The 55000-nt window shown below is 44.5% G+C and overlaps 8 protein-coding genes across 13 annotated transcripts in view; 5 read left to right on the top strand and 3 right to left on the bottom strand.

The window, feature by feature from the left end:
• The window catches only part of LOC311360526 (uncharacterized protein), a 4234-nt gene extending 3730 nt beyond the window's left edge, over nucleotides 1–504 (bottom strand). The window contains exons 1-2 of the mRNA XM_084480606.1: nucleotides 346–504; nucleotides 48–88 (exon numbers count right to left, since the gene is read on the bottom strand). Coding sequence (XP_084336732.1) covers nucleotides 48–88; nucleotides 346–421 — 117 coding nt within the window. The 5' untranslated portion in view covers nucleotides 422–504. The remainder of the gene's footprint in view (nucleotides 1–47; nucleotides 89–345) is intronic.
• A 7457-nt stretch (nucleotides 505–7961) lies between these two features.
• LOC311360522 (caspase-3-like) lies at nucleotides 7962–15378 on the top strand. 3 transcript variants are annotated; one of them, XM_084480601.1, is made up of 8 exons: nucleotides 7962–8176; nucleotides 8870–9252; nucleotides 9367–9389; nucleotides 9667–9735; nucleotides 9877–9933; nucleotides 10540–10645; nucleotides 13497–14043; nucleotides 14962–15378. In XM_084480601.1, exons 2-8 carry the CDS (start codon nucleotides 8904–8906, stop codon nucleotides 15119–15121), a joined length of 1311 nt encoding a protein of 436 aa, XP_084336727.1. In that variant the 5' UTR covers nucleotides 7962–8176; nucleotides 8870–8903; the 3' UTR covers nucleotides 15122–15378. The 3 variants fall into 3 exon arrangements, with proteins under 3 accessions (XP_084336727.1, XP_084336729.1, XP_084336728.1); XM_084480603.1 differs by lacking the exon at nucleotides 9877–9933; XM_084480602.1 differs by lacking the exon at nucleotides 7962–8176 and having other exon boundaries at nucleotides 8829–9252.
• A 4211-nt stretch (nucleotides 15379–19589) lies between these two features.
• Nucleotides 19590–22551, top strand: LOC311360525 (caspase-3-like). Its single transcript, XM_084480605.1, has 6 exons — nucleotides 19590–19737; nucleotides 19952–20326; nucleotides 20446–20480; nucleotides 20816–20924; nucleotides 21181–21742; nucleotides 21895–22551. Exons 2-6 carry the CDS (start codon nucleotides 19984–19986, stop codon nucleotides 22031–22033), a joined length of 1188 nt encoding a protein of 395 aa, XP_084336731.1. The 5' UTR covers nucleotides 19590–19737; nucleotides 19952–19983; the 3' UTR covers nucleotides 22034–22551.
• A 282-nt stretch (nucleotides 22552–22833) lies between these two features.
• catip (ciliogenesis associated TTC17 interacting protein) lies at nucleotides 22834–27346 on the top strand (the record flags this gene model as incomplete). The annotated part of the gene is made up of 9 exons (XM_084480607.1): nucleotides 22834–22933; nucleotides 23265–23450; nucleotides 23771–23826; nucleotides 24635–24721; nucleotides 25101–25268; nucleotides 26254–26378; nucleotides 26528–26604; nucleotides 26839–26927; nucleotides 27140–27346. 9 exons carry the CDS (start codon nucleotides 22834–22836, stop codon nucleotides 27311–27313), a joined length of 1062 nt encoding a protein of 353 aa, XP_084336733.1. The 3' UTR covers nucleotides 27314–27346.
• Nucleotides 27347–27721: 375 nt separating this feature from the next.
• Nucleotides 27722–33998, top strand: casp8 (caspase 8, apoptosis-related cysteine peptidase). 4 transcript variants are annotated; one of them, XM_084480597.1, is made up of 13 exons: nucleotides 27722–27825; nucleotides 27986–28096; nucleotides 29579–29715; nucleotides 29904–30073; nucleotides 30220–30325; nucleotides 30494–30623; nucleotides 30706–30785; nucleotides 30982–31042; nucleotides 31423–31496; nucleotides 31595–31706; nucleotides 32046–32173; nucleotides 32671–33065; nucleotides 33468–33998. In XM_084480597.1, the coding sequence occupies exons 3-13, from the start codon at nucleotides 29608–29610 to the stop codon at nucleotides 33610–33612; spliced, it is 1509 nt and encodes a 502-aa protein (XP_084336723.1). In that variant the 5' UTR covers nucleotides 27722–27825; nucleotides 27986–28096; nucleotides 29579–29607; the 3' UTR covers nucleotides 33613–33998. The 4 variants fall into 4 exon arrangements, with proteins under 4 accessions (XP_084336723.1, XP_084336725.1, XP_084336724.1 ...); XM_084480599.1 differs by having other exon boundaries at nucleotides 29579–29719; XM_084480598.1 differs by lacking the exons at nucleotides 27722–27825; nucleotides 27986–28096 and adding an exon at nucleotides 29233–29337.
• Nucleotides 33999–34450: 452 nt separating this feature from the next.
• On the top strand, nucleotides 34451–40599 carry tmbim1a (transmembrane BAX inhibitor motif containing 1a). The gene is made up of 12 exons (XM_084480405.1): nucleotides 34451–34680; nucleotides 36215–36539; nucleotides 36928–37007; nucleotides 37108–37172; nucleotides 37257–37310; nucleotides 37438–37488; nucleotides 37591–37630; nucleotides 37923–37960; nucleotides 38360–38447; nucleotides 38976–39071; nucleotides 39511–39564; nucleotides 39831–40599. Exons 2-12 carry the CDS (start codon nucleotides 36221–36223, stop codon nucleotides 39978–39980), a joined length of 1035 nt encoding a protein of 344 aa, XP_084336531.1. The 5' UTR covers nucleotides 34451–34680; nucleotides 36215–36220; the 3' UTR covers nucleotides 39981–40599.
• A 315-nt stretch (nucleotides 40600–40914) lies between these two features.
• Nucleotides 40915–42411, bottom strand: LOC311360339 (uncharacterized protein). The gene is made up of 3 exons (XM_084480406.1): nucleotides 42357–42411; nucleotides 41739–42000; nucleotides 40915–41490 (listed from the first exon to the last, which is right to left on the bottom strand). Exons 1-3 carry the CDS (start codon nucleotides 42400–42402, stop codon nucleotides 41316–41318), a joined length of 483 nt encoding a protein of 160 aa, XP_084336532.1. The 5' UTR covers nucleotides 42403–42411; the 3' UTR covers nucleotides 40915–41315.
• Nucleotides 42412–42782: 371 nt separating this feature from the next.
• mcm6 (minichromosome maintenance complex component 6) lies at nucleotides 42783–52446 on the bottom strand. Its single transcript, XM_084480921.1, has 18 exons — nucleotides 52280–52446; nucleotides 51934–52080; nucleotides 51407–51517; nucleotides 51126–51213; nucleotides 50598–50759; nucleotides 50263–50428; nucleotides 49765–49910; nucleotides 49376–49526; nucleotides 48680–48821; nucleotides 48058–48199; nucleotides 47740–47847; nucleotides 47426–47581; nucleotides 47005–47133; nucleotides 45584–45748; nucleotides 44994–45135; nucleotides 44507–44722; nucleotides 43810–43949; nucleotides 42783–43405 (listed from the first exon to the last, which is right to left on the bottom strand). Exons 1-18 carry the CDS (start codon nucleotides 52375–52377, stop codon nucleotides 43295–43297), a joined length of 2520 nt encoding a protein of 839 aa, XP_084337047.1. The 5' UTR covers nucleotides 52378–52446; the 3' UTR covers nucleotides 42783–43294.
• Between the last annotated feature and the right edge of the window lie 2554 nt (nucleotides 52447–55000).

The raw sequence follows: 55000 nt of genomic DNA, 5'->3' as shown, positions 1-55000 counted from the left end.
CTTTAATTTTTAAGATTAAAAAAAATAGACATTTCTCTCTGACTCACCTCGTATTCCTGACAGAGTTCCTGTTCAGAGTGGCGATTTCCTGGAATACACATTATGTTATTGACAGCCATACACCGAAACCGTCTGTTTCAAATTATCTTATTTTTCAATTGTTTTTTTTAATTAAAATGAACAATGTCAGAACAATAACAAAGGTTGATAAAACACAACAGATGTTATACTTACAGATGTTACACACACACACACACACACCCACACACACACTCTACTTTCTATCCTATACTAGCACCATTCTGAAAGCGAGAATAACAGTTTTCAAACATTCGGGTGACTTACCCATCTGTGGGGTCTGGAGAGCCCACAGAAACGAGGGAAGGAGCCAAAACCCTAACAGCTTCATTATCACCCTCATCCTTTACTGTACATATGAACACAACATGTACTCTCCACACAAACGACTAGCGCCGGTGGTTTTTTCTGCCCTTCTTAGGGAGGACAGCATACAGTATTTTCAGTTGAACCTCCTGAGTCACTTCCTGCCAACTATACTTCCCCTTTATGTCTCTTAAGTATAAAGAAGATTCATCAGAAATAATGGGTACATATATATATATAGTATAGGAACCGGTTTTAGAGTTAGGGTTTCAACTTAGGGCTATGTTTTAGGCTTTGGTTTGAGTGTAAGAGTTAGATTCAAGGGTTTTGGTTTTAGTTTTATGGTTTGGTTTTAGGGCTACGGTTAGTTTTTAGTTTTTTTAATTTAGTTTTAGGGCGAGGGTTTGGTTTATAGGTTCTGGGGTTTTGTTTTAGGGTTAGGGGGTTCTAGGTGATGAGTTTCAGGGGTTAGTTTCATTCTAGGGTTAGGGGTTATTATAAGTGGGCTTTATGGGTTTCTATGGATGTGGTTTTAGGGTTTGTTTGGTTTTAAGGTTTCTGTTTTGTTTCAGGGCTCTGTTTCAGGGTTAGGGTGGAAGGGGCCGCCTTCTGAGCATACATTCAGTTTTACATTCTGTTTATTTTATACACAGTTACCGCAGCACTATGTTGTTTCTTATGACCATTTGTTCTTCCTCTGGGCTCTCAGAGGGTGCGCAGAGAGTTCCTGATTTCAGCACGTACTGTAAGTGAACGGAGGAAAAATAATAATAGATGTCAGGGTTGAACAAATTGCAACAGAAGCAAACTCAACTGATTTTGTATCCTCAATATGTCCTAAGTAAGAAAAAAAATCCCAGAAGAATCCCATTAGGGGAAAGTTTCGAAAAAGACCCAAATATACCCTATGCATACGCCTATTCATTATTTTTCTCACGCGGATAGGAAAAGAAATGTACCTTCAGATATCACCATGAAAATGATTGAGTTGATTACTTAAATCAAGACAAACAAAAAATGTATTACAAGTTTTTTGAAATTGTTTGTTAACATGGGCAAACTGGGTATAATCTAATTACGTATGTGCTAATTTGCATAAATGGCTACCACAACGGATCTAAACCTTCGGATATAGCCAGGTGAAAATGTCTTGTTGAATCTTGTTGACATATAACAGTAAAATACTTAATGTTAAGGTCTGAATGGAACCCATTCAGGCTACCCATGAGCATTAATATATAGAGGCAGGGAAAAGTACTTTAATCCAGCCTTTATTAATTTTAATTCAGAGATGGGGTTTGGGGCTGGGTCCGTGGGACTGTTTCACGGGGATGAGTCTGAGGGAAGAACAGGAGACAAGGGTAAGGAGAATGCAGAATTAATTGCAGTGTCCACAGGCCGGGGTGCACTCTATATTGTTTTTTTACAACTGCATTTCAGGGTGCTGCAGTCAGACTTGCAGCTGCACCTTATGCCCTTCATGAGTTTCTCAGGAGCAGGAGGTAGGGTTGTCTTAATCGGCACAAATCCCTCGCCACACTTGTGCCATCTCCACTCCATAGGACAAAGTCCATCTGTAAGATAAAATACACTTTATGAACCCCCATGCAGGACTCCTGGGTGTGTGGTCTGGACGTTTTGCATCTGCTGAAGATACACCCTAGCAGATTTGGTATACAGATTGTGTCCTGATGCTGCCAGATAGGGTAGCATGTCCTGGATAGCCTGCAGATGGATGGCCAGTTTCCTGTGTGCTCTGCACTTATGTACTTTCGTAGTATGTCTTGCATATCCATGTACTGCATCCAGAGAGCTGAGGTTCTTGAGGTCTTCTTGATGGACTCAATGTGCTCAACTGGCCTCTTCAGCTGATATTGTTCCATCCATCAAATTCTTATATATCTCCAAAGCTTCATCCACCGGGGTGGTGGTTCCCCTGTTCAAAAAGGGGGACCGGAGAGTGTGTGCCAATTACCGGGGTATCATACTTCTCAGCCTCCCTGGGAAAGTCTATTCTAAGGTGCTGGAAAGGAGGGTTCGGCCGATTGTCGAACCTCAGATTGAAGAGGAACAATGCGGTTTCCGCCCTGGACGTGGAACTACGGATCAGCTCTTCACTCTCGCAAGGATCCTGGAGGGGGCCTGGGAGTATGCCCATCCGGTCTACATGTGTTTTGTGGATTTGGAGAAGGCATATGACCGGGTCCCCCGGGAGAAACTGTGGGAGGTGCTGCGGGAGTACGGGGTAAGGGGTTCACTCCTCAGGGCCATCCAATCTCTGTACTCCCAAAGCGAGAGCTGTGTCCGCGTTCTCGGCAGTCAGTCAGTTCCGTTCCCGGTGGGTGTTGGCCTCCGCCAGGGCTGCGCCTTGTCACCAATCCTGTTTGTGATTTTCATGGACAGGATATCGAGGCGTAGTCGTGGTGGGGAGGGGTTGCAGTTCGGTGATCTGAGGATCGCATCACTGCTCTTTGCAGATGATGTGGTCCTGATGGCATCATCGGCCTGTGACCTTCAGCACTCACTGGATCGGCTGGCGGCCGAGTGTGAAGCAGCTGGGATGAGGATCAGCACCACTAAATCTGAGGCCATGACTCTTAGCAGGAAACCGGTGGATTGCCCTCTCCGGGTAGGAAATGAGTCCTTAGCCCAAGTGAAGGAGTTTAAGTACCTCGGGGTCTTGTTCGCGAGTGAGGGTACGATGGAGCGTGAGATTGGCCGGAGAATCGGAGCAGCGGGGGCGGTATTGCGTTCGCTTTACCGCACTGTTGTGACGAAAAGAGAGCTGAGCCGCAAGGCAAAGCTCTCGATCTACCGGTCGATCTTCGTTCCTACCCTCACCTATGGTCATGAGGGGTGGAACGGGGTGTGATGACCAAAAGGACGAGATCGCGGATACAAGCGGCCGAGATGAGTTTTCTCAGGAGGGTGGCTGGCTTCTCCCTTAGGGATAGGGTGAGAAGTTCAGTCATCCGGGAGGAACTCGGATTAGAGCCGCTGCTCCTTTGCTTAGAAAGGAGTCAGTTGAGGTGGTTCGGGCATCTGGTAAGGATGCCCACTGGACGCCTCCCTTGGGAAGTGTTCCAGGCACGACCAGTGGGGAGGAGACCCCGGGGAAGACCCAGGACTAGGTGGAGAGATTATATCTCAACACTGGCCTGGGAACGCCTCGGGACCCCCCCCGTCAGAGCTGGTCAATGTGGCCCGGGAAAGGGAAGTCTGGGGCCCCCTGCTTGAGCTGCTGCCCCCGCGACCCGACCCCGGATAAGCGGACGACGATGAGGATGAGGATGAGGATGAGGAGGCTTCATCCACATCTGCATCTCTGCTCACCTCTGTCACCTGGTCTCCATCACTGTCATTGGTCTCCATCGCTGTAACAGCTTCAGCTGACTCTGACTCTTCTTCCTTGTTGTCATGGTGACACTTGATGTCAACAAGATTCTACAATACATTTTCATCTGGCTATACCTTATGTTTAGATCCGTTATGGTATTTATTATTTTTATCATTTTTTATTATTATTATATTATTATATAATTTTTGGGGGTGTTTTATGCCTTTAATCAGATAGGACAGTAGAGAGCGACAGGAGGCGAGTGGGAGAGAGAGACGGGGTGGGATCCAGAAATGACCACGGGGCGGGAATCGGGCCCGGGTTGGCGTACGGTGCGGTCCATAAAATAGTCCAGTCCATAAAATGACTGGACTAACGACGTCGTCAAAACCGTCGTAACTAACGACGGCTACAGGGGTACTCGTAGAGCACTAGGATGCATCGTTACTTGCTGGCGCAATTTCGCAATACCCCAAAAACAGTGGTTCCCGCATATATATTACCCGTAGACTACTGTTAGATTTAAACAGCAAAGACAGAGACATGTTAAGCCCAGTTCAGACCAAAGATTCGCGACGCAACGACTTGCAACGAGACGGTTTTAGAACGTCGCAGGGGAAAAGTTGCAGCAGTGTGAATTGGTCGTCGCAAGGCGTCGCAAGGTGTTGCAAGGAGTCGCCAAAGATTGAACATGTCAAATCGCCAGGTCCAGTTTTAGAAAGCAACGATGTGGCTATTTCTCTTCAGCCAATCAGGACACAGCACAGAACAATTTAGGCTTATTAAATAGGCCTACAAGTTGTAGATCCTTATCTTTGGTTCCAGAACAACGATTGTAGATAACGTTAGGCTTGAGCTGATTCATTGACATTATTTTAACGGGACCACCGTTACCGTTACACGTTAGCCGTTGTTATGTACATGCTGCCAGTCCGACGTGTTCCCATTCCGACAGTCCTGTGCGCGTATGCAAATTAGCCATGTGCGCCAAACAGAAGAAGGGACAGAAAATGCCGTGAAACAATGTACGCACGGTGCGTTCGGGATTAGGACTGATATAGCCAGGGCCAGCGCTAGCCATTTGGGTGCCCTAAGCACAAATGCATTGTGGTGCCCCCCCGAAAATCATCAATCAAGCATCAATTCAGTAATTGTCAGTACGTTTCTCTTTATTTCCAAAATAACTTATCAACATTAATGTTTTGCAAAATGTAATGTGCAAATAAAGAGAAATTAAAATCTTGATAAAAGACTACACTAATTTTGCATTAACAATAGCACCAAACATTAACATAAGTCCTGAACTAGTAGTTGATGGTTGTTGGTCAGGGCTGGGTGCTGTTGCAGAGTCTGCAGAGATTGGTGGTTGATGATGTGTGCTTGAACTGCTGGTGGATGGTTGATCATCTAAATCTTCCTCCTGGTCTTGAGGAACTCCTTGCACATATCTAAGCATTCAGAAATACAAGAAAAAATACTCAGGGATTGTACACTGAAATACAGTTTTGCACCTTGATTCAAAAACAATATTACATATTAATTACAGGTTTATGTAAGCCAATGTGTAAATCACTGATGCATGACAACATTTAAAACTATTTTACCTTTAAGACAATGATTGATGGCTCACAATATAAAAAGAAATCTACATAATTTGAAAACTATGAATGTGAAGGGAGGGGGATCTACATAACTAAGATTTCTTTATTTTCTTTCAAATTGTAGTTTCACCTGCAGATGTCGCCCTGCAGATGCAAGGTTTCTCAGAATTCATGTTACCAGGAGCCATTCTCCATTCATCAACTCATTACTTTAAAGTATCATCTGTAGCATTACTTTTTCTACTACAGTACACAATTGCATACTCGTTGGTTCACAGTACACATGCATAACATCATAACGTAGGCTACATAACAAACGCCAAATAAACGTCCTGAAATGCAGTAGACCTATATAAGTAAACTTGGCTAATACTTGGCTGATGACTTCTGATGGCTAAAAGAATATAGGAGCTAACGTTAGTTTGTTGACGTTAACGGTAGCTACATAACAAACTCCAAATAAACGTCCTGAAATGCAGTAGACCTATATAAGTAAACTTGGCTAATACTTGGCTGACGACTTCTAATGGCTAAAATAATATAGGAGCTAACTTTAGTTTGTTGACATTAACGTAATGTTAACATTACCTGGCATGAGCATAGACATTCATACAAGGACTAAATTACAGAATTAGCCATTTTTATTTAAAAAATGGTCTTACCTGCCATCGACGTGCGTGCATCATCTCGCTGTCTCTTCTTTTTTCTCTTATCCGCCCCTGACTCTTGATGCCTTTTCGAGGCCATGTCCAACAGGTGTCTGCCAAACTTGAGAATGATCTAATCGAACATACCACTGGGATGTGGGGGAGGGGGGCACCAAGGGGAGAGAGAGAGGGCCGTACAGGAGACGCATCTTTTTCTCGAGCAAATGTTACTTTGGTATTGCTATTAACACGTTTTACACATGTTCATTTTAAATATGTCGCGTTATTATGATTATTATTATGATGATGATTTTTTACGAGACATATTTTTTTGGTGCCCCCCCAGACACTTGGTGCCCTACGCGCAGTGCGTGTTCTGCGTGTGCGGAGCGCCGGTACTGGATATAGCATATGTCGGCCTAGACCAAATCAATTGTGTTTTAATATTTGTAGCATTCATATTAGTCTATTCTTTTCATAGGCTACTCTGCTGTTGGCCTTGATGGGGAGATATTTTTGCTGCCACAAAATATAGTTTAATCCAACAACATTCCTGCGTCTCCCCCTCATACGGAGCCCATTTCAGCACCGTGTCAGTAGACAGCTACAATCCTACGACGTCGTAAGAGCAGAGCACGCACGTTCAACTTCATGTTAAGATGAGTTTCGGAAAACGCTCCCCTAAAATTAATGATGCATCGTGAGATCCATCGTACGATGGATCGTACGAGCATGGATCCATCGTGGGCCCCGTTTCCCGATAACGATGGATCACGCTCGTACGATCACGCTCGTACGATCACGCTCGTACGATCATTCTCACGAAGGATCTTTTGATGCTTCGTCATTTTCTTTTGAGCGTTTCCCGAAAATCCTCTTAACATGAACGTGCGTGCACTGCTCGACATTCGTAGGCTTGTAGCTGTCCACTGACACGGTGCTGAAATGGGCTCGGTGGGAGGGGGCAGCAAAATAATATCTCCCCATCAAGGCCAACAGCAGAGTAGCCTACGAAAGAAATAGACTAATATGAATGCTACAAATATTAAAACACAATTGATTAGCGAACGAACCACATAGGCTAACGATGCTTTCGGGAAACGGGACCCAGACTCGATAACAAAAACATATGGAAAAATGTCAGCTGACAGTAGCCTATATCAAAGCAGATTTTGGAGAAGTTTTGGGCGAAAAAGGATTTAATTTCTTCCAGTATCAATCGAAAGGGACTACATTATGCTATGGAGGGGTATATTCAAAACTTTAAAATACATAGCCTACAGAAGGTAACAAGCTTAAATTCAGTTGGTATTCTGGCCTGCCGCACAGCCTGATCCACATTACACACTTTTTCTTGTCCCGTTGTGGCTTGGGAGAAGGGATGAAATATAGGCCTACCCCATTCTGCAGCCTCTCAGGATACCGAGAGGCCGTGTTACATATTCCCCAAGCACATCGTTTGTCCATGTTTTTTTTTATAATTTTTTTTTTATTATGCCTCCTCCCTGTTGTTTTCAATGGAGTTGTCCGAGCCGATGTCCAAGTTTTTTTGTGGCTGGAATGTCATTGGCTCATCTGCGTTCAGGGCGGAGCTTAGCGACGGGTCAATTGGCGCAAACTCAACGCAAACTCAGTCAGTAGTAGGCCTAAACTGTCAAATGAAGTGTGTAAAGAATTCAAATAGACACGTGTAGACTGACCTCTGTGGAAATACACGGATGTAAATTATTTTAGTCTATAGTTCTTCAAATTACATGTTTCAAGCTAACAACAGTTATGAATGGTTTCTTCTTCACATAATGGACAACAAAAGGTTTTATGAGTTTGTAGAGTTAAGTTAAAGACTACAAACATGGTCACTTCGCCATTTCCGCCAAAGCCAAGACAGACCAAAGTTTTACCTTGGTAAATTAGAACCTGTAGGCGTGGCTTATTTACCATTTCGCCCACTTCCAATATAAATTGAATTCTGAGCACTGTTCGGGTGATGCTTCATGAACTACCCCCAGAACGCAAGCTCCTTTACCTTGTGTCTCTGTTGTAATAAACAACGTGTTAAATATTTACCACTCCGAGTAATACCTATTCCCAGACGACCATACCACGAAGGATCGAATTTGTTTTTCATCATCAAAATCTTCTTCTGAAAGATAAATTCACCCGCGCTATAACATAGGTCTACTACGACTGCTGAATCCAAGATTGAGGTAGGCCTAATAAGCAACATAATCCTGCAAATGAATGTGGTTTAATGTAAATAATTTCGATCGCATTTGATGTGGGGGTTGATAATCTCCCAGCAGTGACGGACTGGGCGGTAGCATTCTGGCAAATGCCAGAGGGGCCGCGGGCTCTGGTGGGCCGTTTGAGCGGCATGATTGTCACAGCCGCGCGGCCCTTTCATCGCAAACGGTGGCCCCATAACATCTCGGCCCACTTTCAAGCGTCAATCATTTTCTATGGCCATCCGACAGCCAAATTTCTCCAAGTCCCTCACCCCTGTTTGTAAAAGTTTAAATGAAGCAATGACTTGAATGCATTTCAAGACCGAATGGAGTTGGCCAGACCGCGTCTGCGTGATTTGGGTTGTTGGAAGTTGGAAGCTATACTGTGGAAGTTGGAAGTTGGAAGCTATACTGACAGAGAAAGAGGTCCTTATGAACTTGGATTCGGGTGACGTGATAGACAGGGTTTCGCGGACGCGCGCGCCCCATGGGCCGCTGGTGGGTGCAAATGCCAGGGCCGTATTTTGATCCCAGTCCGTCACTGGCTCCCAGTGAAGGAGCTAGATCACTTTTGTGACTTTATTAGATTGAATAGAAGGGAAGTTGGGATGAAGCGGGGACATTCGTGGCATTTAAGAGGAGGTGTAACAACGTAACCTCTCCACTCTCTTTCAGTTTCATTTTCTCCGTCTCTCCCTGAGCTTCAAGAATGGCACACAATAGGCCTAATCCCATTGTACGCAACAAGACAATCATTCAAGAAATTCTATCCGCAGATCCCCAATACATACTTGACAAAGTGAGAGAAAAAGAACTGATAACCGGCCGCGAATACACAAAACTAAAAACCAGTAAGGGGGACGCAGAGGACCTCGTTATCAAGCTCGTGGACACAATCAACAACAAAGGAGTCCAAACACAAACAGAGTTCATTGAGGTTCTACAGGATAAGATCGTCCTAGGCACGTATCCTGATCTTAAAGACGTGGAATGGGGAGACAGTGGGACCGCCTCATCGAGCAGTTTAAAACGCTCTGCTGAGAGGAGTTTGAGTAAAGGTAAAAAAAAAAAAAAAAAAAGTTTGACCGCCTTTGTTCATTTCTATATGTTAGCTCTAAACTAAAAGTGTTTTAGGCTATATATTAAACTCTTTCTAATTCTCATTTCCACAGATGCTCCAGAGAGCCAAAAGACGGTATACGTTTTATCATGTTGTTCAACTAAACTGCACAGAATCATGAACACAATACCAAATCAGAATATTGTGAATCCAGTTGCAACATGTCAGGCAACCCTGAAATTCTCCTCATTCTCCTTTGTTGGTTTGTTAGACTAGACGCAGCTATGGCGTATTGCTGCCCAATGTGCCCCATGCGGTACACAAAGGGTTAAATTTTGGGCTCGGTGTTCTAGAGAGACATGAATGTAAAACCGTTTTCTCACTAATGGCGATCTATTTGTTACTTTGTCAGGTGACAGAAGAAGCAACCCAGCCGTCCCATTTATCAGACAACGGTGGAGTGGCAGGGTCACAGCAGCAGGTGAACTTAAATAAGGACATGGTGATTAATTTAATTAGTTAGTTGTAATAATAAAAGTAGACCTAGTGAATACTACTGGTCTTCTTCAAGATTTGAGTCATGCTGTGTCACTGCTCATGGCTTCTATATTTTATTTATCAGGTGACAGAGGAACCCCAGCCAGGTTGTAGCTCAAATAGAGAAGATTCAGGGCTACAGGTAAATTTGACCCGGTGTTTTGACAAAATGTTCCTTTTCTGCTGGTTTTCAGTTTTTTTTTTACTACCATATATAATAAATATTGTTTGGTACTCAGTCAGGGTTTTGTGTGTGTCTGTATATTCGCCATATTGAAACTTGAAGCTAATATTCAGTCTCAGTTTTGTGTTTTATGTTTAAGTCTCTTTTGAGTGTGACTGATCAGCAGATAATGCATCAAACAAAGTTAAAGTCAGGCGTGCATCATACGTTATTTTTTTGGGGGGGGTGGTGGTGGTGTCTGGGTAGTGTCCCCACCAAAGCTCAGACCAAACCTACGCCCTTGACTGATTCACTTAATTTGATGAAGTAGGCCTAGTCAAATATCAAGTTGACGGCCACAGCTCAACATATAGACTGGACAGTGAGATTCTGTGGTTGAGGTTGCACATGTCAAACATAATTTCTAGTTTCTAAAATTCTTTAAATACTTATACTCCGTAAAACACAGTATAAAATAGTATAGTATGAAAAGTGAGTAAAAAAAAAAAAACACCCATCCAGTTGTCCCAGCAGCTGGGCGGATCAAATCTAAACCATGTATCTGCATCTCTGCTCTGCTTGCAGGAAGACAAATATCTGTTAACCAGCAAACCCACCGGTCTCTGTGTGATCATTAACAACGAGAACTTCCAGAAAGCAGCTAAGAGAAGTGGAACCGAGAAGGACGTTGGTGGGTGTTATAGTGTGTTCCAGATGCCTCGTACACCCACCAAACGAGTGGCTCTTGTGATGTAATTTCCTGGCTTGTAGCACTTACAGCGTTCCCGTTTGTCTTTGTGATCATGTCATGTCATTGGCTAGTCATTGTTATTGGTAGCTACATTAGCCTCTTTAGAAAACCAGCTTGAATACAAACAACACAACTTTACATTGTATTACACACACAGCAAGACCCTGACCTTGAAGACCCTGATAGGCCATTAAGGCCGTGATGCAGACCATAAAGACCCTGACGAAGACAATTAAGACCTTTTTTGTTTGCATACGGTTGACAATGCTGGAATAGCCTCAGCTTGGATCTGGTGATGGGCCAACAAACTTTCATGACCGTATGTCAAAAGGTTATGAGTATTTAAAGTTTTCAATTAATTGCTGTAGCGCGGTCCTATTTGGATTAACTTTAGCCAGGTTAACCTATACCTATGCTTCTATAAGTACACCAAGTTTGGTGATGATTGACTAAAGTTAACCCCGCCTTTAGTCGCCTAACATTGATTGGGCTAATTTGGACATTCAGCCGCCATTTTGTTACAGGTTCTGTGTTTCCAAAGAACATTAGCTCAACATGAGGAGATACAAATGTCTACAGGATTTCATGACTGTAGGTGAAAGGGGTCAGGAAATATGGCTTTCCAATGTATGCATTTTCGTAATAATAACTATTAAGTTAGGTGGTTGTACACAACAGACGTTGCTATATCTCACTAACACTTTTTTTTAAAAATCAGCCCAAACTGTACGTACCCGCCCAATGCTAACTGTTCCAGCCTAAAGTGATGAAAAGTAGCCCAATTGGGAGGGAAACAGCCCAATGTTGCAACACTGGTTAGTGTTTTTGGGGGAAACTGATCCAAATTTTGATCAGGATGATCAGTGTATTCTGGAGTTTCTAACCATATAGATTTGCATAGCTGTTTCGATTAGCGATAGTTGTAACACATTGGGTTGGAGAGTTCGAAGTTTAAAATATTCTACCAGGTAGAGAACAAGCGAAAACATATCATTGTGGGCTAAATTGGCAATGGCTGGGGCAGAATGGTTCTCTGCTTACTAAGAGCAACCAACCAACCTTCAGGAATCCTGAAGTAATACCTTTGGCTAATGAAATCATAGGTGGAATGTAAAGGTACTTCTTTGGAAGCTACCATCAACCATCCCTTGGAACCATTTCCTCGCCACACCTTAAAAATAACATAACTGACAGTTATGGAATAGCCTCAGCTTAGATCTGGTGATAGGCTTTCGTGACTGTAAGTCAAATGGCTGAGGAGTTATGAGTCTTTAAAGTTTTAAATTACTTGCTGTAGCACCCCTATGGTCCTATATGGATGAACCATATGGATTTAGCCAGGTTAACCTTGACCTATGCTTCTTTAAGTACACCAAGTTTGTGTGATGATTGACTCAAGTTAACCCCGCCTTTAGTCACCTAACATTGAGCGTAGGATTTTCAGTTAATTGTTATAGCGCTCCCTATAGCCCGATATAGATACAATGATGATGATGATTGCTTTAAGTTAACCTTGCTTTTTGGCATTAAGTTAATTTTGGATGATTTTGAGCCTCTGGCGGCCATGTCGTTTTGTCAATCAACTTCATTTTACTTGAGCAGTTGGAACTTTGGTCCCCAACAGCCACTAAGTTGGTCCCTCTCAAATCAAACATTCCGTCTATGAACTGTGGTAATTTTAGTCAGTGGCCACGCCCATCTCGATGCCACGCCCTAATTGAAAATATGTTGACTTTATCTTGTTTAGAATTTGATTCTGAACAACTTTTGTATTGGACTCAAGATCATAGGAGTCAATTTTGATGTTGATATAAGCATGATATAAGTCTTTACGCATTTTAAACCACACCATTTTTAGAAGTCTATGGCCCCTGGGTACTTTAATCTTTATTGTACAGACTTCGCTTTATGTCAGGTTGAAGACATTTGTCCATAGATGATAGATGATATAGGATTTTTGTCTAAGTCAAAAATCCTGGGATCCTTGGGGAATTTAGTGTTTTTAACTAAATTCAAGATGGCAGTAAATCTTTTCAAAGAAAGTCATAGGTTCTTGAGATTTGTTAACCATGAGGATATGCATATGTGAGCAAAGTTTCATGACTGTAAGTTAAAGCGTTTACGAGATATGCTTGTTCAAAGTTTGCATTTTGGACTGTTGCTATAGCACTACCTTTGGGCCAATCAGTCTAACATTTGCTCTCTGTTAATCTTGAGTCAGCCTCTACAGCTCTAGTAAGTTTCATAAAAAGCGTGCGAGCAGTTTAGGCTGTGTAAGTCAAACGTGGCGGAATAATAATAATAAAACTAACGATTACAATAGGTTGCCTTCGCACTTTGTGCTTGGCACCCTAATAAATATCTTCATTGGTGCAGGCATTTTTGTTTTTGTTTGCCTCACTGAACTCGGTATACTCTCAGAATTCCGAGTGGGGCCGACAAAAAGTGGGCATGCCTCCGTGAAATGCCGCAAGAAAGCCTCAGAGATTTCCCCACTTGCAACTCGTAAGGCTGGTGTACGAAGCATCTGGAACACACCATTAGACAAGAGGAGAGCTTACTCAGCTCCTTGTTTCCTTGGTGCAGGGGTGTGTTCATGGAGGGCCCAGGATTCCAAAATTTAGAATTCACTTTCAGTTCAGTTTTGATTAGTTTCTCAACACTCACTTTGCAAAGGATGGGTGTTATGGTCTGGTGCCCCTCTCAGGCCACCCCTCCTGCATTTAGACACGCCACTGCCTTGTCTTTGAAAGACTGCTCAATCACTCGCTCTTCTTATATTTTCCTACAGAAAGCCTGGCCACCGTGTTCAGCTGGCTTGGCTTCCAGGTGCTGATGTGTCAGGACCTAAAGGCGAGTGACATGGCCTCGGTCACGAAGCTGCTGGCGGACTTGAAGGACCTGGCGGGGCTGCAGAATTGCAAGCTGAAGGAGTGGTCCAAAGGCAGGTTCACCCCATTGAGCGTGCTCCCGCGGCACGGCGACGCCTTCGTCTGCTGCGTCCTGAGTCACGGCAAAGAGGACGTGGTCGACGGCATCGACGGCGAGAAACGGCACATCAGCGACATCACCTCAGCTTTCAACGGAGAACACTGCTCGGCTCTGCTTGGGAAGCCCAAGGTGTTCATCATCCAGGCCTGCCAGGGGCATAGTCTTCAGCCTGGATTGGCTGTGGATGACTGCATTCATCAGAAGGAGGTGAAGGAAGACTATCACCCGATAGAGGCTGATTTCCTTGTTTCCATCTCCACGGTTGCAAAGTACCAAGCACTTAGAGACTCCAGCGGCAGCTTTTTCATCCAGTCTCTGTGTGAGCAGCTTCGCCAGGGATGCGCCAGGTATTTCAGCTTGTGATATCAATAGTGTAACAAATGCCGCTTTTCCACCGCCAGTACCAGCTCGACTCGACTCGACTTGCCACGCCGTTTTTGCGTTTCCATTGGCAAAAAAAGTACCTGGTACCTAGTACCGGGTACTTTTTTTTAGTACTACCTCCGTCGAGGTTCCAAGCGAGAGGAGTAGGTACTTTTGTGTGACTTAAACAGGCTGCTGGTAACTGATTGGCCAGCGGCTGTAAATGGGAATAATCTCTCAAAGTTAAGTTGTGTCCGGCGTGGTTGGAGTCCACGAACCCGCTCCCGAGGGGGACACTGATCAGCGTTTCGCTGTGTGTGTCGCTCCTTTCCCGGGGCTAGAGTTAGGCTGCGCGTCGTTATGTGTGTCGGGCGTGGTTGTGTGTGTCCGGCATGGCTGGAGTCCACGGACCGGCTCCGGAGGATCAGCGTTTCGCTGTTTCGTTTCAGTGTCGTTCCTTTCCTAGGGCTCGAGTCGCCTTGATCAACGTTACCGTATGACAACAATAGACACGCAGTCATTGCGCTTTTTATTTTATTTTATTTCCCATCATAACCTTTCCCGGGAATCAGGAAATAGTCTTGATCAGATTCAGATTTCCCGGGAATCGCGTCTCCCGTGATTAAAACCTAATGACGACCCACCCATGGTGGAGAGGTTCTTTTCTACGACCCGCCCACATTGAAGAGGTACTTTTTTAGATGGAAACGCAACCAAACCGAGTTGAGTCGAGGCGAGTTGAGTCGAGTCGAGTTGGTACTGGCGGTGGAAAAGCGGCAAAAGGGTAGTAACATAGACACAAGACGTAAGATCTGCTCTGAAGATGAATGAAGTACCCATTCAGCACCCTTTAACCAGGACTGCCTAATTAAAACGTTTTATTTGCTTGTGTTTTGTTTCAGGGGTGAAGATATCTTGAAGATTCTTGTCCGCGTAAACGCTGACGTGAGCAAGAAAAGTTTTGGTAAAAAAGACGATCCGGAGAAGGTATTGAAGCAGATGCCTGAAGTCAGAAAAGTGACCCTGCGCCACGACCTTGTGTTCTCGCCGTGTTCCAGCTGAGAAAACAAAACAACGCTGGCAAACCACAACACACCTTCCTTACCTTTTCCTTTGTTCTTTCCATCCTTTATTCAATCACACAATACACACACAATCTGTGTTTTTAAGGTTTTCCTTTTTACAAGGTCACTTTTTTTAAAGTAAACAATTATTTTTTAACTCTTTTATGGCCTTACTTTCCTTGATTTTTGAACAGTGTGAACTCTGTTTGTTTACAGTGCTTTTCTTATATATGAAACGTAATAAAACAATATGGATTGCTTTATAAATAAAAACGCGCCCATGGTTTTGTTTTACTGTGCATAGAAATTATAGTTTTGCGGCGTTGTTTTATCCTTCACTGTGTTGTGCCCAGCCAAGCACAACCAAGAAGGGAGGTCCAGAGAGTTAAATGTCTGTTACATTCAAAGTTTAACAACTGTAAAACAATAAATCAGTAGTGTAGTGTGGTGTTTGAGTGATATGAAACAAAATGTTAAGCTATACTAAGAGTTAGCAACAAAGGCTAAAGGAACAACAAAAAACCCAAACAAAACCCGGATGGGTTCCGGGCAGGCACCAGCCTTTTAGGTAGGAGAGAGCTGCCATATTGGACTCCCCTCCATGTTATGAATGCTTCCGGTAGGTGAGTTTAATCCCTCAATGAGGTGGGAGGGGCCGGACAATCAGTTTCGGAACAGAGGCCAGCAGAAACGGAAGCAAGACTGCTTCAGATATTATGCAACTGGGTCAGATATTTGAAGCGTGTTGTAGTAAAACTATCTAGCGGTCGGCCTATAGACTATAACTATAAGTTAACTATAATAAAACGTTTGAGGAAGATTGTCACTCATGGGAAGTCCAGGTTGGCCTATAGGTGTCGTCCCAAATGAAGTCGAGGTTCCTGTCGAACCTATTACTCTATATTCTATTATAGCTTGCCTATGCTATACTACTACTACTATTTGTACTAGCCTATTACTAGTACTATTACTAGGCTACTACTATTCTACAAGTCTACTACTACTATAGTATAAGTATATAGTATATATACTCATACTACTATTACTTACTAGCCTACTACTTTTACTTACTAGCCATCTACTTTTACTTACTTGCCTTCTATTACTTCTATGTGTCTACTACTACTATACTTCTACTAAGTACTACCAGCCAACAATTACTGTTTCTAGCCGACTGCTTTTATACTTCTACTATTACCTACTAGCCTACTACTATTAATAGCCTACCACTATACAACTACTACTATGACTTCTACTAGTCTACTACTGCGTGGGCTTTACCTGTATATAGCATTTTTCAAATCTCAGAACAGACTCCATGACATAAGCATGCTGAACTAGGTCACTGCCACTCCAAGATGGATGCTAGATAAGTTTTACTCACCTTTTTAAAAAAGGGCCTGATTTGACAGTGGCCTAATCCCAATTCACACCTTGGCCTTACCCCTTGAATTTGCATGTTCACACGTAGGTTTGATTCCTCTTTCATTGTTTGAAGATACGGTGGAATGCTAAATCAGTGCTATAATGTTTTGAAATGTTTTTGAAACAATGTTGTTTAAAAACAATTGAATAATGTATACGGAAATGTAAACACCATTGAATTAATAACATTGAAAATATTATACTTTGCTCATAACAAGCTCATCTGAATTTATTCGTTTTGAATTTATTCACCCTGAAATTCAAATATGGCAATTTAAGTTGAACCATTTTGAAAACACTATTTCATATAAAAAAATTCAATGTTCATTATTTAAAATACAAAAATGTAGTTGCAGATATTTTAAATACGAAAGGCCTAAACTCCAATTCCAAAACTACTGTCAATTAAAATGATGCATGTGTAACAGTGTAAATAATGCCTTTGTTTTATTTGTTAAATGATATATGTATAATATTAATTATAAATATATAGCCTATATATAATATTCATGCATTTTTCCTGTGGAGAACCAGTAATAGTCGGTCTGAAATGTACAGAGGGGGCTCCGTTAGTTCGTGATTTCAGCACGTAGACCAGGGTTTCTCAACGGGGGCGGCAGCGCCCCCTGGGGGGCGTTCGTAGAACCTAGGGGGGCGCTGGGAACGAACACGGGGGTGTCACAACTTTGCTTTGTGTATTGGTCATTATTTTTTACTTTTTAAACTTTCATGGTTTTCAAATATTTTCGGTGCAAAAATAGGATAACTGAAATAAAAAGCCTATCTTCATATGGGTTTCTAACCCCTCTATCGTCACATCTACTTTTTACTTTATGCTCAGTACCGTCATGATCGCCATAGTAACGCCGATAAACAAATCCACCTCATCGCAGCAGCGTGGTGCTTTCCGAAACTATTTCGCCCTCCCCTGACTTCCACTGGTTGGTTTGCGGGACATGCAAAGCAAGCGGTGGATGGGGCATTACGCTAAGCAACATGAATCTCATCCATATTACATAGTAAGGCAACATAAGACGTGAATAAAGCTAACGCCGCTTAGCATGCTAATTGTAAACAATAGAACGTGCGCATTACATGTAGACAACCGCAACGTCGCTTATTACGTCTGCAAACCGATAAACACTTTCATAAGGTACGCACACCAACCGGCACATACGCATTTAACACTGATGTTACAGGCGCTTAAATTGTATAGTAACAAACTACTTTAATTACTATTTGGCCCGCAAACTTAAACGTGCTACTCTCCAACTCAGAACGAAGTGGATAAAGGCTGCACATGCGCAGCGTTGCTAGGCAACGTCACGTAAACAAAGGGAGTCTTTCGTGCACATATTGAACCCAAGTCCGCGGGTTAACAGTTCAATAACCAATAAAAATGTACACAAGCACTGTTACGTATTAAACTTCAATAGCTCAATATTAAAACCTTTTAATAAAACTCTGAATACACATTTTCTTGTCCAGAAAAAACCAGCGGCACAGAAGTTTTTTATTCAAGCAATGTAGCACGAGTTGGAGTGGAGCTGGTTAGGAACAATAATATTGGGGGGGGGGGGGCGCCAGAGGATCAGGGTAAGGTAAGGGGGGCATTTGCTCAAAAAAGGTTGAGAAACACTGACGTAGACCAACTGCAGGTGAACAGTCAGACTTTTATTCATTTCTTAAAGACCGGGTAAACCAAGAATAATTATGGGTTTTGAGTTTATAATACCACAGGAAAATATATTATTAACCACCCTGCCAAATTTGAAGGACTAAAAAAATCGCGAAGTATATAAAATTATGCTTCAAAGTTGATGAAAAATGAGCAGTAATCCCTGGCTCAGGACGGTGGGGGCGTGTGCGCTGCAGGCCAGGAAACCACGCCCATCACCGGAGAGAGACCGTCTTCGGTCGGAAACTTAAATAAAGTAAACGAACCGTTAACGTTACGTTTCCCACTGTGGCATCCAGGGAAGATGCACCAACGAGGTAGCCTGGTTGGCACGACTTTCCAATGTTGATACTCAGCATTGGGTCTGGCCAAGACGTTAAGAGAATCCATTTCTCAAAGCGCATCCTTCAAACCTGGTTTACCCGCCCCCCTCAAATGCCTCAGTCTGCTATTGGTCGAAGCCAGAATAGGCGGTGTCGAAGCTTAAACCAATCACACCGCTCTTTCCTTTTTCTTTTCTATAAATGCCTCCAGGGCTGCTCTCTGCTCGGTTTTCAATACAAATGTCCGGTTGAAATCTTTCAACACAGCATCGACTGCTGTGTTGAACGCTGTCCGCTGCTCCATGCTGCTGTTTACAATGAGGTTCCGGTCGCTGCTCTACAGCGTCACTTACTTGAACACGCCTCTACCCAGAGCCGTTGGAGAGGCTCGACGTTGATTGGCTCTCGAAAAAGAGGGTGGAGTTCCCGAAAATTCGGGAGACAGAAATCGAGTTAATAGCACGGTTGGCCAGACTAGAAGTCAGCAGCGCTTTTGCGAGGCGTGACGTCACTAGTGTGGGCGCGACCAGGCTACCGAGGTTGAAGAGGCATAACGGGCAAGCTAGCTGCAAACTGACAATTCAAACCAGACTCGTGAGCGGTAAAACCATAGACGGGTGAAACCACAGAATGCTAGTGCGCGGTTAATGTATTTATACCTAGAGGGCAGCAGGGGGCGGGTTTATGTGAGTATGACCGCTTTACGTAAAGCGGTCATCGATGTAGACCCGCCCATTTTAAACCTGCACACAGAACATTCTCTGAGGCCTAGCTCCTCAAGGAAATGATGAATGGGAAAAATATTTTTTACATGTTTTGAGGGACACATTTAAGGCCTAATTAATATGATAAGAAGAAAAATACTGAATTTGGTTTACCCGGTCTTTAAGTATGATGCAGAATGGCTCAGATCTCGGTGAAAGAGGCGTTTCCCTTTCTTTCGCATCGTATTTGTTTCGACCAATCACGTTGCTGGGGGCGGGGATCTATGAACAGAATTGGCGCAACTCAACGCAAACTCGGCCAGCAGTAGTAAATTCTGTAGTAAAGTGTGTGGGATTCAAATAGACACTGTGTGTAGACTGACCTCTGTAGGCATACACTTATCAAAATCTTATTCTGAAAGCTGAATAGGCCTACACACGCGCTATAACATAATAGGCTACGACTGCCGGATCCAAGATTAAGGTAGACCGAATAAGCAACGTGGTCCTGCAAATGAATGTGGTTTCATTTAAATCATTTTAATCGCATTTGATATGTGGGTTGAAAAGCTCCCAGTGAAGGAGTTGGATAGGTTTTGTGACTGTATTAGATTGAATAGAAGGGGAGTACGGATGAAGCGGGGACATTCAGGGGAAGAGGAGGATCTTAACAATGTATCCTCTCCGCTCTCTTTCAGTTTCATTTTCTCCGTCTCCCTGAGCTTCAAGAATGGCACACAATAACGCAATTGTACGCAACAAGACAATCATTCAAGAAATTCTATCCGCAGATGCCCAATTCATACTTGACAAAGTGAGAGAAAAAGAACTGATAACCGGCCGCGAATACACAAAACTAAAAACCAGTAAGGGGGACGCAGAGGACCTCGTTATCAAGCTCGTGGACACAATCAACAACAAAGGAGTCCAAAGACAGTCAGAGTTCATTGAGGTTCTACAGGATGAGATCGTCCTAGACACGTATCCTAAGCTTAAAGACGTGAAATGGGGAGCCAGTGGGACCGCCTCATCGAGCAGTATAAAACGCTCTGCTGAGAGGAGTTTGAGTAAAGGTAAAAAAAAAGAAGGGGGTTTTCGTCCTCTGTTAATTTCTATGTTAGCTTTAAACTGAAATTGTTTTTTAACAACAACAACAACAATGTTAAACTCTTTTGAGCTCTCATTTCAACAGATGCACCAGATGCAGAGATCAAAAGCCAGAAGACGGTAACGTTTTATCGTGTTGTTCAACTAACCTCACTGCACAGAGACATCCTGAATACACTACCAAATCATAATGTTGTCAATCCAGTTGCAACATTTCAGTCAAAAATTCTTTAAATACTTCTACTCCGTAAAACACAGTGTAAGATAGTATTGTATAAAAAAGTGTGATTCAGAAATTCTGCAAAAATCAAAAAACACCCATAAGATAAGATAATGCTTTATTAGTCCCACAGTGGGGAAATTTGCAAATTTGCCCATGACTGCACATCCAGTTGTCACGGCAGCTGGGCCGATCAAATCTTAACCATGTATCTGCATCTCTGCTCTGCTTGCAGGAAGACAAATATCCGTTAACCAGCAAACCCACCGGCCTCTGTGTGATCATTAACAACGAGAACTTCCATGACACAAAGAAGAACAGAAGTGGAACAGAGAAGGACGCTGGTAGGTGTTAGACAAGAGGAGAGCTACCTCAGTTCCTTGTTTCCTTGGTGCAGCGGTGTGTCCATGGAGGGCCCAGGATTCCAAAACTTAGAATTCACTATCAGTGAATTTTGATTTGTTTCTCCTCATCACTTTGCAAAGGATGGGTGTTATGGTCTGGTGCCCCTCTCAGGCCACCCCTCCTGCATTTAGACACACCACTGCCTCGTCTTTAAAAGACTGCTCAATCACTCGCTTTTCTTCTGTTTTCCCACAGAAAGCCTGGCCACCGTGTTCAGCTGGCTTGGCTTCCAGGTGCTGATGTGTCAGGACCTAACGGCGAGTGACATGGCCCAGGTTATGAAGCTGCTGGCGGACCTGAAGGACCTGGCGGGGCTGCAGAAGTGCAAGCTGGAGGAGTGGTCTGACGGCGGGTTCACCCCACTGAGCGTGCTCCCGCGGCACGGCGACGCCTTCGTCTGCTGCGTCCTGAGTCACGGCAAAGAGAAGGTGGTCTCTGGCGTCGACGGCAAGACGCTGCCCATCAGCAACATCACCTCGGCTTTCAACGGAGAACACTGCTCAGCTCTGCTTGGGAAGCCCAAGGTGTTCTTCATCCAGGCTTGCCAGGGGCATCGTCTTCAGCCGGGTTTGGTGATGGATGACCTCACTTTTGAGCTGCAAGAGCAGGACAGCCCCCAGCTGGTCTTCATCCCGGCGGAGGCTGATTTCCTGGTTGCCATTGCCACGGTGGAGAAGTACCAAGCAGTCAGACACACAGTAAACGGCAGCTGGTTCATCCAGTCTCTGTGTGAGCAGCTCTGGGAGGGATGCCCCAGGTACTTCCGCTTGTGAATATCGAGAGTGTAACAAAGTGTAGTAACATAGACACAAGACGAAAGATATGCCCTGAAGATGAATGAACTACCCATACAGCACCCTTTAACCGGGACTAATTCCAATATTTATGTTTGCTTGTGTTTTGTTTCAGGGGTGAAGATATCATGCAGATCCTATACCGCGTAAACGATGACGTTAGCAAGAAACAATTCCTTGGAATGACACAGATGCCTGAAGCCCAAAAAGTGACCCTGCGCCGCAGACTTGTGTTCTCGCCGTGTTCCAGCTGAGAAAACAAAACAAACTGGCAAATGTATCTGTGGCAAATGTATCTGTTGATCTTAAGCGTGCACACAATAGTCTATGTCACAACACACATTAGTTACCTTCTCTTTGGTTCTGTCCATTCTTTATTCAATCACACAATACACACACACATTCAATCCGTTTTTAAGATTACCTTACTGTTTGAAAAGTAGCCTCTTTTTTTTTTTACTCTTTTATACGCCTTACTTTCTATTGTGAACTGTTTGTTTAAAGTGCTAGTAGTAAATAATGCCACAACTACATTGCTACCTGTAACGGTGCTACTGCTGAGCTTGAACATATGGAAAATTCTCTGTATGTAGATCAAATAAGTGATCATGCATAAGAAACATACATGTTTCCCTTCCTGTCTTCATGAAAACAAAATGTAGAATACAATATTTTTATGAATATATTTTTGAACAATATTTCATCCTGTTGGTTTTTTGTTTCGGTTTTTTGTGTGTATGTTTTTATATATGAATCTTAATAAAAAGCCATCAATTGCTATATAAATAAAACAGCGCACATGGTTTTGTTTTAATGCGCATATAAATAATAGTTACGGTAGGCCTACGTTAACATCGTTGCCAGGCAACGTCATTTCGTTGCGTTTGTTGTCTTCCATTGGGTCAGATATTTGAAGCGTGTTGTAGTAAACCATATGGTCGGCCTATAATAACGACAATGAAAAGTCCGAGGAAGATCGTCACTCAAGGTCCAAGTCGGCCTATTGGTGTTCGGTTTATACACTTTTAGTATCACTCTGAATATCGAGTAAATCATGCAAGTCTCAAATGAAGACGAGGCTCCTGTCGAATCTGAAGTTGCAACCCCCCACATTGAAGCGTCAGAAGAGGCGATACAATTCATTACAAGCATTGGTAAGTTGCAAATAGTCTTCTTTAATAGGTCTTGCCTCCGCAACTACGTCGCAGTGTCCATGACAATCCTATTCTGCTTAAATCATGGTAGTCCATAGTCTGATTCTTGCGTTATCATTTTGGTTTTGGTTGCTCAAAATGTTTCTCAAATGTTATTGTTTTTAGGTTGAAATTGCAATACTAAGTGTGTGAGCGCGCTTGTGTGTGTGTGTGTGTGTGTGTGTGTGTGTGTGTGTGTGTGTGTGTGTGTGTGTGTGTGTGTGTGTGTGTGTGTGTGTGTGTGTGTGTGTGTGTGTGTGCGTGCGTGCGTGTGCGTGCGTGTGTGTTGCAGAGCCATCCGAGCTGCAGAAATGTCTTTTTTCCGACTCTCTGGTGACGGTGTCAGAGGGAGGCAGAGACCTAGGCGAGTTCAGCGTAACGGTGGACTTTGCCAGCCGAGGCCCGCAGCCCTGTTTGATGTTGCGCGCTGTAAGCAGCGGAAGCATCGACGGCAACCCTTGCGGCACAAGAGTGACAGGTGGGGAAAGTGTAGGGGCCGGGTTATTCAACTTAAGATGACAAGTGGGCTACAAAAAACACATGGGGAAATATATAGTATGAGCATCTCATCTATCTGACTTTAGTGGGCAGAGACAACCCAGAATTACAAATAGGCCTACACATGGCCATTGGATTGCCATACAGAATAGAAATAGCTTGGTGGGCAGAAGTGAACGATGCCGGCTCATAGCCTTGTTGTAGGAACCAAGTGGTAAACAGACAGGGATCTATTGGTGTATTGCACTGGGACAGGTATGATCAAGTTTTTGACTCTTCTTGTTAATGTTTCTATTTGAGCCTACATCTCTGCTGCCATGGAGACACTGGAAGAGGACCTCCATGAATATGCCCAGGTGAGACAAAACAAAGACTAGTCGTAGACTAGGCCTACTACTACTACTAACCTACTACTTTTCTACTGCTACTATACTATTACTACTACTAGCCTACTACTATATATACTTCTACTATTGCTACAACTAGCCCACTATTCTACTACAAATACAACTACTAGCCTACTATTCTACAATTACTACTGCTAGCCTACTGCTATACTTTTACTTTCACTATTACTAGCCTACACTTTAGCGCTACTACTACAAGCCTACTACTATATACTACTATTACTAGCCTACTACTACACTACTATCAATAGCTTACTACTATCACTTCTAAGAGTCTACTTCTACTATACTTCTACTACTATTACTTACTAGCCTACTATTTCTAGGCTACTACTATTACTTATACTAGTAAGTAGTACTAATGCCGTATAGCCAGGCCATACTTGTACAGTGTTCAGAAAATGTGACTCATGCTCTATTCATTTATAGCAGTCACTTAACTGGATTTTAATCAGAGATCATTATCTCTTACCAGTTGCTTCTTGCCCAGGTGCACAGATTGGTCACCCTTATTGATGTGTTCAGTTTTGTGTGTTTGTGGGTGGATGAATCTTAAGATCTTGATAAGATGACGATTTTAATAAGTCTGTTTCTACATACATCACTCACACAGTGTTCATTTGAATCCCACACCCAGCTAGAACCCAGCTTAGAATCAAGGTGGCGTTCAATGTTTGGCTTGCGTTTGAATAAGACCCCTTATTGGTTTCCACGTTTCACCTTTTACCATGTGAACTCTATGCCCCGCCCCCCGCAGCTCCAGGATCACAAGATGGAGAGGAGGTGTCACATGGTGCAGCGAGACGAAAAGATGATGGTGGACAGGATCACCACTGCAGGGGAGGTGAGGTCGCTACTGGTTGCCTGCTATACGTGTGTGTGTGTGTGTGTGTGTGTGTGTGTGTGTGTGTGTGTGTGCGTGTGCGTGTGCGTGCAGTAGGTGACACGGCAAAGCTACAGCTACAGTCTGTCTGCTCTGTAAGGGTGTGTGTGTGTGTGTGTGTGTGTGTGTGTGTGTGTGTGTGTGTGTGTGTGTGTGTGTGTGTGTGTGTGTGTGTGTGTGTGCGTGTGTGTGCGCGTCTGTCTGTGCTGTAAGGGTGTGTGTGTATGTTCAGGAGGTGACCACCAGAGCGACGGCTAGTCTGTCTGCTCTATAAGGGTGTGTGTGTGTGTGTGTGTGTGTGTGTGTGTGTGTGTGTGTGTGTGTGTGTGTGTGTGTGCAGGAGGTGACGCGGCAGAGCGACAGCTACTGCCTGTCTGCTCTAAGAGGGCTGCTGAGCGAGGGCTCCAGCATGCTGCTGATGCGTGTGATGGCACTGAGGAGGGCCGTGCCAGAGACCATGACCCTCCCCTCCCTCCACCAGGGACCACAGCTCAGACAAACCACATTCGTGAGTAGAGGCCAAAGTTCCCGCAAAATAAAAAAATAAGCACTCTAAGGTCCACATTGGTTAACTTATTAGGGTTGCAAATGACATGCATTTTCCTTCACTGATAGTTGAACACCTTAACAAACAATAATCGGTTAATCACGAGTCACGAATCCGCGATTAAAGTTTTATTGAAACAATTACGGCCCCGCATTAGTTATGTGAAACATTTATTCATGAAGCGTAAACAATTTAAACTAACAGAATAATGAAACAATGAGGATACGAAAATTTCAAGGTGATTCTCTACCGACAAACCCTCCCAGTTTTAGAAAAACGAAGTACCACCCCAACCTCACGAGACGATATCTCGAAAAATGCCATTTTACTTCCATACGATAGGGCCTTTAAGTGGTAAATAAAAGCTGAATACTGAATCCAGGAATCAACTCAATATGTGTGTCTGCATGGATGATCACGTCGACTCAGCCAACACCTGGTTGTTGGCTGAGTTGTTGGCTGAGTTGTTGGCTGTTTTTTGGAGGTGAACATTTTAAATTGATGTTCGGTCTCAGTAGTGTGTCTCGGTCAACATTCTCTAGTTGGTGTTAGTTGTGGCAGACATCAACTATTCAAATTATAAATATTATAAACATTGGAGAGAACGAGAGTAGGAGGAGGGGGAGACAGAAAGTTAAATTCTCTCTCTCGCTCTCGCTCAAATTCAAATGCAAATTCAAAAAAGCTTTATTTGCATGAGAAAAACAAACATTAACATTGCCAAAGCAGGTGAACAATAAAGAGGTCAAAGTATAATACAATATATACAAAATATATATACATATCAGATATTATAATATTAAATACTCAATATATAAAAAGTATAATGTGGGATATTATAAAATTCCAGTATCTCCTATAAATAAAAATATAAATAAAAATACACTGTACTCTCTCTCTCTCTCTCTCTCTCTCTCTCTCTCTCTGTCTCTCTATCTCGGGCCAGAGGTCACTAGGGGTGAAGCAGCTGGCGGTGGGGCGAGAGACATTGGAGGTGTTTGGTGTGGAGCGGGCGGTCGAGGCTCCCGGGGAGGTCCCCGCTCTCTGGCACTGCTACTTCCTGGCCGATGGGTAGGAACACACACACACACACACACACATAGAGCAACACACATTGGAATAGTGAGATGTTAGTTTCTGCTTATATGTGTGTTGCTGATGGGAACAGTGGGTGTAAAGGGCGGTGTTGACCTGTGCTTGTTGAATGTATTTCACATCAGGCACCTGGCCAGCAGGGAGCAGGTGGGGTCACCAGTTACCATGAGGCTTCTGCAACTCCCCCCACAGCTTGAAAAGGGTGACCACACACACAGATGAGTAGATTCAGAATCTAGTATTCAGAAAGTAGAATAAGACAATCATGTATGTATGTATGTATGTATGTATGTATGTATGTATGTATGTATGTGTGTATATATGTGTATATATGTGTGTGTGTGTGTGTGTGTGTGTGTGTGTGTGTGTGTGTGTGTGTGTGTGTGTGTGTGTGTGTGTGTGTGTGTGTGTGTGTGTGTGTGTGTGTGTGTGTCAGATGCAGAGAATGACAAGCCATCCTTTGGGAAGACACCTCTGGTCTGGGAGGAGGACATGGAGATGCATTCCAAGTTCCTGGACAGAAAGGTCCCTTACATCAAAGTATCTTCTCAAAGATATATTTCACATTGTATACTAGTCTTAAAACACCCTGTGTTTGTGCGTGTGTGTGTGTGTGTGTGTGTGTGTGTGTGTGTGTGTGTGTGTGTGTGTGTGTGTGTGTGTGTGTGTGCGTCTCTGTGTGCGTATGTGTGGGTGTGTGTGGGTGTGTGTGTGTGTGTGCCTGTGTGTGTGAATAGGAGGAACTCATGGCGGACCACACCTCATACCTTCGACATCACCCAGAGCTAAGACACCTGCTGGCTGACTTTCTGCAGTTCCTGTTGATACGGAAACCGGACGACGTCGTACATTTTGCGAAAGAGTACTTCCTCCCTTTCGGCTCACACTGTTGTCCAGAAACCAAAACTTAATTTAGACCTCATCCACTCCTGAGGAACTATACAGAATCTGGGTGCTAGAATTGGTAGTGTCTTGTAAATCCTGTAGTATAAAAATAAACGAAAAATACCTTTAGCATCCCTTATATAGTTTTGACAATTTCCTGTGCGCTGTAGTTGTGTTTTAATAAAGATGATTGATTGGTTTGAACTCGCTCGTCAGATGGTTTAGTTGTGTAAATGCCTTCCTGTCAATCATTCATAACCTCTGTTTATAACTCAGTATACACTTTTCAATGATGTTACCGCCCCCAAGGGAGCACTGACGTCATTGATAACATATGAAGCCTCATTGGTTCAGGAGGTGGTTCGAAATGTGGGCGCGATTCAATAATACATAAAAGCGTCAATGCGTCCCCTGCCTCTTCGGTGCGATTTGAAGTTTCAGTGAGTGTTTCAGTTTTGCAATTGTTTTCATAGAGCCCGCAAGAAAGCGAAAACATTCCCCAGTATGGGAACACTTTGGTCTCATTTCTCCTAATAAGGTAAGTGTTAAATCATCTTGTTTGTTTATTATGGTAGTCTATTTTATCCAAAACCAGGTAGAATTGTATTTTTATTAGTCTACACATTTTATTTGTGTGATTCAATATACTAGCCTATCATTCTTCACCATCTTTTACATTTTTTTTATTTTATTCCAAGGTCAAGTGTTTGTTGTGTGCCAAGGAGTTGGGATACAACAACAACACCTCATCTATTCTGAGGCATTTTGGTGCCTTACTTGAAAATACTCAGGAGGTGCACCCAGCCAAGGTGAGTCCAATGAAAAAATATATACATCCTACTATAGCAACATACTCTTCAATTTTTTACCATATTTTTTTAATTAACAATGATAATGAAATGGACAGAACTGATACAGTATTCGGACATTCATTGCATGAATTACTCCTGTAGCACTTTTTGACCAGCAGGGGGGTTTGTGTGCACATGAAGCCTCGAGAAATTAACCGTTTGCGAACCACTTGGCTGGAAAGCTTCAACGTCTAATGAAACTTCATCTGCCCATCACTACCGTTTACCTTGTATCTCTGAATAAACCACATGTTGAACATTTGCCACTCTGCAAGTCATACCAAACCACGATACCAGAGGATTAACACAAGTCACTGCCCATCCTTGAGAGGGTAGCCTACTTCGTTCACTGGGTTCACATTGCATCTGCTTTTTTACCAATGCATTCCTTTGTCATGTATATTGGTCATTCCGTTCGTGACTTGGTTGGCCAGCTAGTTTCAGCCCTATGGTGGTTTTACTCGAATCGTTTAACTACGAGATCAGCTCTGACCTCTTTCATACAGAAGGGCTACAAATGTAGGTGTCCAGCTGTATTTTCAAAATAGCAAGGGGATAGTGCAACATTATCCACGCTTTTACTGTGGGCTCCTCCAAAACAGTTGGAAACGGTTTGAATGAAAATGATACGTGAGCTGGTGATCCATGCTGCCATGTAGGAGATCGTCCCTGTGTGTGTATGTGTATGTGTGTGTGTGCGTGCGTGTGTGAGCCTGTGCATATTGATTGCTCAATGCACAACAGGTGTGCAGCCTCACCCAGCCCCAGAGTCCGATCAGTCTGACTCAGGCCAAACTCAAACTCCAAACTCTTGAATTCGCTCGTCAGATGGTTTAGTGTTTGTAAAATCCTTTCTGTTAATCATTCATAACCTCTATGTTTATAAGTCATTATACACTGATAATTATTTAAGTGTAAATATTTGTTTATTATTTTTAATAGTTATTTAGTTATTTTGATTGCATATTGTATTCATTATTATATTTTATATTGTTTGTCTGGAAAGTACCAAAAAAACCGCAAGTCTGGATTTGACCAATGAGCGAGACATACGCGGTGACGTAAACGTACGTGACCAATGAAAACTACTTGCGGAAAGAGTCAATAACAAGTTTGGTCATGTCAACTAACATAACAGTATAAGAAAACGCCGTAAGCATTTATTCGCGAGTACATTGTAACTTGGTCGTTGTTATCAGGTGGGTCATAAAATGTGTTTTGTATTAGATTGTTGTGACAGATTGTATTCGTACCATTATATATCAGCTGATGTAACATTACATTGTAACTGGACGAAACGCCAAAGGCATCTATTAGGTTGTACAGTTGTAGTTTTGCTGAGGTTTGTCTTAGTGGCAGAAGTATTTATGTATATAAAAGGATACGAAGTCCTGTCGCTTTGCTCATATTTTCTCCGCTCTCACCCCCCATCCTTGATAGAGAGGGTGCTCGGTTCTCTGGTTTCCTCAATGGACTTGACTACACTCGCTAGAATCGACGATGAGCTCGATTCGTCTGAGGTTGCTGCCCTTTGCTTCCTGTGCCGGGATGTACTCAATAAGAAAGGTCTTAAGAAGGCAGGTATTTCTTTCTTTCCATTATTCTCAGAGCTATTTAAATTTTCGTCAATGGTTCGCTTCAGCTGTGACGCTTTTCTAAAGTTCAACTTTCTCAAAGGGAATCGAATACAATGTTTAGTCTAGCAAGGTCATTGTGTGTGGCTAAATGAGAAGGATGTATGAGTAACTTTACTTGTTCCATTCAGGTAACAGATGGGAAAGACCTGTTTAAACAGCTGGACGAGAAAGATCTCCTCAGCAACAGCAGCTTTCTCTGCCAACTGCTCCGCATCATCAATAGAGCGGACCTGCTCAGTCTATTGGAGGGGGATGGAACTCAGACCGACTCAAGTCCAATTGTCAATCAAGATTACAGGTGTGAACAATCGATTATGAAGGATCATTGACATTTTTTAAACACTGGTTAATTTGTTTCAATAAAACGTCTTTCCCTTTCTTCTCCAGAATAAATGTTCTCCTCCCTCACTAACATCCCCTTCTAACCTGCTCTTTGTGTGTCAGGGAGATGCTGTACAACATACACGAGGATGTGATTGAGAAGGATTTAAGGAAAATTAAGTACCTACTCCTCGACAGTGTGGGCCGGGGACAAATGGAGCTTTGCACTGTAAGTGTGTGTGTGTGTGTGTGTGTGTGTGTGTGTGTGTGTGTGTGTGTGTGTGTGTGTGTGTGTGTGTGTGTGTGTGTGTGTGTGTGAGAGAAATAGTGTGCATGGGAGAGAGAGTGAGTATACAATCAGGGAATGAAGGTTGATGGTCTTCTGTTCTTGTCCCAGACGGCGCTGGACGTGTTTTCTCTCATGGAGGACAGCGGCCTGCTGTCTAGAGAGCGGCTGGACAAGCTTCAGACCATACTAAAGCAGTGTGATTTACAGCTCGCCAAAACACTGCAGAAATACATCAACGGTACACATTACACTCACTGCCCGTCAACAATGTTTGGTTACAGCAGAATGAGCTGAACAACTAATGTGTGTTGTCTCAACAGGGGGGTATGCATCGGAGCCGCCAAGCATTAGGGAGGCAATCGGTGACCAGGATAGGCCTCCTCCCAGCATGGAAAACCCGGTGTGTGTGTGTGTGTGTGTGTGTGTGTGTGTGTGTGTGTGTGTGTGTGTGTGTGTGTGTGTGTGTGTGTGTGTGTGTGTGTGTGTGTGTGTGTGTGTGTGTGTGTGTGTGTGTGTGTGTGTGTGCCGATCAATATGGTGTAACAAAGAGATCCTGAGCCGTCTCATTGAGATAGTGTTTCTGTTTGCTTTCACAGAGAGTCTCCCCTGAGGTACCGCCATCCGTCAGTCTCTCTGTGCTTGAGAGGAGACCTCACAGTGAGTGGCTTCGTCCACACACACTATTTAGAAAAAAAACACCCTTGAAGTGAGGGGCTTAATAAAGCCCCTCACAATTGACAGCACATATTTTAGGCTCTAGCTACACAAATCCAGCTACACGGATGTTTATCTACTCCCACGTTGAATGTTGGTGGTGTTAGTGATTTTGCCGTACACCCAAAAGTACAAGACGCTCTGGTCTTGATAACCTCTGCATCTCAACACAAAACAGTTCATTCAATGCAACATTTTTGTGGTCGCATCCGCCTGATCGGATCTGGGAGGGTCCACACCAGACAGTTAATCCAGATCATGAAAGGACAGGTATGTGCGTGAGTGATCTGTTTAACCTGTTGGGTACCTCTTTGGGTCACCAGGCGACCCCGGCGCAGCACGGAGTGTCGTCTCCGACTCCGATCCCAGTGAAGAAACGTCCTCTGTTCTGCACCAGGTAACCACGGCAACATGCCACATTTGTTCTCAAGGTCTCGGCATGTCAGTTTAAAAATGTGGTAATTATTGGTTTATTAATCTTGCTATTCTATGCAGGACTTCTACGAATTGAGGTGTAACCCTCGGGGGACGTGTCTGGTCATCAACAACGAGCACTTCACTGGAACAAGTGCATTGCGTAACCGACTAGGGACGCAAGCGGACGAGAGTAAGCCTCTTCATGAGATGGCCTTATTGTGGGTGCTTGCGTGTGCTGTGCAGGGAACATTATTTTTTTGAATCGCCATCATAGGAGCGCAGCGTATCAACCAGGTCCATTCACACTGTTAATACAGTTTGAAAGGTCGCAGCATGGGGCTCCGAGCGGTTCCTGACAAAGCTCTGCCGAGGCGTTTTGTGAAGCGCCCAATATCTGTTGTGACACTGTACTGTGTGATCCGCCCCAAATGTTCTCATGATTATTCTTATGAAGGGTTACAGGTGTATGTGCTCTCACCTGCTGCTCTCTGCATTACTGCCCCCCCACTCCCCCCCGCCCCCCCTTCAGAGTCCCTGCAACACGTGTTTGGAAAGCTGGGCTTCAAGGTTAAGGTGCACAGCGACCTTACTGCAGACGACATACGCAAGGTGCTGAAAGACCTGGGGAAAATTAGTTTTTGTGCAGCGGATGCCCTGGTGAGCAGCAACATTATTTCAATCTAACCTAACCTGTCAGCATCCTTGTGAAGCCCCGTTCCCAGACGTTCCTCTCATCCCACTGTGGAGAAACCCTGGAGATGAGTGGTTTTAATGTGTGGATATGAGAGATCCATTAATTGTTTCAGATTTTGCTTTGTCAAATTCTTTGTGTAGGCCTGTTACTGACCTGTATTTGATATCACTATGTTGCTTTGGATAAAAGTGTTTTTTGGTTCACTGGCTCTTAAGCTTCTAGCATAGTTTCACCTGAATTGTATAATTTATTAATTTAGCGGATGCTTTTATCCCAAGCCACTTACAGGGACATGTCTAGATGCATTCATGAGCAGGTAGAGGTTTGTGGTATGGCTAAGGGATGACCACAGGGTACACTACACATGTATATAGGGTTGGAACCCCAAACCTTTCACCTGCGAGTCCCAACACCCTGACCATGGGACCATCCAGCCTTGTCTTCCTCTGCCCCGGGCCAGGTGGTGTGCGTGCTGTCCCACGGGGAGAAGGAGTGCGTGTTCGGGACGGATGGGAAGCCCGTCTACCTGAGGGAGCTGCGGATGCCCTTCACCAGTGCGGGGGCCCCCACGCTGGCCGGGAAGCCCAAGCTGTTCTTCATACAGGCCTGCCAGGGGAGCAATTACCAGCGGGGGGTGGAGCCGTGTCCGCCCAGGCCCCAGGATGAGGAGGCGCGCAGGCCGAGCGTGAGCCTGGAGGAGGACGCGGGGCCCCTGCCGGCGGAGCTGGTGGCCGAGGAGGCGGACTACCTGATGGGCATGGCGACAGTGGAGGAGTGCAAGTCGTTCCGGCACACTTCCACGGGGTCCATCTACATCCAGGAGCTGTGCAAGCAGTTGCTGGTGTCGGCCAAGAGGTGAGAGATGGAGGGGGGGAGGTGGCAGAGGAGAGAGAGGGGGGAGGGGAGAGGGTTTGGATGCTGTTTTAAAGCTTGGAACAGCATCCAAACCCTCTCCCCTTTCTCTTCTCTCTTGACGTGAGTGAACAAGAATGAATCAGACAATTTGATCAGCCTAAACAAGCTGGTCATTTCTCAATAATTAAATTCCTCCAAATGGTGAAGGGGGAATAATTGAGATTAATATGATAACTTCCACAATTACGAGCAAATTTATGAAATGGTTAAATGACCTTGATGGTTAGTAGCTAAAGAAGTTCCACGTGAAGACCAAAAAAGCCCTCGTGATCGGCTCTTCCTCTGGCTCATGTCGTTGATCCAACCAACTATCTTTATTCTTCTTTTTCATCTTCTGTGCAGTAAAGACGACCTCCTCACTACGCTCACGCGAGTCAACCGCGAGGTCAGCAAAGGAGAGTATCTCCGGCACAAACAGATGCCCCAGCCCAAGTACACACTAACCAAGAAGCTGGTCCTCACGGAAATGGAGACTGCCCAGAACTAAACGATCGATGGTCAGCTCGCCGGACTCACTGGGACTAGTTTATTTTTACTACACAATGCCAAATGCAGAGTGTGCCACACGACAATCAAGCCTTCCGTTTGTTCAAAAGTCATATGCAGTTGAACCCCCATGGATGACCACAAGAAGCACTGGGTGGCACTCTTTGTTCATGTATTGATTTGGAATGTTCTTCTTTACAGAGAGGGGGAGGGATAAGGATATCTAAGAATGTACTTGACCTTTGAATTGCAATGTTCACTTAAAATTATGAAATGCTGAATAACTAAATATGAACTATTCTTAGTCACTATAACCGTTACGTGGATTAAATGTGTATACCTCTTTTTGTGTATATGTCTGTTTAGGAGAGGATATTTTATATATAAATATAATAATTTATATATATATATATAATCAATAAATTACCTATCCCTCTATATATCCATTAATCTGCCGTTATCTATCTGATAAGACTTACAGTATGATCTGGATACAAACGCAATGCATGATGCTGCTGTCGTATTTTGTTTTTTTTTAACCAATGGAAAGCGAGTAAACACGGGAATGTCGCGGAGACGACATTCCACCTCCATGCAACTGGTTTCAGTCTCTTTAAGTAAATAATTTATTCGAGCCACAACCGACCTGTTTATGTTAAGAAAGATTGGTTACACTGTAGCTTTTGTCACTACCTCCGCCAGCTAAGGCAACCGAATCCAAAGATGGTTTGGTCCCTCTTCCTTTCTGGTCCCACGTCCAGAAGCCGTGCTGCTCACTCATCGGGGTGTGTTCTTAGCGTTTGGCAGATTGTGTGGCTCGGCTCCACCCTAGTTTTCATGGGTTGGAGTACCAGGAAATGTTCTAGTCATCGGGGTCCGCTGTGATGATCACTAGGTGCGGCCTGGTGGTTTAGTTGAGGGTTGCTGCTTCAAAGTTTTGTAATTTCAAAACAATATCTGCTCTTTTACCAAGTGAATGGCATTGCTAGGCGTGGCAAGACATTGATCATCGTAACACGTATTTTCGTCGGTAAACTGCGGGACCTCATCCGTTTGTAATATTTATCTGGTAAGTCAAAATCGTGTTTTCTACCTTCGCCATGTTCCCACTTAAGCGAACGAATACGTTTGGCGTGTATGCGTCGTTCAACATCCAGGTTTAGGACGTTAAATAACATTTTCAGCTCACTTCCCTCCCACTTCTGCCACCTGAAAACTTTATCATATCGGTTTTATATCGGTTGAAGTGATCCAGTATCCCCCTAAACGACCAAATGTTAATCACATAGAAACACTGTTCATTCAGTAGGCTTGACCTGCACGTCACTACAGTGTTCCGCGTCACCTACAGCCACAACTCGATATTTACGAGTCCTCCCTCCGGGTAAACATGGCCTCAAAACATGAACCTCTTCTGGTTTGGTGTGAAACAAGTTTCAGTTATTACACACATAGATTGTGAAGACGTAAAGGTTAGAACTCAAATTATGGAGGGTTTTATTTATTTCGATTTGGGATGTCTATCTTCTCAAATTACTGTTGCCGTTGGCCAAATTAAAATCCCCTGAACACATTGCTTTGTTTGTTGGGGGGAGCCAAAGGAGACGCTTGTTTTATAAGGGACCCGCCTCAAAAACAAGCACAACCAACATCTTTCCGGGCGGCTGTGAATGTTGGGTGTTTTTTTGGGCCGAGCAGCATGGCTGACTGTTGAGCTATTTCTTTCCATGTGTTTGTTTTCATGCTGTTGCCTGGGCAATGACTACTTCTGCATTGATGTTCATTTATGTCTGTTTTTCGGATAGTCAAACTTTTTTTATTATTGATAACTACTTTGTGTAAATGTCAGTTATTGTATCAACAAAGTATTTACAACAGGGAACACGTTGGAACTTATAAGGAACGTTGGTGTATATGGGTGTATGCTACTGTGCGCGTGCGTGGACACACACACACACACACACACACACACACACACACACACACACACACTTGAATTTAGAATTTTGATTCGTTTTGAGGAAGAGAGCAATTGGTTTGACTCTCATTTCTCCCTTTTTCCTCTTTAGAGTGGTTTGCAGAAAGCAAAGTGTAAGCCTATATCATCTATATCTGACCATTCTTGACAGTAGTGAACATTAATGCTCATTCATTCATTGATTCCCATGTTTTTAGTCAGTCAGTCATTAGAGAGTAAAAAGGTTAATCAGACTTCCAAACATTGGAGACATATGTAAACAGTAGTCCTACACATCTTGATATAAATCAGGAGACTGAGTAATGGTCCTATATGTGACTATTTTGATCTGCGATCAGACTGATACCTGTGAGTTTAGAGACAGCCATGAAAGGGTTGGTCTTTTTGGTTGTTTTTTAAATTTCTCTCACTTTAGGCTATATTATTATTAGTCCATTATTGTCTTGACAATGATCTCTTTTCAACGTTTTGAAAACTGAACTCCTGCCCAATGTAGAGTTTAGGTTAGGTAGGCTTCATGTTTCAATGGTCTCAAGTTAATTCAAATAACTTCCCCGCCTTGATCTCAAACACCAGTGTGTCTCCTGGACCCTGACCCAGCCTCCTTCTCCCCATGTTCCCCCAGGTAAGCATGTCCAGGTCAGACTACCCCCCCGGCTACGACCCCTCCCACGCCCCGCTGTACGGGCCCCAGGGTGGGGGCGGCTACCCCCCTCCCCCGGCTTACGGTTTCCCCGGCTTTGGGGGCCCCCCGCAGGGCCACCCGTCTGCACCCTTCGGCGCCGCCCCCAACGCGCCCCCCTACTCCGGCCAGCCCGGGGGCTACCCGCCCGGTCCGCACCCGGGGCAGCCTCATCCCGGCGCTGGCTATGGGTACCCCAACCAGCCGCCCATGCCTCCCATGCCCCCTATGATGCCGCCCACGATGCCCTCCGATGTCTTCGGCTCAGGTAGGACCCGTGGCCCGTTGAGATGAGGACCATTGCCGGCGACCTGGTTCGCTTGTGATGTGATCCTGTTTGTTTGTGTGGGGCTAAAGGGCGAGGGCAGGATACTACAGCAGCTATGGGGGTTTCAGTCACAGCCGACCGGCACTCGGTTTGATTCCCTATTTCGGCAGCCATAACCTGTGGTCTCCTTTTAGAGTGAGACAACTCAGCTGTATCTGGTGCTGCTGCTGCTGCTGCTGCTTACCGACATAGTTATCTTGTGTGTTTTGAGGATTGTATATTGGTCACTGTGTCACGCAGTGAGGTCACTGTGTAGGGAGGTCGTTATGTAAAGCAGTGAGGTGAGCCTCTGTGGCGAATTGTTGACGGTTGCTCCATTTCCGACCAGATGACGCAGAAGGGGAGGGGTTTGCTGCGAGGGACAGCGGTTGGGACAGCCTCAGCGTTCGCCACGCCTTCATCCGCAAGGTAAGGACCACTAACAAGGTTCACTGACTGCATACTGTGTTTACCTGTTCAGGTACGCGTGACAAAGTTTCTTATTATCTCTGCATCGGTCTTCCCTCAGGTGTATATGATACTGGCCTCTCAGCTGCTTCTCACCACGGCGATCGTGGCTGTGTTTGTTTTTGTGTAAGTACATGTGGACGGCCGCACGGCACACGGCTGCAGTAGACTGCAGGTGTGGTTTGTAACTGTGTCTCTGTATCCTTTCAGGGAACCGGTCCGGTTGTTTGTCCAACAAAACCCAGCCATCTACTGGGCCTCATTGTAAGTAATGACATTGTAACCGAATTCATGTTCGGCTACAAATTAACTCCTCATCTCCTCATCCAATACCCATGGATACGTGTGACGCATTTTCTCCCTTTCTCTCCTTTTCCTTACCTTTTCATAGTGGCGTGTACTTTGTAACACACCTTGTTCTGGTCTGCTGCACAGGACCCAGGTGAGGGAACACTGGATGACCAAATTTGTGTATAGGAATACAAAGTACAAGTACAAATTGTAATGCTTTGTTTAATTGAAATACATTTTCTACCTTTCGTAGGAGGAAATTCCCATGGAATGTCATCCTTTTGCTGATATTTGTGAGTCCAGAAATGCACTGCAATATGACATTTTTTAAAAGTAACCACAGACGATTTATTACGTTCGACTACACACAAAATTAATACTATTAGCTCCAAAATCCTCTTACTGAGGTGTTCACTTGGAATTGATGGGATGGTCATTATAAAAAACAATGAAGAAAAAAGAAAAAGACACCCCAATAATGGCCAAATAATTTGAAGCCAATTAGAAGTTTGGTGAACCAAAGTACATTTTTCAGATTGTGTTTTTTGTGTTGGCGTTGACTGGATTCTCCTGTGCTTTGTACAGACCCTGGCCCTGTCCTATATGACCGGGTCCATATCCAGGTGAGGCACACACTCCTATTACCTTCAGAGGACATAATAAGGGGGTACTTTATGTATCCCAATTGGGAAATCTGAGTGTCACAGGCAGAAAGTAAAGGACACTAGTAGAGATCAAAGGATGGAAAATATAAATAATATTATATAATCGATATGATTTTTACTCTTATGTTTAATTTGTGAACATTAGTGATTACTTGACTACTAATAACACTACAAAAGGATGCATATAAATGATTCTGTTATCCTGGGTTCCGATTCCTATATAGCTACTCTTCATTTTGTCCAGTTATTTCCTTTTTTCTAGCTACTCAGATTTTGATTGTATTCTCAGATTGTTCCCAGCTTGTAAATCGCTTTGTGTGAAAGTGTCTGTCTGTGTGTTTTTTATCCCTTTATCAGTCACTATGATACCAAATCAGTGTTCCTGGCATTGGGCATCACCGCTGTGGTCTGCATTGTCGTTACAGTCTTCTGTTTCCAGACGAAGGTACGAGTGCGTTGCACAATGCACAATGATTACAAGACCGAATTGCTGTATTGCCATTTTTTTACATTCTTGGCGCATTAGTGCATTCCTGCTTAATGCTCTTTGGTAGATTCGGTACAAGGAAGTAATTTTGAAAAATGATATTGGTAACGGTTGACTTAGTGAAGCCAGATGCGGTAGTAACAATTGTTTCATCACCCAGAGCCATTTATTGTCCATTGTCCTGAAATGGAAATCTCTCCACTTTTGATAAAGAAAATGAACTTCAAATCAACAACAAGAGCACAAAGTCTCACAATGGACCATATCTTTCTCACCTCCCTCCCAACTCAAACTGTTACATAATAATACATTGTGTGTGTGTGTGTGTGTGTGTGTGTGTGTGTGTGTGTGTGTGTGTGTGTGTGTGTGTGTGTGTGTGTGTGTGTGTGTGTGTGTGTGTGTGTGTGTGTGTGTGTGTGTGTGTGTGTGTGTGTGTGTGTGTTTTAAGCAAGGCCTGTAAACATGCATGTGGTTCCTGTCTCTCAGGTGGATTTCACCAAGTGCCAAGGTCTGTTCTGCGTGCTGGCGATTGTGATGCTGGTAACAGGCATCATCACCACCATCGTGCTGTCCTTCAAATATGTGAGTTACACACAAAATCTGTTCATCCTTGTACTGTCTCGGCTATGTTGACAATGGGTAATATCGGCTGATTATTTGAAAGTACAACTAATACCAATGGCATCATTTTGAGCCATTTCATAAAAATTTTAATAAATGTCGTCCCATGATGCAGTTTATAGGCCAAATGACCATTGTTGCTGCAAAATAATAATCAAATGGCACTATTGGCCTGTAGTTTGGCCTGTACCAATATAACAAAATTTTATATAACTAAAATATAGGACCATAGGAATATCTTGTAGCATATGGACATTTGTGTTATGGGCGTAAATTTGTACATGATTTTCTGGTCCTTGGTCCTTAATATCAGCACACAGCAGTTTTTGAAGATCTCGTCTGCCTATACATTTCATATTACTGCATCCCTGTTGAGTCGTGAACATATTGTCCCAAACAGATGCCGTGGCTTCACATGCTGTATGCCGCTATGGGGGCCATTGTTTACACCCTGGTGAGTAGTGCAGCGCGCTGGCGGCCTCTACTTTATGGGGCTCGGGTAATGGTTTCCAAATGTGTGGTTGCGCAATAGTTTCCCCTGCAACCTTTCCATCCATGAACCAGAATACAAGCATTCCATGGCGTAAGGATTTCCACCGTTTCCTTTGGTAGCTGACTCGTAAAACTAGCGTAGATCTTAATGTTTCTTCTGTTTAATTGTAAGTGTGCTTGAAAACACTTGGTGCTCTCCCGTGATGTCACTTCCTGTATCTTCCACAGTTCCTGGCGTACCACACACAGTTGCTGATAGGCAACAGGAAGCACTCGATCAGCCCGGAAGAGTACGTCTTCGGCGCCCTCTCCCTTTACATCGACATCATCCAGATCTTTCTCATGCTCCTGCAGCTCATTGGTGTAGCAAGAAGATAGGCTCGCACCGGAAACACTGCCTTATATGGTCAACAGGGGAAAGACAGCCTTTAATGGTCGGCAGGATGTGAGGAGGATTGTTGTTTAATACACAAAACAGCAAACATTATCTTGGTGCTTTTTTGCCCCATTTAGTTGTATTAATATATATATGGAATTTGTCTGACTTAATCGGTAAAGATCATTGTTTAAAAAGAAAGGATCAATAACTAGCCTTTAAATTACATGGGAATCATTCCGTGTTGACAAACTAAACAAAGGCTTGTTCGGGAGAAAGCCAAAAAGGGTCTTTGTAAAAGGTTGATTTATATGTATAGTATAAGCACATATAATGCACTTTTATGGAACAAATCTAAATTTGTGCCACATACAACTTTAAAGGTGGTCACTATTGTAACTCTTCAGTATATGTGTATATAAACCGTGACCTGGTCAAATAGATACTTATCCTTGCATTTATCTTTACATTATTTCAACTAAGTCTGCAGCTGAAGTGTGAAAGTGGATGAGAAACGTCAAGTGTTTTCGATCAACTTTGAATGTTAAATGTGTGCCTGCAGGCTTAGCGTCAGTTGCTGTGTAGCTCATGAGACGCAATTTAATGAACTGCTTCCTCTGCCTTTGTTTGTCTTCCTGCTGTTAGCCTTATTATTTTTTTACAAATCAGGGTAGCAGTTTGCATATCGTTGGTGCACTTTCACTTGATCTTGCCCTAGTACCAAATGAGTGATATAACATTGAACCATCGATGCCATGAATAAAATACCCATAACATCATGTTAACTTTATTTATGCTTCAAACTTATTTTGCAGCTTTAAGATGATCAGAAAGGTTTAGCTTCAGGTAGTGTTTGGGGAGGAAGGGCTTGGAGTTAAATCACCTATGAATCAGATGTTTAGGTTTTATAAAATAAATAAATATTTTATTTGCAAGTGGTCAAGTACGGCTGCTGCATCAATTAAATCTTGTACATTCTCATCTTTTCATTAAACACTTTACAATACATATGAGTATATGGACAAAGGACTTTACTTCTATATTTACAGTCTTTATTTGATTCATGTCATGACATTAAAAGAACCACCTCCCTCTCATTCAGTCGTACTCAAGCCCAGTCACATCGTCCATGAATCCACCGTTGAGGCCGTCTATTCTCCATCGGAATGAAAACGGATTCAATAACAGTAGCTCCCCCCGCACCCTCTTTCCCCTGATTTCTGGTTCAACATCCTGGAATGGGAAACCTATCTTCTGCCAGCCGGGGAGAGCAACTTCAGGAAACAAAGTCCTATCTGACGTCTGTAAATCCGTCACCACCATTCAGGGGTGCACCCTTACCGGTCCAGTTCCCGAACCTCGTCACCGTGGTTCCGGTACCGGCTGCCCTCGTAGTCGCCCTCATTGGACCTCTTCATCCTCTGGCGGACCTTCAACTGCTTCAGGCGGTTCTTGTCCACCTCTCTCTTGGCTAGGACGAAGCCCAAGATGCCGCAAGGAAGGCCGACCATCCTAGACCGTCGACAGACAGGGGGAAACATGGTGTGTCAGACTCGTTAGCCAAAGAGTTGATGTCTCTTCCTCGCCCCTAAACTCAAGTAGAATAAGCATGAGACAAAACCTCAAAATTGTTATCATATCCTTCCTGCCAATGCTAACTAATGGTGTTTCCTTATATATTCTGAGCAATGAAAAACGAAAAATAAGAAGCAACCAAAGATAACGTTACAACTTGGAAGTTAGGCCAGGGGAGATCTCACCATGCATAACCGATTTTCATCATAGGATTCTTGGCCTTCCTCCTGGGAATATATTCCGGACCGTCGTACATCTCTTCATCCTCCTTCGTGTTCTTGCCGTCTTTCGGCGTGTCTGTGGTCTGTTGTCCCTTTTTGGTGCTGCAGAGTGCGGGTCCGTAGGTGAGGTGCAGTGGTCGGCACTGAGCTGCCTTCACACACACGGGCACTGCTGTGATTGGGCGTTTATGTGTCCATTGAAGCTGGCCTGGCACGGGCCGCACACCTTCAACAGGAACGACAACAAAATGATTTAATAGCGATAAAACAGATGATCATGAACAGGAGGTGCACTGATACACCGAGTAGGCTATTCCATATGGGAAGTCTGTTACCCCTTCTTTGCGAAGAGTTACAGTAGGTAATAGTTAGATTTGTTGTCTTTTGTAATGGCCACCAAGTCTGCCTTTACCCATTTATTTTATGTTGATGTGATATGATTTTGGTAAATTCAGTGCCTGTCTTCTCAAAAACTCAAACATAGTTATCTGGCTAACGATAGCCATTCGGATATTACAAATCACATAATTTGTTATGCAGTAACACGTCTGAACTAAAGAATATAATATAAAGTTAGGTTACCTTTCAGCAGAGCCGACCTAGCAAGATTCCAACAGGTCGCCGCCATCTTTGTTGTGTGTGATGATGACACGAGGAACACGCATGCGCAGAGGAACAGCACCGGCTCATCACGTACAGCAATGAAGTTCATGGCATGAACTACGCAGTTTAATACGTATAGCATTTATGAAACACTACCCCGTAACGATTTCTAAATTATTGCTGATCGGTGCCTTGGTATTCATGGTATGTTAACTTGTTTTTATTCAAACAAAACTCAAAATGTAAACTAAACACATCCGATGTTTTGTGCAGGTCTTCTGCAATCCATTCCGTATCTGTCTTAAATATATTGCCCAGAGTTAAATGTTTAGCTTGAATAAAGTCAATACACTTATTATTCAATTCGATAAACAGACAATGGTATCACATATACACGAGCCAGAATGCAACTTTATTCACTCGATGGATCAAACCACAAATCGGCAAATACAGAAATTGGCTTGAGTAAAAAAAACATGTAAGCACCCTGAACATTGGGTTGAGCTACATGATGCTTACAGAATCAACATATTCATCATGTGGACATACTTTCTGTACAAATTGAGTTCTATAGAGAGAATAAACCACAAATCATGCAGTTAAGGAATTCATAGTTCTCAAAAACCACAAACGTGAGCTAAACGCAAGAAAACAGACATTTTTAAGCAGCCTATTTACAGAAGTCAGTTTGACTAAAAACGAAAATACTTTTAAAAGAACGTCAAACTCTGTCTGAAAGTTCGAGATAAAAAGTTGTAACATGTAAAATAAAAAGATTTGGATCGCTATTCTTATGTATGAGCTACATATAAGCGGCCTATTAAAAAAATAAAAACAACTCACAATAAGGAGTTATTAAGGTTCAGTGTGAAATTGAGTGTGTGTGTGTGTGTGTATGTGTGTGTGTAATCTAGACTCTAGTCCTCCAAGGTATAGTTGGGGTTGACCACCAGGACCACTTCCTGTTCCTCCCCTGCAGACTCCGCCCCCTTCAGACCCCCCTGAGACAGCTCTATGAGGACGTGATCCTGTTGGAGAGAGAGAGAACCAGGGAGAGAGAGGCAGAGAGAGTGAGATATCAACTCAGAACTCACCAAGTGTAAAGACAACATTGAATGGCATTCAGCGTGTATTTTACTTCCATAATATCACATATTTCAAAATAAAAGCACATGACCAAATACAGGTGGAATGTGTGTTGACCCTTCAGGATTTCATGAAGTCATGTGGGCATGGGAGCGGGAATATCATGATATAATTGGTTGATATGTTCTACCAGTTAGTGTGTCTGTTTGGGGGCAGGATGGTTTGGGGACCTGCGTGGTGGGGACCTGTTTGGTGGGGACCTGCGTGGTGGGGACCTGCAAACTGTGTGGTGGGGACCTGTGTGGTGGGGACCTGCGTGGTGGGGACCAGACTGCTGGGGACTTACGTAGTGCACCAGCCTGTTGAGGACCTTCTCTATCAGGCTCTTCCTGTTGATCAGCTCCTCCTCCGAGTCAATCTCAGATTCAATCTCACTCAGATACCAGTTCACCACCGCACTCTTCTTCAGCTCCTCCTCTTCCTCAGCTGGGAAAAAAGACACAAGACACACCGTTACATTTTAGTGACTAGGTCAATTAATAAACAAAAAATGTTAAAAGACGAGACAATGAAAGGGCCAGGACAATGCCGATTATCAAACCTAAAAAGTAAAATAACGCGGGAAATATGAGTGAAGCACAAGCACACACATTTAAAGGAGGGGCTGGATTGTGTTGTAGTCGGTAGGGTGGTCAACTCCCAGAGAAAAGGTACTGGGTTCGTTGTGCTCAGCCTAACCTGTAGGCATCCCTGAGTCCGACTCCCTAACCTCCATCTGTTTTTTATGGGGACCCGCCACCTTGTTTTATTCCCCACTACAAGGGACTATCTCATTCCGCGTAAAAGCCGTGGTCTGCGACAGCAAACGTCGGACCACTGTCGTCATCGGTCCAGGATTCACCGTCCTCCATGGGTCCAAACAGGGCCGACGACGCCAGTGGCTGTACGTTCCTGCGGCCTTCCCTCCGTGCTGAATAACTAAACGGCCCGTGGGTGGCGGTCGCCGTCGGGGGGGAGGAGCTACGGTCGGGTGTGGCGCTTACCCTCCTCGGCGCGGCGCAGGTGTAGCACCAGCAGGTTGGAGATGCGTCTGTACTCGGCGAAGGACAGGCGGAGGGCCGGGTGGGCCTGGCTCCCCGGCTCGCCATGGCCGTTCACGCCGTTGCCGTGGCCGTTAATTCCGTTGCCGTGGCCGTTGGTTACGTTGCCGTGGCCGTTGGTTCCGTTGATTCCGTTGACGCCGTTGGGAATGTCTCGGCCTGGGTGGATGAGTGGACAAGTTTGATTTGTATATTCTATTTGTGTATGATTATTATGTTATGTCTTGTTGTGTATGCAGTATCAGTAGGTCGTGGTGTTGTGTGTCGTGTGTGTGAATGCATGTGTGTTTGTACAGTATGAGTGTATGTATGTATGTATATGTATGTTTGTATATATGTATGTTTGTGCGTGCACTTGCATAGGTGTGTGTGTGTGCGTATGCATGTGCGCGTGTGCGTGTGCGTGTGTGTGTGTGTGGGGGGGGGTTACCGTTCTCCTGCGGCGGCTGCTGCTCCTGCTCCTCCTCCTCCTCCATGGGCTCGTCCTGCTCCAGGTTGATGTCGGGGGTCTCCACGCGGATGATGGACTTGTTGAGCAGACGGAACGCCTCCTTCACGTGCTTCGGCTGCACCTGGGGGGCCGAGACAACCGCGTCATCAACACGCATGATCACACATGTAGTACACATGAGAGGACATGTCTATACGCCTTCATTAGGTGGTGCTTTGGTCCAACCCATTTCAGCATTTTGAAAATCGATGTAAATATGTACATTTTTCTATGATTACATTTTTTTTGTTTACATTCTATTCATTTGTTCCTTCATGTATCTATTCATCTATTTATTTAAATATTTTACCTGTTTAGAATTGGTGTTTGGCCTCTTTTATAAATCTATTTTGTTGAATTGCCTGAACACACAGATTGCATTTTGCCTTCCACATCCGTTTTTAGCTGATTTCTGAATTTCTGGTCTGGGATTAATAGAGCACCATCTTATCGTATTAAGGTAGCATATCAGAGGGAGCCAATCAATGGGAGCGTATCGTCGAGAGCCAATCAGAGGCAGCGTATCTTACCTCGTCGCAGCAGTGCATGCGGGCCATGCCCTCCGAGAGGCGGATCATGCTCTCCAGCTGCCGCACTGTGATTCGCCAGGCTGACTTGGACACGCCCCCCGAGGTGTCGCGCTGACGCAGGCGCTTGTACTGCTCCACGATGAACTCCTCTGATTCGCTGGAGATCTGGAGGGAGGGAAGACCATGTGAGCAAATGCACCAGCAGCTGGTTGCACCAGCAGAACGTAAGGTCCCACGTAGACTACGGTGAACGTAAATTGCCCAAGCGTTCGACTTTACACTCTACTAAAAAAATAGCAGTTGCACCAAGCAGATAGTTTCAATGTAACACTAAGTTATAACTTATATTTTACACCTCCCCTCTAGCTGGTCTAAGTTCCATTCTAACGATAAAGACTGGTAAATACCAAAGACGGCTATTCGTTTTGAGCAATGGGAAGAGGAGTTTCAACGCGGTTTGCGTCGGGAACGGATTGTCCGTGACCGTATCGATCCATTTCATCAGTATGATGATGTAGATCTATATGCGCGATTTCGGTTTCGGCCCACGTACAAACCAATACAATGCATAGCCATAAAAAGCCAGGTAGAGGCTAACTCAGACAAAAACTCTCACACAACGAATAGCATACAAAGCAGCAATGAGCTGCAATTTATTATAAAAATCCGCCATCAAATAGCTTAACCTCACGCCCAAGTCAATTTTAGAGAATAAATGACTGTCGAACTGTTTTGTTTGCCCTCTCATTTGAGTGCTAACGCGTCTTCATTCGGATAAGGTGGAAACTTGCCAGTAGCAGCTACTTCCTGTTTACATTGTTTGCTGTCAACGATTGGCTTGAAATTATCTAAACGTCATTAAATGCGACACTGGTACAATTTACGCACTACTAATAACGTTAAAACTTAAGTTATGGTGGTGCAACCAAAATTTAGAACACCTTTAGTTTGAAACTAGCTACGTCGAGCGTAGGGTTAAGGCGAGCTTTACACCCGAACTTATGATCGGCTTTACGTTCTGCTGGTGCAACCGACTGCTGGTGGCCCGAGGTCACATGGGCATGGGGAGAGGTGAATGCATTGGGTTAATACTGCACATGGTAATACGCTCTCATGAAGTGGACACAGACTCAAAGACAGACAGACAGAGAGAGATGGACAGAGAGACAGACAGAGAGATACAGACAGAGAGACACACACAGAGAGAAAGACAGACGGGATGGAAAGAGAGGCCGAAGACGGAAAGGCAGAGATTCAGACAGACAGACAGGGATATACAGAGATAGGTTGACAGATGGAGAGACTGGAAGAAAACAGTCACACCCACACGGCCACACTCCCACGGTCTGAACCACATGGCTACACCCCCAGAACCACATGGCTACACCCCCATGGTCAGACCCACATGGTCAGACCCCCACCTTGGGTTTGAACTGCCGAGCGAAGAGCAGGTATCTGCGGATCTCGTCCAGCGAGTAGAGCCGGTCCACGGAGTCCTCCACGCGGGAGTGCAGGTCCACGATGCGCCTGGCGATGGCGTAGTCCGTCACCTAGGCAACACGCATTTGGTTTATCACCACGGACGAGCATCCATTATTACAAATGTTTTCTGCTTGTCACAGAAAACTTTGCGTATTTTTTTATCAGAGCAACTCTTCCCGAGGTTTTTGTTTTTTTCACAGACCAAGAAAAGAAAATCTTTTTTGTGAGAATCCCGACTTTGAGATCATCTCGTCTTGAAAGGAAATATGTAAATGACCAAGAAATTATCCAATGTAGTATTTTGAAACCCTTGCATGATTAACACTATCACACACGCACACACCCCAGCGCCCCCCCCACCTCGTTGCAGTCGTCCACCAGGATGAAGAAGAGGTCGAAGCGGCTCATGATGGGGGCGCTCATGTTGACGTTCTGCTTCAGGCTCTTGCTGCGGTCGTAGCGCCCCCCCACCGGGTTCGCCGCCGCCAAGATGGACGTTCTGGCGTTCAGGGTGGCCTGGAGAGAGGGGGGAGGAGCTCTTTGTTGGTCTTTCACAACGGAAGGGAACAGGTGATATGCTTCTGTGTGTGTGTGTGTGTGTGTGTGTGTGTGTGTGTGTGTGTGTGTGTGTGTGTGTGTGTGTGTGTGTGTGTAAATGTGAGGTGTGTGTGTACCTTGACTCCAGCCTTAGTGATGCTGATGGTCTGCTGCTCCATGGCTTCATGGATGGCCACCTGGTCTCTCGTCTCCATCTTGTCAAACTCATCGATGCAACACACACCCTGGACACACACACACACACACACACAGAGTTACTCCCATTACTAAGTATTTAGTCACAGAAACACAGAAATACATTAACCACCTTGTTTAACTACTATTTACCTACTACTAACTAGTACCATTGTTATAACATGGCATGTTGTGTCATTTAGAGAATACACTAGCAGACTAATGAGATGACACACTATGAGACAACATGTGGTACTCACATTATCGGCGAGCATGAGCGCCCCGGCCTCGATGACGAACTCGTGGGACTCCTCATCACGGACGACGGCGGCCGTGAGACCGGCCGCCGTGCTGGCCTTCCCACTGGTGTACACCGCCCGGGGGCTGAACTCCTCCACGTGCCTGCACACACACACACACACACACACACACACACACACACACACACACACACACACACACACACACACACACACACACACACACACACACACACACACACACACACACACACACACACACACAGTTTAGATTTGATTAGCCACATAGTCTCCCTTGGGAGGAATGTCTCTGGGCATTCAAGAGAAGACAGACGTAGCACCATGCGGCCTCTCCATATACACACAATTTATCCGTATGCAATCAAACTACAGTTAGAAAGCCTCATATTCTAATTGTGCGTAAAGTTATTGGTGTTATAATCATTCATCTCACTACATTTACGTTACAATGAGTAATTTAGCAGACTCTTTGTTGCAAAGCATACAAGTCCAATCAAATTGTAAAATCGATATTGGGGCAGCTACAGAAATTACCACAGTGAGTGTGTGTGTGTGATTGTGCGTGAGCATGTGTTGGTGTGTGTGCGTTAGTGCGGCGTACTTGAGGAACTGGCTCTTGGCCGTGCTGGGGTCTCCCACGATGCACACGTTGATGTCTCCTCTCAGCGAGGTGCCCTCCATGGTCGTCTTGCCAACGCCTCCAAACAGCATGAGCAGCACGCCGCGCTTCACCTCGTCGTTGCCTGCGGCGACGCACACCAAACAAGGACAACAACAACGATGATTCACCGTCACGCCCCCATAATTCAACGTTAAGTTAATACCAGAGTGTAGGGTACCACGGTAGTGTTGAACATTCACAGACAAATCATTGAATCAGTCAGAGGTTACTGACACCTGCTATGCCAAGATGCCTTTGAGCAAGGCACAGAGGGAAATAACCCGGTCGAGCCAGTGAATTTCAGGCTCTCCTTGGGTTTCTAGTTTCTTATACCAGGGGGTTGACTCACAATCCTGGTGTAGACCTTTTATTTCTGGACCTCTGGAGTTTTTAAAATCCAACTATTCTGCCAAGCAGCGGCATGTCCACACTGATTAAGTGCAGTTAGTTATGGTAGGAGAGTTGAATTGAGTAGAGTTGAGCAGCCATTTATATGTCAGATTTAGTACGGGCGGAAATAAATCTGCCAATCAAATGTAAGGGGGATGGCCTCCCCCTGTGGCCACGCCCCTGCTGCTCAGCTATTGGTGGATTCTGTGCCAACATCGGGCTCCTCGGGGGGACTAAAGGGCTCACCGTGGATGGTGGGGAAGAGGCTGGTGCACAGGTTGTGGTAGAGGTTCTTGTCCTGGCTCATCTCAAACACCTTCTCCCACTCCTGCACCGACATCTGGCTCTTGATGCTCTCAGCGGTCTGCTCCTCCTCGCGAAGCTCCTTACCGCCAAACTACAGGCAGAGAATATATCACATATTAACTACAGTAAAATACAGCACTGTTATATAAATAAACTACAGGCCAGAAAAAAACACACTCATATATTAACTACAGTAAAATACAACACTGTTATATTAATAAACTACGGGACTAACCACAGTATTAACCACAGTACAAAACTTTACAGTTAACTAACCCTAACGTACAGAATATACCTGTATTTGAAGAAGAAAAAAAAGGTAGTGTTACCCGTGGGTTTGTGGGGGCTACATAGCAGGCCAGGAAGGCCAGTCTGTAGGACAGCTCTCGGACCCCCAGAGCCTTGAGTCCCCTCATGCCCTCCGCCTCATAGCCCTGGCCCCCGCCCACGCGGGAACTGGTCTCCGTACGTAAGCCTGTAAAAACAAACACACACACAAACACACACACACAGGTTATAAAGACATAGATATCAATTTGACACCGAACCCGTCGTATTCTGATCAATGTGGATGAATGCGTTCTCTCCACAATACATCCTCTCGTTTTAATATTTTTTAACAGTATAATATTGTTCATATTGTCATGATCAACATTCACCTTTATTACACAATAATGCAGATTCTGAGAGGTCTTGGTGGGTGGATGGAGGGGTGTAAGGTAGGTGGATGGAGAGATAGAAGGGTGGATGACTGGAAGGTGGATAGATGGTTGGGTGGGTGGATGGATGGGTGAATGCATGGTAGGGTGCAGGTGGGTGGTGCGTACCAGGGGTGCTGAGCTGGGACACGTCAGGCACCACGATGAGGGTGCCGGTGAAGTCGCAGCGGTCGCCGGCCTGCGCCGTCTCCACCGCCTCCGCCCTCAGGATCACCTCCATGGAGCGGGGGATGGAGCCGCGAGGGAGCTCCGCCTGCGTCTCCTGGATACGCACCTGCACACACACACACACACACACCTTCATCAACCCTCATATGCCAAACCTATTCTCACCTCATCTTATTTATTCATACAGACGCAATACCACAAACAACCGAACGTCATAACCACATACACACACACACACACACACACACACACAAGCACACACTTGGGGACATTACCTTCTGGAAGTCGATGAACTTGGACTTGTGTGTGTCCAGGTGGAAGCGGGCGCGGTTGTTGCACACAGGGTTACGGCAGATGGTGGGCGGGGCGTATTTGAACTGCTGTGGGACGTCCTTGATCAACCCCTGGCAGTCCATGCACAGGAAGCTGCCGCTCACCTGCAGAGCGGGCCGGGGGGGTGTGGTCAGTCTACTGGTACACACTCAGACAACATCCTTATGTATGTGTATGTGCAATTTCTGAACATCAACATCAGAACATCTACTGTGATCTTCTCTTGAAATGCACTAAGTGCGACAAGTGCGAAATGCCCTTTTCAGGCGTGTGTGCGTACATTTTTGTCATCTTTCATTTCTGCAAATCTGCGTGCACTTTTTGTAAATCCTCAGCATGTTTGTCTGTGTGTGTGTGTGTGTGCCTGTGTGTGCATGTGTTTGTGCCTGTGTCTGTGTGTCTGTGTGTGCGTGTGTGTGTGTGCGTGTGCGTGTGCGTGTGCGTGCGTGCATGCGTGCGTGTGTGCCTACCAGCTCGGGATGCACGGGGTGGGTCCGGACCACCTGACCGCTGATCTTCACCAGCGTGCCGATGCGCATGGAGGACAGCTCCCGTATCCTGGGACACACACACGACACATAAAGTACCCACATAAGCTAACGGGGGGCTAACTGAGATAACATCATGAATCAAATCAGCCTTTTGTACATTTAAGCGAGTAAATTAAACTGTCACAACGGGGTCACAGGCTCAGTGTTTATAGTTAATTGCAGATTTAGCCCTAGAGAGTGTGTGTGGGGTTTTGTCTCACTTGTGTCTGGTGGGCAGGTCTTGTATGGCCACGTAGAACTCTTTGAGGAGCGGCACTTCTCCATGATCTCTGGCAAAGTTACGCACGGCGCAACACAGGAACGGATACACTCTGCAGACAGAAAACAACATCAGTAACAACCTATAGAACAGTCTTCTGTTGGTGGAGCACCCTTTACTTAGCAACTACTAACCAGTGTTGTTGTTTTACATTAGCATTAAGATAATATTCCTAATACAAATTGGTGGGTTTAAACTGGACTGTTTCAGAGTTACATTTAATAACAGAAATAATATTATATAATACTACTGATGCTAGTCCTACCTCTGTTGTTTTTGATAATAACAGTTACAGTATTAATATAGCATTACAATAGATTGAAATGTTATGTAATAATGTAATAGTCACTCTATATCTACTACTCGTACTGTGTGTGAATATGTAGAGTATCTTTTTTCGTATAACGGCCGTGTACGTCTACTGTGACACCAAACTTTCCCATCTGGGATTAATCACGGTATAAACACCTGTAGTACTCCTCCTGGATGGTAGTGGCCAGCTCCTGGTTGAAGACCTCCAGATCAGCGAAGCTCACCAGCAGAGTGTTCCTCTCCGGTCGGATCAACTCCTCCGCCTCTCTCACATACTTCACCTCCCCGTCTCCCGTCTGGAACCTGCACACCAGAAACCAGAACAGCATTTACAACGGTGTAACTACAAAGCTATAATAATGACGACCAAAATGACGACCGATTGTTTGAAAAAGAAGAGGCGAATATGTTCTAGTAGTTAAGTTAAGTTAAAGTATATAGCGCAGTTCTTGGGGCCACGATGCCTTTGTTGGAAACAATAACAGGTTCTGAAAAGACTTACTCTTCCAAGAAAGCTTGAAATAACTTCTGGCATTTTTCTGCCAACTCGTCTTTCACGATCTCTCCGGTGTTTACTACGGCAGGCGGTGCGACATCCATGGTGAAATAGTCTTAAAATCTAAATAAAAAGTGTTAGAAATGCAAGTAACATGCAACGATTTCCTCTAGACGTCCACAGCACCGAAAGGAAGAGGATGGTCCACGGTTTCGCGCGAAAACCTGAACCACGTGATCATCAGCGCGCCACTGTCAACCAATCGCTTTCGTGTGGTTCTGACGAGAGCTAATATAATCTGGATTGTGACCAATCCAGTCATCGCAACAAGTGCACAGCCCCTCTTCTTCCCGCGAAACAAAAGCCGCATGGACTGAATATATGATCTTGCATAGACTTCTGAAGAATAAGTCCCGCCTCTGAGGCTCCGGTTCCCTCGGTCAAATGTCTGTATGGGAATTAACATGGGGTTTTTGAATGATCGTACATAGCAAACTCTGTAGGTGGCGAAGAAGTAAAAGCTGCGTCACGTTTTGAACTACACACTTTTCCCATATTGTTGGTGCCGTTAAAATAGCAATTACAATCGTTTACTATTTTAACGGCACCGACAATCCAAAAAGCCAGTCGAAACTAGATGGGAAAAGTGTGTAGTTCAAAACGTGACGTAGCTTTTACTTCTTCGCCACCTACAGAGTTTGCTATGTACGATCATTCAAAAAAAACATGTTATTTCCCATAGACATTTGACCGAGGGAACCGGGAGCATCGGAGGCGGGACTTAGGTATATTGAAATAGTTAAATACAGTACTTAAATTATTCTGAAAATTGGTGGTGGTGTGAAAGAGGGGCCTTTATATTTTCTAATGAACAAGACTGGCCACTAGAGGTCCCCATTATGTTAGTTTTTACAATACTCCCTCTCAACCATGCTCTCAATTTCTGAATGCTAGACAAAGGGGCATACACCAATACATCAATGGCAAAAACAGCCACACGGACTGCAGCAGGGGTCTGAAAAGATGAAGGCTAGACTCTCAATACAGTGGTGATATTGGAATATGGCTTTTCCTACTGCTATGTGTACTTCGAACCTAAAGGGGGCGGTCTTTACTACTACTGAATACCATTACTTTTGCCGTACCTAAACATCAACCCCACATAATATTATCCATTATATAATAATGGAGATAGATACTGCTTTTCCATCATATTGTGGATAATGCTCACTTTCAATCTATCTATTGTATGTTTGTGTTTTTAATAAATATTTTTTGAAAATGATTGTAAAACAATAAATAAATCGAAATATATATATGGCCTATATATGTTATAATAGTATGCGCGATTTGCTCCAAAACGGCTCTCAAGGGAAATTAGTATCTATGTTTGTAGCAAAGCCAGTGCCACTCTTCACCAAGGTGGCTTTTCTGGGCTCCTCCAAAGACAAAGGACGCAGGGTGGAGGTGTTTAAGCCGGTTTATTGAACGTTTGCAGAGGCTGATACATGGCGAGAGGCTCCATGTTGCCATGCAGGAGATCTCTCCTTGCGGTGATGGCTGGTTTAACCTGTGCACACTGATTGCTCAGTGTGCAACAGGTGTTCCTCTCCGGCCGGATCAACTCCTCCGCCTCTCTCCCATACTTCACCTCCCCGTCTCCCGTCTGGAACCTGCACACCAGGAACCAGAACCGCATTTACAACGGTGTAACTACAAAGCTATAATAATGACGACCAAAATGACGACCGATTGTTTGAAAAAGAAGAAAGATAAGGGTGATGTTATGGCCGGTTTACTGTACGTTTTGCAGAGGATGATACATGAGCTGGTGATCAATGTTGCCATGCAGGAGATCTCTCTTTGTGTGTGGTGATGGCTGGTTCAAACTGTGCACACTGCTGGCTCAATGTACAACAGGTGTGCAGCCTCACCCAGCCCCAGAGTCCAATCAGTCTGACTCGGGCCAGGTGAGGCTGCCTAAACCAGCCGTCATCCACACACACTCCCACAATGTTATAATACAGTTGTGCGGTTTGTCTTGGAAGTGGTTCCCGGAAGAACCCAATCCAGACTGTATGTGTTTGAATACAGTGTGGTGCAATTGCTCCAAAATGGCTCCCTATGGAGCCTGTATCCGTTTCTATACACTGTGTGATCCATCTCCACAATGGCGGCCTGGACGCTGTACACACAGTGTTTTAATAGGGTGACGTGTCAATAAATGAGACATGAGGGATTCCGGCGCTCCTCTTCTCCAGCCGGGGGGCAATAGGGATATGGCCCTGACTGGCTATTGGTTTCACCTATCACACCGCGCAAAGAGACCAGGAAGTGAACAGGAAGTAGTTGCGGGCTATTTGGATCCAGCCCATGCATCTCTCTCCAGCGGCGTTTTCCCAGGATTGTTCGCGGGCAGGAAGTGCAGCCTCTCTGACACTGGAAGAACCATCTGTGTTGAGGACGGCCAAGGCACGGACGCACTCACACACACATTGTCAAACAGTCACATCCACAGGCTCGTGCATGAAAACACACACATTGTCACACAAAGTCACATACACGGACACCATCATTCACATACACCCAAACAAACACAGACGCGAGCACAAACACTATCATTCACATACATACACAAACACGCACGCATTCACCCAAACAATAATTCTCACACACACACAAACACCATAAACATGCACATGCCGCTTCCTTGGGCTGATCATCTCC

This window comes from Micromesistius poutassou (genome assembly GCF_964030765.1).
Source record: "Micromesistius poutassou genome assembly, chromosome: 16".
NCBI lineage: Eukaryota > Metazoa > Chordata > Actinopteri > Gadiformes > Gadidae > Micromesistius > Micromesistius poutassou.
The sequence above is the reverse complement of the archived record's forward strand: the minus strand, read 5'-3'. Positions and strand labels throughout refer to the sequence as shown.

Bases quoted from the DNA above. Each gene is read 5' to 3' on its own strand.
- LOC311360522 (XM_084480601.1), top strand. From the start codon at position 8,904: ATGGCACACAATAGGCCTAATCCCATTGTACGCAACAAGACAATCATT. The intron at 9,390-9,666 runs GTATACGTTTTA...TTACTTTGTCAG, and splicing joins CTCCAGAGAGCCAAAAGACG to GTGACAGAAGAAGCAACCCA. The intron at 9,934-10,539 runs GTAAATTTGACC...CTCTGCTTGCAG, and splicing joins GAGAAGATTCAGGGCTACAG to GAAGACAAATATCTGTTAAC.
- LOC311360525 (XM_084480605.1), top strand. From the start codon at position 19,984: ATGGCACACAATAACGCAATTGTACGCAACAAGACAATCATTCAAGAA. The intron at 20,327-20,445 runs GTAAAAAAAAAG...TCATTTCAACAG, and splicing joins TGAGAGGAGTTTGAGTAAAG to ATGCACCAGATGCAGAGATC. The intron at 20,481-20,815 runs GTAACGTTTTAT...CTCTGCTTGCAG, and splicing joins AGATCAAAAGCCAGAAGACG to GAAGACAAATATCCGTTAAC.
- casp8 (XM_084480597.1), top strand. From the start codon at position 29,608: ATGGACTTGACTACACTCGCTAGAATCGACGATGAGCTCGATTCGTCT. The intron at 31,043-31,422 runs GTGAGTGGCTTC...TTGGGTCACCAG, and splicing joins GCTTGAGAGGAGACCTCACA to GCGACCCCGGCGCAGCACGG. The intron at 32,174-32,670 runs GTGAGCAGCAAC...GCCCCGGGCCAG, and splicing joins TTTGTGCAGCGGATGCCCTG to GTGGTGTGCGTGCTGTCCCA.
- mcm6 (XM_084480921.1), bottom strand. From the start codon at position 52,377: ATGGATGTCGCACCGCCTGCCGTAGTAAACACCGGAGAGATCGTGAAA. The intron at 45,749-47,004 runs GTGGGGGTCTGA...CCCTCCCTCCAG, and splicing joins CTCGGCAGTTCAAACCCAAG to ATCTCCAGCGAATCAGAGGA. The intron at 43,950-44,506 runs GTAAGCGCCACA...CTTTTTTCCCAG, and splicing joins CCTGCGCCGCGCCGAGGAGG to CTGAGGAAGAGGAGGAGCTG.
- tmbim1a (XM_084480405.1), top strand. From the start codon at position 36,221: ATGTCCAGGTCAGACTACCCCCCCGGCTACGACCCCTCCCACGCCCCG. The intron at 36,540-36,927 runs GTAGGACCCGTG...ATTTCCGACCAG, and splicing joins CTCCGATGTCTTCGGCTCAG to ATGACGCAGAAGGGGAGGGG. The intron at 37,008-37,107 runs GTAAGGACCACT...GTCTTCCCTCAG, and splicing joins GCCACGCCTTCATCCGCAAG to GTGTATATGATACTGGCCTC.
- LOC311360339 (XM_084480406.1), bottom strand. From the start codon at position 42,402: ATGGCGGCGACCTGTTGGAATCTTGCTAGGTCGGCTCTGCTGAAAG. The intron at 42,001-42,356 runs GTAACCTAACTT...TTCCTGTTGAAG, and splicing joins TAGGTCGGCTCTGCTGAAAG to GTGTGCGGCCCGTGCCAGGC. The intron at 41,491-41,738 runs GTGAGATCTCCC...TCGACGGTCTAG, and splicing joins ATGAAAATCGGTTATGCATG to GATGGTCGGCCTTCCTTGCG.